The following is a 65,259-nucleotide window of genomic DNA, read 5'->3' as shown; positions in this document are numbered from 1 at the left end:
CAGGAACTGCAGATACTTCAGGACAAATGGGGGCGGGGTGTTCCTTCTAAACATCTCCAGCAGGACACTCACCGATGCCTTCAGCAAGTGACCTGTGGGGGGCTCCCCTCAGGGTAAGCCCCCTGCCCCAGCACCTCCCAGCCCACCTCCCCACTCCCTCAGGGTGGAGAGGGGTGAAAAATCCCTCTGAGGTGGCAGCGAGGGGGGCTGGTGGTGCCTCACTGCACCCCAGGCATGGAGAGGTGCTAAAACCAACCCCCACATCCTCCTGCCATGGCTCCTGCTGGGAGCTTTAGGCTCCATGGCTGGTGAAAAAGACTCTTTGAAGGCAAAAGATGACCTTGTAAGGGCAAAAAACTGACCACTGTGACCTCCATGCTGGGCAGAGAGGGACAGCAGCTCCTCCACGTTATCCAGGCCATCACCATGGTGTTCCCATCCCTCCCCCTTGTCCACCCCACTGTGCCAACCAGCAGTGTTACCGCCGTCCCTCTACCCCTCATCAAGGGGGGACAGCCAAACTCTGCCTGGTAGGGGCAGCTAGAGGGGAAACCTTGACAGTTTTTGGGGGGTTGGGTCCCTCATGGTACCCACCCCCCTTCCCACAATGTCCCTCCAGTGAACTCAGCCCCCAAGGGGGACATGGAGAAGACAGGGGACATACTGGGCATGGCCCACCCCACCCCCTGGATCTTGAGGGGTGGCCTTTTGGGGGTGCCAGCGCTTAGTGCCAGGGCTGGGGGCCACTTCAGGCTCCTTGAGGGTGCTGCCAGGGCTGGGAGAGTGGCTCTTGGGGGGGCTCAGGAGGTTTCATGGGTGCTGGCAGGAGATATCAGGGGTTGGGGGGGGCCTTTGAGGGTTCTGAGACCCTTTGGCATGGGCTGGGGGGCATCACACCCTTTGCAAAAATCGGGGGTGACCCTTCGGTGGGGACTTGGGTGGCATTTTGGGGTGCTGGGCACCCTCTGCCAGGGACTGGGGAAGCTTGGGGGGTGTGTGTGTGTGTGCACATTTTGGGAGTACTGCAGGCCTCGTGGGGGCGCTTGGGCTCTGTGCTGCCCCTTTAGGGGTGCTGGCACCCAGGGCTATGTCCTAGCGATGCTCCTACCCCCTGCCCCCAAGTCTGGGTCTGGGGGTCTTTCTTGGGTTGCCCTGTTGGGGGTCCCCTCTCCTGGCGACCCCCAGCTCCCTGGGGTCCCTGTGCCCACTCACTAGGTGCTCAGCAACCCCCTGAGCTGGCACCAGGGGGTACTGCTGTGGCAGGTCCCGGGCAGGACGGTCGGTGCTGGCCATGGGAGGGCGCCACAGGCAGAGGCACCCCAAAGGGTGACACAGTGAACCCTGTGGGGGTCGATGGGCAGTGAATCACAGCATCAACCAGGTTGGAAAAGACGTTCAAGATCATCAAGTCCAACCTATTACTGCAGGTGTAGGGGGTGCACACCCCAAAACACCACGCGGGGTGTTGCCGGTGGCACGGGCACGGTGCTGCGACACCAAAACGCAGCAGCATGCACCCGGTGGCGCCCATGGACCGCGCTGGGCGAGCTCGGAGGAGGCTGAGGAGCTGGGATGGGGCTGGAGCTCGCACCCAGAGGAGCTGCTGTGATGACAGGGACACAGAGCACCTCTACCCCCACATCACCCCCCCCAGCTGCCCACCGCGGCTCTATTGTGCCTCCAGGGAGGACGAGCCCTGCGTGGCCGAGCTCCTGCTGGCAGGAATGCTGTTCATCCCGAGACAAAAATCCCCCTTTCCCTGACGGCTGGAGTGTGACAGCCCCAATGTCACTATGGAGGTGTGGCAAACGTCTCTCCAGCCCAGCTCCTCTCATCTTGCCACTGCTGATGGACCAGCTTGGCAAACCCTCAGCCCACCTCACCCTGTCACCCCTTCACAGGACCCCTATGCTCTATCTACCTCCAATTTCATCCCCTTCATCCTTTCTCCTGCTTGTAGGAGATGGTGCTGGACCTCAGCATCTCCTGTCCCCCAGCAGGATACAGCCATGTAGGTGGGTGAGTTGTGGCTGTAGGCTGGAGTGGGTGGTGGGAAGGTGGTGTGAAGCCTCCAGATCTTGGGAAGAGACACAGAACAGTGGGGACTGCATGTGGGGATCACAAAGAGTCCTGTGGTAAAGGGACATCAGTGCTCCCTCCAGCGTGGGCAGCGCCCTGTGGCTGAAGAAGACTCTGAGGTGCTGCTAAAAAGGTGCTAACTCCTCCCTCGTGGTCGAGATCATCATCTCAAGTAGCTCAGGCTCTGCTTTCTCCCAGCCTGAGGGCATTAATTGGTCTTAATTGCTCTAAGCAGCCTCACCTGAGACCTCCACCCCACACCCCTGGGCCCAGGAGACCATTAAAGCTCACCCTGGTGCCTGAGCTCCACCCTGAGCTGTGTTGTAGCTGCTTCAGCCCCTCTGCGCTCAAAGACTCTGCTGGATCTGCTGCCTCATCCTCGTGAGCCTGGCTGCTGTCCTGGGCCTGCTGGCTGGATTGTCACTTCCATGGGAGCTGCTGGCCCTTGCTGTGCCCCATGGGGACATGCATCTTGGGATCTCCTCAGTAAGGTAGCTGGGAAAGCTTCTTGAACATGAATCTGTCCAGAACATGCTTTGGAGACAGCAGGCTAAATGTCGACCCTGTGATACCCCCAGGTGACTTCTCCACATGTCTGAGAGCCTTCAGTAGCTTCTTCATGTCTGACCATCACCCTCAGGAAGTCTCCTTCAGCCTCTGCTTGTGCCCAGGCCAAGAGCAAGGTGAGCCCCAGGAAAGTAAGTGCCCCCTCTTGTCTTGGGCCAAGTGGTGCCTGAGCAAAGCCTTTCAGTGGCTGCAGGGTCAGCAGACCCTGGGACATGAGGGTGGGCACCCAGCAGCACTATGTCCTGTGGGTGGATTCTCCAGTGGCTGGCTGGGGTTGTGATCATAGCCTGGTCTTTCCCAGTGCTTTTGGGGTGTCACTCTTCCATGTGGGGCTCGGGAAGGGTAGGTGGTTAAGCCCTTCTGTGTATAGGGAGGAGTCTCCCCTGTGCTGGGTTTCTGCTGGCTTTGTGTGGGGCTGGTGGGATAGATCCTGGTGCAGGAACCCCACTCAGGTTCACCCCCAGCTGTTTTCCAGGGTGGGGTTCTGGTGGGCAGGGAGGCAGATACAGAATCATGGAGTGGCTTAGGTTGAAGGGACCTTCAAAGGTCGTCTAGTTCAACTCCACTGTAGTCAGCAGGGATATCCCCAGCTAGGCTAAGTTGCTCAATCTGATCTGGAATGGTTCCAGGGAGGGAGCATCTCCCACCTTTCTGGGCAACCTGGGCCATTGTCTCAGCTGCTGAACTTCTCTGCCTGGGGCTGTGATACCTGCCTGGTGTCTCAGCACCACCCAACCTGGGACACTGGGGTCCTCTCCAGCTTCTCAGGGCTCTTTCCCCATCACCCAGCTTGTCCTTTTCCTTGGCCTTTCCTTATATCATAGCCAGGCTAAAAATTTGGGAAGCCTTAAATTGCTTCCCTGTGGATCAGTAGTGGCTGGGGGTTCCCCACGTGGCTGGTGGCATCTCCACCTCCCTGGGGCATGCAGTGGGGTGCCCCAGGTGCTCATCCATCTTCTTGCTGCGAGGTCACCTGAGGTCTCTCAAGCTGCTTTCTCGGCTCTTTCACAGTTTACAGCAGGCAGAGGGGTGCTGGGGGCCTCTCCTTCCTGCCAGCCCAGCACTGCTCAGACTGGTTTAGCAAGTGGTGGGGCGGCTGCTTCTCCTTTGAAGGGCTCCCAGGAAGGATTTGATGGCTGGAAATCTCCTGATGAGGAGAAAGGAAAAGACAAAAATAGGTGGTTTAGGGTTTCGGTGGGGGAGGCCAGGCAGCGGGTTTGCTCCAGCAGATTTGCAGATCTTTGTCTCCTGGTAGTGGTGAAAAGCAAGCTGGGGTGGGGGTGTCCCCTGCCTTTCCTGACCCTTGGTGTGTCTCCCACAAGGCTCCCGACCGGCACCAAGGCTGAACCAGAAGCTCCTGGTCCAAACCTGGCTTGGCTTTGCCCCAGGGAGGCAGATTGAGAGAGGACCTGGGGATGTGCAGCACGGTGCAGTGAGAGGTGGGTGCTTCAGCCGGTGCTTTGGAGGTGGATGGGTGAGTTCAGGGGCTGCAGCAGGCTGAGCAAAAGCTGCTGCAGGAGGAAAGCAAAGCTCAGTGCCCCCCGGCTGGGCTCTGGCTCCACATGCCTGCCACCACCTCCTTGGTGGCACATGGCATGGGACCGGTGCTGTGATGGTGGGCTGTCACCAATGCTGTGGGGTTTCCTTGTGACCCTCCTCAGTGGCCCCCAACTGGTGAGGTCTGAGGATGGGTTTGAGCTCCTGGGGCTCAGTCAGTGCTGCTGGGGAGTGCCTGGGGGTGCCTCTGGCTGCCAGCAGTGCGTGGGATGGCTTGGGAGGTGGGAGCTGGGATGTATATCTCAGCCTGACCCAGATCTCCTCCAAATTTGTACCCTTCCTTGCCTTGAACTCAAGGCTCTGTAACGCTGCCCAGGGCTTCACCTGCTGGCTCCTGCACCTGTGAGATGTGGACCTGTGTGTCCTTGCTCATTTTACCCACGAACCCTGAGTGCTTGATCCTCACCCAATGCCAGGCAGGAGGAGCAAGCCTCATCCCCTCTTTCCCTAGCAAAGAGGAGACTTCAGCTATGGCCTATGGTTTGAGACCCCCTTTCAGCCCCACCATGGACTCCCCTTCACCCCCTTCACAGGGTCCTCTTTCCCAAACCCCCTTCACTACCTTGATGACAGCTTTCTTCTGCAGAAGTGGTTTCTCTTCCTGAGGAGCACTGTGAGGAATATAACTTGTCTATCTGGGTCATAGGAGAGCTGCTGTTATCACTGTGCCTTGCTCAAGCAACACATGATGTCCTCAGTGTTGTGTGGCATGTGGGGATGAATCAGGGACCTTAGCCCAGAGCTGACTGGGGTGCACCTGACTTTGTGGTTGCAGCATGATGGGGCCTTTGGGATGGACATGCTGGAGTATGAGCAGAGAAAGGCCACAAGGATGATCAGGGGGCTGGAGCACCTCTCCTGTTGAGGCAGACTGAGGGAGTTGGGGCTGTTCAGTCTGGAGAAAAGAAGGCTCCAAAGAGATCTTATTGTGGCCTTCCAGTATCTGAAGGGGGCTACAAGAAAGCTGGGGAGGGACTTTTTAGGGTGTCAGGGAGTGACAGGACTGAGGGGAATGGAACAAAACTAGAAATGGTTAGATTCAGATTGGATGTTAGGAAGAAGTTCTTCCCCATGAGGGTGGTGAGACACTGGCACAGGTTACCCAGAGAGGTGGTAGAAGCCTCCTCCCTGGAGGTTTTTAAGGCCAGGCTGGATGTGGCTATGGGCAACCTGCTGTAGTGTGAGGTGTCCCTGCCCATGGCAGTTTGGAACTAGATGATCCTTGAGGTCCCTAACAATTCCATGATTCTTGGAGGCTGTGGTGGGGGTGGATGGCGCAAAATGCCCGTTGGTGTTGGTGGACTCAAGGCTGTTTGCCTTCCTGCAGGGCTGGTGGCAGATAAGGGCTTTGTGGGTGGCTTTGGCCCATCTCTGAAAGGAGAAGCTGCTCTGCCTTGGGAACTCCTCACCAGGTTGATCTTCAGTGGGCAGAGATCTCCCCAGCATGCACCCAGAATGAGTGGATTCAGCGGTCTGTATGCACCAGAAGCTCTAATTCTGCTTCCACAGGATACTCTGGATTCAAGAACACATTTGTCCCCAAATTTAAGCAAGATAAATGGACTCAAAGTTGTCTTCTGAGCCTAATCCCTAAATTTCCACCTGAATATTGCACAAGTGCAGCAGCTAAAACCTTCATCAGGTCTTAAGTCTGGTATTTTTTCACCCAAAGTTCTTATAACAATGTACCAGAGCGTTCCTCAAGGCTTTCTGATGGTGGGTGGGATGTTGACCATCATGTGCCTGCTAAAGGTGGGCCTCTGCTGTTACCAGCTCCTCCAAAGATGGAAAGATGGCTTTACAGAGCCAGCCTCTGCTTGGTGTAGCCCTTCAGCCTATGCCTCCTTGCATTCCCATCCACTCACCCTCAAGCTTTGGTTGTATGGTGGGTTTTGGTTTCCATCTCCATGCTTAGTTCTGCATGGCTTGGTGGAGGTGTGCTCTGTCTCCCTGGCATCACCTAGGAGCCCATTCTGTCCCTAGTATCTGCTCCAGAGGGCAAAGCCATGAGGGAAGATGCTCCTAGCTGGGCCTGAGCTGCTCTCCCTTGTTTGCTTTTCCAAGGGCTCAGCACTTCTGACTGCCACAAGAGCTGAGCTTGCCCCTGTTCATCATGAGCAGCTCCTCAGGAGGACTTGGACGTTGGTCCAAAGTCTGTCATCGATTGAGGCCGTCTGTGTTTGTTGTGTGTTTATGCTGCTGGCAGCTGGGGGTTGATAAAATCTGGCTGATCTCCATCCTGTGCTGTTCTCCCTGTGTTTGAGGGTCTCATCCTGCTCAGGGCCAGCCTGTCTCCCAACTGCTCTGTAGACTTGGTGCTCTCAGAGAAGCAGCATTTTGCATCCAACCCTCTTCACCCTGCTCTCTGGGGTGCTGAGCTCCCCCCAGCTGATGCTTTTTGGACCATGGCATGGGGGGACTCCAGCTGCGAGCCACCACAATTCACTGTCTGTAGTTCTGGCCTAACTGGAACCACCATGGACCTTGACCACCTGTGTGGCTGGTGGGAAGTCCCCAGGGTGGCAGCAACTCCATGTGATCAGGCTTCCCCCTTCCCAACTGTTCTCCTGCCCAGGGTTGGGTAGAGCAGCCTTAGCACCCCTCCACACCCTGTTCTGTGGCCTTCAAGGCTCCTGAAGGTGCTGGGGTTCTCCCTGGAGTAGGTGACAGAAGCAGACCCTTGTGGTCCTACCCAGGAGGCACCTGAAAGTGGGGCAGGGAGGTCTCAAAGCTGATTGCTTGGGGTGGGTAAGGATGGAAAGGAGGGGATGAGAAGATGCTGTGACCAGGCTGTCTGATGGCCTGACACAGCTCCTCAGGAAGGTGCTGGGGACACTAGGGGTTGGAGGTGTCTGGAAATGACCTTTTTCTCGGGTTGTTTTGTAGGGTGTGTAGTGGTTTGTGTTTTGTTTTTTCCTCCTCTCCATCCAGAAAGGTGATTTTTAGCTTCATGTTATCATGGAAACATCATTGAGGTTGGAAAAGGCCTTTAAGCTCATCCAGTCCAACCGTTCTCTAACTCTGCCAAGCCTGGTGCCAAGCCATGCCCCTAAGCACCACATCTCTGTGGCGTTTCTTCATATACTGATGTCTTGAGTAGAGGGAAACAGTCAGAATGCAAACCTAGGATCACAGAATGGTTTGGGTTGGAAGGGACCTTCAAGACCATTATGTTCCAACCCCCCTGCCATGGGCAGGGACGCTTCCCCCTGGCTCAGGTTGCTCACAGCCTCACCCAACCTGGCCTTGAACACCTCCAGGGAGGAGGCATCCACAGCCTCCCTGGGCAACCTGTTCCAGTGTCTGCCCACCCTCGCTGTGAAGAATTTCCTCCCCATCTCCAGTCTGAATCTATGGTGGCTCAGTTTTCACTAAGAGCAAAATCAACTCCGAGGGTGAACTATGAGGGCCAGGGAAGGAACATCTACCACTCCTGATCTAGCGAAAGGCGCCCTGCCCACGGCGGGGTGTCTGTGTGTGTGTGTTTGGGTTATCTGATCTACGAAGGTCCCTTCCAGCTCCCAACCACTTTATGGCTGATTCTCTGAGCGGTGAAGCTCCCAGCCTCCCGCTGCCTTTTTATCTGCCGGTGGCCCGCTGGAGCTGCCGCCGGTGAGGCCATCGGCAGGAGCCTGATTGGCTCGGAGCAGCCTCTCCACCACTTCCAGGTTGGTGTTCCTCCTCCTGCACCCAGGTAAAGCCTCCCTGCGACCCGGCACCTGGCCTCCCAGGATTAGCAACTCGCTCCAGCTCGCCTCTGCCTGTTTTGTTGGTGGTTGTATTTTTTTTTTCCCCCCCCTGCCACCTTCTATTTATTCCCCTCCCTCTTTTTTTTTTTCTTTTTTTTTTTCCCCTCCCCTCCTCCTTTTTCCTTCTTTTATTTTTTTTTTTTTTTTGTCTTTTTTTTTTTAATTACTATTTTGAAATCAGGTTTGTTTTCCACCCCCGGGGCAGCGGGCGTGAGGGGTGCGGGAGGAATGAGCAGCGGGCTGGTGCTCCGCACCCCGCTCCCCGAGGACGCCTCGGCCTTTACGCCGCTCAAGCCTGTCAGCATGTCAGGGGAAGCTGGAGAGGACCCCCCAGTCTTCGAGGACATCAAACCCCCCAGCCGGCCCCTGGAGACCCCACCCGACCTGACGCAGGTAAGGCGAGAGGCTGGCGGCTTGCTGCGGGGCGCTGGGCAGGGGCCACCTTCGCACCCGCTCGGGGGTGATCCCCCTCCTTCTCCTCCTCCTCCTCCTCCTCTCCTGCAAACGTGGAGGTTTTGGATTTAATTTTGCTGCTGCCTCCCCCAAAGGTGGGATTTTGGGCTTCATTCTGCTTTGTTTTCTTGCTCCCTGCTAAAACACCTCCCTGGCTTTGTAGGCTTGTGCTTCCCCCTCTGCCGGATTTTCTCCTGGGCGTGTTGGGTTTCAGAGTTGTTGGGTTTGGGGGGGGAGGATTTTCCCTTTTCCCCCCTTTTTTTTCTTTTTTTCTTTCTTTTCCCCCTCCTGCCTTGCTCCCAGACCTCCTGTTTGCCCCTTCAGGAGCAGATCCTGGTGGGTTTTTGCTCGCTCCCTACAGCCAGGTCTTGATCCTTCTCTCCTGGGGCTGGCAGGTGAGGGGGTGCTGAGAGTGGCTCTGTGCTACCACTGCTGCCTGGCTGGGAAAGGAGAAGGCAAGAGGGTTGCTGTGCCTGTGCTTGATGGGGGGTTGGGGGGTAGGGGGCTGGACAGGAGGTTATATTCTCCTTTATTTTATGATGTTTTGGTGGTTCTGCCACCATGTCAGGCAGGGAGCGCTCCTTGCAATTCCCCAGCAGCGTCCTTGCCACGCACGCTGCGGATAAAGCCTCAGATAAGCGGCTTTGGGGTGTTGCTGCCCCCACACCCCTCTTGCACACTTGTCCCTCTTGCCTGCCCACCCCTGCCCTGGGCTGTGGCAGAAGCAGGTCCAAGCCCTGCTGCCTATCCCAAGCAGGGGGACAAAGCTCCTCACCAGTGGTGACGAAGCCCTTGTCCCACCATGAAGAGCCTGCAGCTGCTCTTTGTGGGTGAGGGGGTGAGGCAGGCCTGTGCCCACCCTGCTGCCGTGGCTTTGGCCCCTTTTCCCCCGGAGGAACGGGGCGAGCTGGGGTGCCTGGAGCTGCCGGTGGGTAATGATTAACCCTGCGCCCCACGGCCCCAGCGCCATTTTGTTCGGGCTGGGAGGGCGGCTCTGGCCCCTCGCTCCCTGGCCACCCCGCAGGCACCCCCTGGGCCTCCATTCCTCTGGGTACCCCCAGCAGGGCATCCCCTTGGTGGGTGGCTGTTTTGGCATGGGGCAGGGGTTGGGGCTGGGTCTGTGCTGCTTGCTTCCCTTCTCCCGGTGGCTCCGATGGCCCAAGGGCTGGCTGTGGGGCTTGGCTCTGCGGAGGCAGGCGGTGGCACCATCTCCATTGCCCGTGTGGCAGCCGTGGTGGGCACGAGTGGTGGCCATAGAGGGGGGGGCCAAAATGTGGGGAGAGGGCTATGCAGCCCTCTTCTGGTTCCCCTGGTGGTCCTGGCTTGGTGCTTCTCCCCGTACCCCTTGGGTTACTGGAGCCCCAGCCCCTCCATGCTGGGTCTGGGTGGCTTGTCTGCAACCGGAGGGCCAGGCGGTGGCTCTTCAGAATGGTGTGGGTTATATCTGGGGCCTGCTCCTGGTGGGAAAGGACAGCAGCTCCCTGTTTGGTCTGGGGGGAAGGTGAAGTTTGTTTTCTCTCCACCTTGGTAGCCCTGTGGGATTAGGCAGCAGGGCTGGTGTTTGCCCCGCACCTCAGCCATGGCTCTGGGGGGTAGGTGGGCTGTGGTGTTTTGTGGCTTTGGTCAGCCCTTCTTGCCCTTTTGAGGGACATGGGGATGACAAGCCCCACCTGTAGCTGGAAACAGCTTCATCCCATGACACCATGCTTGCTGCTCTTTAAAGGGGAGAGGGGTTTCTCACCCTGGTTTGGTCCCCGGGGCAGTGCCACCCCGCCATGGGCTTGCTCAGAGGGTGGGTGGCAGATGGGAGCTGTCATGAGACCAGGCTGTGTCCATCTGGGGACAATGGGAGCCCTGGGCTGGAGGCTGAAAAGCTGCAGGCCTGGGGCTGAGCACCAGCTCCCCCATGCTCAACCCCAACCAGCCACATCAGGATGTCTTTGGAAACCCACCACCCAGGGTGCAGCGTTATGGGTGGCAAAACCCCTGACAGCCCTGGGCCGGGACCACCCCCTCGTCTCCTGGGAAGGAGTTTTCCAGCTGCTGGCCCCCTTTCTCTTAACAAATGCCAAAGGTTGTGATCGTTGTGGATGCAGAAGAAGCTGCTGTAGCTGGAGGGTGGGAAAGCTGGATGTGGCTGCACGTCTGGGAGACGCTTTGCTCCAGGAGGGTGTTTATCAGAGCAGCTTGACAAGGCTCAGGGAAAAGGCTGTGACCCGTCAGAGCTCCTGCTCTGGCTGTGCCCCCACGGGGCATTTCCAGCTGCTCCAGCTCTTGCCCGCTTCTGGATCCGGCAAAGAAAGGAGCAAACTGGCAGCTAATCTCTTTTATCTGGCTGGGCTGCAAAGTGCCCCTTGTCCCAGCCCCTCCACAAATCGCTTTGCAAACAAAGCTGGAGGGTGGGAGCTGTTTGCTGTCGAAATTTTCAGTCGATCCAAGTCAGGTGGAAATGGATCCTTTGTGGAGTTCATGATCACAGTGGTGTGTGTGTGTGTGGGGGGGAGTTCATTCTTTTTCTTCTTTTTCTCCTTTTTCTCAGCTCCCCCTGCCCCAAATGAAAACAACCTCCAAAAAGAGCAAAGAGGAGGGGGAAAGGGCTTGTGAGAGAAAAGTGCTGCTTTTTTACCCTTTCTGGTTTGTGTTAGATCAGCCAAAAGGGTGAGACACTGGAACAGGTTGCCCAGGGAGGTTGTGGGTGACCCCTTCCTAGAGGTGTTCAAGGCCAGGTTGGATGAGGCCTTAAGCAACCTGGTCCAGTGGAAGGTGTCTTTGCCCATGGCAAGGTGGTTGGATCTAGCTGGTCCCTTCCAACCCAACCCATTCTATGAATCTATGAAAAAATGGAGTTTTCCCCTTTAAATCTCCAGAGGCTGATGCTAAGATGAAGGCAAAAAACAATAAGTGAAACCAGAGGACCTGTCCAGGGAAGCACCTTAGAAGAGGAGGACATGGTCCCTTTCATGGCTGTTGGGTACCCCCTGATGAGGAAGGGGGCTGAGGGCACACCAGGGCTCGCTCTCCAGGTTTGATGAGCCAAAGCAGCTGCTGGGCACTTTGTTGTTACCTGGGGCTGGGAAACCCTCCTGAGATCATCTGCTGTTTGTGTCCTTCTGGGCTGGGCTTGACCTCATGGCAGATGAGCTACCCTGCTACCAAGTCCTCTAAGCCACCCATCTCTTCTGAGCCCTCTGGAGCCACCTTATGCCGTGGTGCCTTAGGTGTGTGGTTCCCAGTGGTGCAAGCCTGATCCTTGTCTGCCTGTGAGAGCTGCCCCTGAGCAGACAGCTGTGGTGCTGGGCCACATCTGGGGAGAGCAGCTTGGGAGATGTAGAAACTGAAGTTTCCATGATCCTGGAGCTTTTTCTAGGAGGTCGACAGCATGATCAGGAAGGAGATGGCACTTCCCCTGCCCAGTACATGCAAGACAGGAGCTGGCTCCTGATAGGCTCTCCTGTAGTTTTGAGGAGCATGAGGTGCTGGTGAGGTGTGGAAGGGGTGGCCCACACTTGTCCCCAAGGTGGGGTTTACCACAATTAAGAGGTGGCCACTGAGGTGTCAGCTCTACTATCACCTGCTGGCTGCAATCACCTGTCCTTGAGGATTTAGGCAAGGCAGAGCCTCTCAAGTGGTTGTACCAGTCAATAATTCAGAGCTGCTGTCTGGTGTTGGAGGATCACTTTGGCTTGCAGCAGTGTTGAGTGGCAAGGATCTGGTGAAGAAACTGCTGGAAGGAGATGGACAAACCCTCTCATCCCATACCTCGATTTAACCCCTTGCCTACCTGTATCAGGAGCCCCAAGGGCAGTTGTACTGTCACTGGTGAGCAGCTAGTGGGGCAGCAGCTGTCATGGGTGAGGAGGAAGGTCCTGGAGAGCTCCAAACCAGCTCTTCCTTCCTTGTCTGGCTTCCCTTGGGTGGGCTGTGCTGCTGCAAGCTGAGAAATGGTCACAGATGGCTCCTCTTGTGTCCTGCAAGCCCAGTTCCTATCCCACAAGCTGTCTCTCACCCCTCACCTTGGTGCACCTCCCTTCTGCCCTGTCTGAGGGCTGGGTGGGGGGCTCCAGCACCTGGGAGGTGCTTCACAGGTTGGATTAGATGGTATCAGGATGGTGCTGTTCCCTGAGAGCTCTTCCTGGCACTTCAGGTCCTCAGTGCTGTGACCCTGTTGTGCCATGGTGTCCCTCTGACTTTATTCTGGCTGGGACTGTTTCTGGCATCACAGAGAAGCCAGGCCAAGCACTTTGAGGTGTGCTCCAGCTTTCTGGACAGCACAGGAGCTGTTTCAATCCTGCTTGGTCCCTGTGTGCTGTGTCCTGCATCCCCTTTGGCCACGTGCTTATCGTGAGCACGGCTGTGCTGGGGCAGTGACTGGGTGGTGCCTCTCTTGGACCAGAGATGGACTCTCCTGCTCTCTGGTGGTCCAGCACCTTGGGACCAGGGTGATGGGTCTTGGTGATAGAGATGTGGTTTGCATCAGGGTCAAGGAGGAGTCCTGCTGCACTTCACCTCTCAGCAGGGATGTGGAAGTCCACAGCACAGCTAGGGAGGAGTGATTCCTTTCCATCAGCAGTTGCACGCAGTGGATGAATTCAGCTTTTCTGCAGGGAAGGGGAAATGTGACCTTTGGAATCTTGAGCTGGCCTTTGAGATGTTGACAGCTTGTTGTGGCTGAAAGTACCTGATCTCAGGAATCTTTCTGCAGTTTCATGTCACTCTGAGGGTGCTCAGAGGGGGCTGAAAGTATTGGGTCCTCTCCTGAGGTCCTCCTTGTGCCCAGCACACTTAGGACACTGCTGAATGTGGCCCCAGGTATGGGGACACCCCAGGCTCAGGGGGGTGGTGGCTGTTGTCAAGGCTGCACCCATGTTTGAGGAGAGGATTTGGGCTTGTGGTGTGGCAATGTGAAGGTGTTCTGCTGCCTCTCTGCTGGATCAGGACAGTGCGGGGGGACTCTGAAGGCTTTGCTCAGCCACGTGTGGGACAAGCAGTAATTCACAGCCCTGGTAGGAGCCATGGGCTACCCTCAGCCCTCACTCATCCTCTGTTCCAGGAGCTGAGCAGGGAGCTGGGCTCAGGCATCTGCCAGGATCCCACCTCCACAACTGCAGAGAGGAGTGGAAATGGAACAAGCTGGTGGAATGTGCTTGAGGACTCAGCAGCTTGGTCCCTTCCTCTTTCTGAGCTGCTCGGTCCATGTAATGTGCTTCTGTGGGTAGGATGATGTGGAGCTTCTTCACTCCCTCTTTGCAGAAAGGTTCAAATGTGTCCAAAATGAGCGTTCAAAGAGTGTTGGCAGCCTGGGCAGGCTTGAGGGGTGTGCAGGAACAGGCTGGTGATGCAGAGACGTCATGTTAAAGCCTGGGCAAGGAGGAATGAGCTCACTTAGGATCACAGAGTGGTTTGGGTGGGAAGGGACCTTTAAATGCTACCCAGTCCACAGCCCCCTCCCCACTGTGACCTTGCTCAGAGCCCCAAACACCACCACCTGTAATGGTTCCAAGGATGGGACATCTCTCATCTCTGTAGACAACCTGGGCCAGGCTCTCACCACCCTCAGTGTCAAACATTTCTCCCTTCTCTCTAGCCTGAATCTCCCTCTTTGAGTTCAAACTTCTGTCACAGCAGGCCCTGCTTGAAAGTCAGTCCCCAGCTTTCTGATTAGCCCCTGGAAGTCCTGCAAGGCCACTCTTGATCCCTCTCAGCTCAAGTCAAGATGGTGGGTTGGCAGCTGGTGCAGCTGAGCCTCTGGCTGGAGGGATCTCAGGATCTTTTCTGGCTGTATTGCTGTTTTGCTTTGGGCTCAGCTGGAGCTTGGTGCTTCCAGGACCAGCCCACAGATTTGCAAGTCTGATGGGCTTTATGCCTGGCAGGTCTCAGCAGGGCCACAGGGAATGAAGTGAGAGTCCCTGGAAAGGATGTTTACAAACATCTGAAGGGTGAGTGCCACGAAGATGGTGCCAGTCCCTTTCTGATGGTGTCCTGTGATAGGACAAGGGGCAATGGATACAGACTGGAATGCAGGAGGCTCTGCCACAACATGAGGAGAAACTTCTTTGCAGGGAGGATGCTGGAGCCCTGGAGAAGGCTGCCCAGAGAGGTTGTGGAGCTTTCTCCTCTGGAGACTTCCAAGTCCTATATTTCTGTGTGACCTCTGCCCTAGGTGATCCTGCTCTTGGCAGGGGCAGTTGGACTCAGTGATCTCCAGAGGTTGCTTCCAACCCTTACCATCTGTGATTCTAAGAGTTTGTCCCTCCACTCTTGCAGAGAGACCCTCAGGGACAGACCCCAGGCAGGAAGCCCATCCGCCATAGCCCTGTGTCAGGGTGGTAGTGGTGGTCTCACTGCAGATCAGATCTTGTTGTGGGAGCAGGTCCAGAGGCTGAGGAGAGTTCAGGAGGCTTTGGACCAAACTGGTGTAACCAGGGAGGCAAAGAATGGGAAGTTTGGGGGATCTCAGTCACCACCTTTGTGCTTTGAGTCCTCTGAAGCCCCCAGGCCCTGAGACTTCCCTGGGATGCGCATGCAGGTGCTGCTGGAAGCAGAGGAGGTGTAGGATGGAGCAGTTTGGCCGAACTTTGAGCTCTCTGGAGCACAGTGGCTTTGTCTGGCTGGCACAAAGGCTGATTGTTCTGCTTAGGGGGAAGTTTGGCTCAGAAGGTGGGGAGCCAGGAAAAGGGACAACACTGCAAGAGGAAAAGAAAAGAAGGCTCTGGGAAGACCTAGAGCAGCCTTCTGGTACCTGAAGGGGGCTACAGGAGAGCTGGGGAGAGAGATTTTACAAGGGATTGTGGGGACAGGATCAGGGCCAATGGCTTTGAGCTGGAAGGTTTAGACTGGAGATGAGGAAGAAATTCTTTACAGTGAAGGTGGAGAGATACTGGAACTGGTTGCCCAGGGAGGTCATGGATGCCCCCTCCCTGGAGGTGTTCAAGGCCAGGCTGGATGAGGCCTTGAGCAACCTGGGCTAGTGGGAGGTGTCCCTGCCCATGGCAGGGGGGTTGGAACTGAAGGATCTTCAAGGTCCCTTTGAACTCAACCCATTCTGTGAAACTATGATTTCTGGGTGTGCTGCTCCTCTTCCTCCTGCTCAGCTCTGTTTGCTGGTTGCTGGTGTGGGAAGAAGCTGCAAATGAGCCAGAAGAACATGTTGTGGGGGTGGTCTGGCTTTTGTAAGGCTGCAAGGACAGGTATTTGAGGGAGGAAGTGAGCAGAGGACTCCAACTCCATCATAAATGCAACGGATTTCCCTTTATCATTCTTCCTGAATGGTGTGTGGGAAGCAAACAGCCAGCCCAAGTTACTCACCAAGTTCTAGGGCAAGGCATTTCTGGCTGGTGCATCATCAACTGTGAATTTTTTCCCCTCTCAAACCTGTTTGGTCAGCTACCTACGCTGTTTTGTTCTCCTTCCCTGGTCCAGTGAGTTCTTTTATTTGAGCCATCCACTGCAAATAATCACACTCTAGGACCTTGTCTTGTTGGCTGAGCTCCTTGATTAGACTATTTGCTTTTCTTGTGCTCCATTGGTGAATGACATGAGTCACAGGGTACAGCTGGTGTGTGGGGATTGGCTAACTGCTGTTTACAATTCAGATGTTCTCAGAACTTGAGCTAGCATGAAAAACTCTCCAAAAATACAAAACCCCCCTCGCCCATGGGCTGTTTACCACATCAAAGAGGCTCAGCCCCTTCCAAGCTCAGGTTGAAACTCAAACAAAGAATCTTTCATTCAGAGCAGAAAGGCTGGGGAGAAGTCTTTGAAAGTTATTATTTTTCAATCTTTCCCTAATGTGATGGGGGCCTTCAGGTTTCCACCAAGGACAGGATGTGCCAGTTAGTGACCTCACTCCTGGTAGCAGTTCCAGTAGGAGCAGGAGAAGAGAATGGCACCAAACTGGTCCCAGGGTAACTGCTCTGAAAACACAAGGACCTGTCACTGCTCTGCCCTAGCCAGGCCACAGCTGGAATGCTGGGTCCAGTTCTGGGCTCCCCGGTTCCAGAGAGACAACAAATTACTGGAGAGAGTCCAGTGGAGGGCCCTGGAGCATCTCTGTGAGGAGCAAAGGCTGAGAGCCCTGGGGCTGTTGAGCCTGGAGAAGAGCAGCCTGAGAGGGGATCTGAGCAATGCTCAGCAAGAGATAAAGGGTGGGGGGCAAGAGGATGGGGCTCAGGGACAGGACAAGGGGCAACAGACACAAACTGGAACCCAGGAGGCTCCTCCTGAACAGGAAGAGAAACTTCTTTGGTGTGAGGGTGCTGGAGCCCTGGAGCAGGCTGCCTTGAGAGGTTGTGGAGTCTCCTTCTCTGGAGAGCTTCCAAACCCCCTGGCCATTGTGATCCTGGGCAAGCTGCTGTGGCTGCCCCTGCTTGAGCAGGGGGTTGGACTGGATGATCTCCAGAGGTGCCTTCCAACCCCACCACGCTGGGATTCTGTGCTCTGTAGGTATCTGCTCCCCAGGCAGTCCAGCCCAGCATTTCAGTGCTGCCTGGACAAAACTATCATTTCCCATTTTGCTGCTCCTCAAGGACAGTTGAGGGAGTTAAACCCAGGGGTGGCTGAGGATGTACACATGAAAATCCTCCTTGCAGTGAGGAGGAGGTTTGAAGGTGTTCTCTAGAATGTGCCAATTACTCCATTTTGTTAAATTGAAAGGCAAAATTGGAGCTTCTCCCCTTCCCCAACTGATCCTTCAAAGATGGTGGTGGTTTAGAACATCATGTTTCATTCTGGATCCACATCCACTGTGGATGCCCCCTCCCTGCAGGTCTTCAAGGCCAGCTGGGATGAGAGAGCAACCTGCTCTAGCTGAAGATGTTCTGGCCCACGGCAGGGGCTTGGAACTAGATGGTCTTGAGAGTCCCTTCCAATCCAAACCGTTCTGTGATGCTCTGATTCTGAGCAATTTTCAGTGTGTTGTGCTCCTGGGCCATGCTTTTGGGAGATCTCAAGTTCAGTAGCTTGGCTGTTTCCCATCACCTCTGGGACATGATGAGTGTCACAGCCCTTGTGTTTCCCGGGGCTTGGCAAACCCCAGGCACCAAAATGCTCTGGCTGGAGCTTCTCCAGGGCTTGGTGCCCTCCCCAGGGGAGCTGTTGGTAGCCTGTTATCAGCCTGGGCCACAGTCCTCTAATTACCAGCAATTAATTTTCATAGAGGGAAAACCTGGGTTCAAGGTGACAGGAATGGATCTTGAGGAGGCTTTTTGAGACTTTTCCTTCCAGAAGGAGCCTCCTAACAGCACAGAGGGTAGGAGAGACCTGGATGTGTGGCAGGAGGGGCTGCAGCGGGTGGACCTGCGCCGAGGTCCCCGATTCTGGCAGGGTCTCCTTGGCCTTGTAGCGTGCAAGCTCGAAGAAAGAAGTTGGCCCAAGGATCTCCTCGTTGAAAGGCAGTGTTTCCACCTGCCTTGGGGTTTGGTTTGTTTTGTTCTGCTAACTGGTTTGGCGAGGAAGTCGAGGGCCAGAAGGACTTTGGGATTTGCTGTCCGCGCGTGAAACCTGACCTGGTTTTTCCTAGACGTGCACGGGGGTGTTGGGTCTGCCCCGCGCCTCGGCCTGGGAAGAACGAGCTCTGGGGCCTGTTTTATGGCTTGCTGGGTGCCAGGAGGACTCACAAGCCCCAGCAAGCAGCGTGATGACTCACTCTGCCTTTGTCAGACCCTGCCCTGGGAGCGCGCTGCTTTGCTTCTGATCGGAGGGGATGAGCGTGAGCTTTTGGATGGCCTGAGTGAGGTGGAATGAATCCCACCCCTCACCCAGCTGGCCAGGCTCCCTGTCAGCTCTAACAGCATCTCCCAGGGCGTGCTTGGTTCAGGACCCACCGAGCAGATGCACAAGCAAAGAGGAGCTGGAAGGTTGAAGGGCAAGCCCAGTGTCCTGTAGCTGTGCAAGAGGTAGAAAGAGGTGGATGAATTTGCCCAGATAATGCTCAGAAATGGGGGCATCCAAGAACCTCCATCTTCTCAGGTTCAGGGGAGAGGCTGTGCCAGAGCTGAGGCTGCCACCCAGAAGGAGAAATGGAGCTGCTTGTAGTTGCTGGTTACCAAGAGGGGCAGCATGGCTGTCCAAATTCAACTTTTGATTGCATGGATGCATGAAGTGGGAGAACTCTTGAGCTCCTGCGTGCTTTGGCTGGGCCTGAAGTAGCTTCAAGCCTCCAGATCTCCCAGGAATTGCAACGATATTAGATCATTTCACCTTTCCAGTTAAACCATCCCAATGGCTGCACCAGCTCAGGGCAAAAGTCTGCCCAGCTCAGCCTCCAACAGTAGGTGCCCACTTAGCTTGCAGAAACCCTCCAGCTAGCTGTGATGGCCTTGACCCCAGCCTTTGCTGAGCAAGGGCAGCTCAGGAGTAGAAAGCTGTGTATGGAGGTAGGATTCCCTCATTGTGTCCTCCCCACCCACACTTTAGGAAAGCTGCCCTCCTGCCAGGGCAGAATGGGGAACAATGGGTGGGGAGAGATGGTTGTCCTCATTTCCCCATCTGCTTTTGGGCTCCATCCAGTGCTGAGGTTGTCCTTGGCAGTTTTACAAAGGAGGAAAACCAGTGTGGGAGCTACTCTGATACCAACCTGGGACCCACCACCTTCCTGTAGACCTGCCTAAAGCCAGGTGGGCTGAATGGTCACTCTGTTCAGCAAGGCCTAGAGATGGTGCAGGGGGGCCAGAGCTTCCTCCCAGCTCTGCATCTCCAAGGTCTCCCCTGCTGGTTTTCAGCCTGTTAATGGCTTTAATTTTGAAAGGTTCCTGCAGGACCCATTGGAGCCTGGTTGCACCAAATTGCTCCTCTTCCAGGCACTTGACCTTGGAGTTGGCTTTTCCTGGTCTCTTTGGCCTTTGGGATTGCTGACTGTGGTGGCATGACTTGTGTGATAACAGCCCAGGGAGATTGCCTTTGAGTGAGCCTTTATCAGTTGCCTGAGGAAAGGAATAGCAAACAGAGTCAGCAAGTCTGCTGGAAACGTTGCTGCCTGCTGGCTCAGCCAGAGGCCAGCCAGCCTTCCAGCTGCCCACATCTGCCTTGGTGGTGCCTCTTGGCCTCCAGGCAATTCCTTGGTTCTGGAGAGGTGATAACTACCTTCCAGAATGAGAGTCTCAAGCTGCACCAGGGGAAATTTAGGCTGGAGGTGAGGAGAAAGTTCTTCCCAGAGAGAGTTGTTAGCCATTGGAATGTGCTGCCCAGGGAGGTGGTGGAGTCACCATCCCTGGAGGTGTTCAAGAGGGGATTGGACGTGGCACTTGGTGCCATGGTGTTGCAGTCATGAGGTGCTGGGAGACAGGTTGGATTTGATGATCTTTGAGGTCTTTTCCAACCTTGTTGATTCTATGATACCTTGGGTAGTTCAAACACCAGGTCAGAGAAAAGTCTCCCAGGATAACCGTGCTAATAACTCAAGCTGGGGGAGCTGGGTCTGTTCAGCCTGGAGAAGGCTCTGAGGAGACCTTAAAGTTGTGTTTCAGTATCTGAAGGTGACCTACAGGAAGGCTGGGGAGGGACTGTTTAGAAGGGCCTGCGGTGATAGGACAGGTGGCAGTGGCTTGAAACTAGAGCAGGGTTGATTGAGGTTGGACATCAGGAGGAAGCTCTTCACAACGAGAGTGGTGAAATACTGGAACAGGTTGCCCAGAGATGAGATTGAAGCCCTGTCCCTGGAGACATTCAAGGTCAAACTTGATGGGGCCCTGCACAACCTGATCTAGTTGGAGATGCCCCTGCTGATTGCAGGGGGGTTGGACAAGATGATTTTAGAGGTTCCCTTCCAACCCAATGCACTCTGAGTCTGTGAACCCTTCAGAACTGTGTGTCTTTGCTCTGGAGCCATCCATGAGCTCCTGGCAGAAACCTGGAGGAAGGTTTCTTTGTCCTGCTCTTGCAGGTGATAAGGTGTGATGGGGCCAGGGAGCTGGAGTCACCTTCTGTGGAGGTGTTCAAGAAATGTGTGAACATGGCACGTTGGCACAGGGTTTAATGGCCGTGGTGGTGGTGGGGGGTTGACAGTTGGATTCAATCTTAGAGATCTTTTCCAACCACAACAATTTGATGATCCTATGACAGCTTCAAGGTGGAAAACTGGGTGGGATGGATCACCCTCTGGCAGTCTTCTCCAGGGGCTCCAGAGAGAGCTTGCACAGAAACTCAACTTAGATGCCCACTTTACAGGTGGCCAAAGGTGGCCAAGATGAATCTTGGGCCAAGATGAATCTTGCCCCACTGGATGTAACACAGGCCCAGCTGAATGCTTTGAGGGCAGCACAAGTTTCCTGGTGCTGCTCCTAACCTCTGTGAGATAGATCAAGCAGAGGAGCCCATCCAGGGGGCTTCTGCAGCCTACCTAAGCGCAGAGCTTGGGCCTGCTGCCCCCGAGGGTGCTCTGTGATTTCCAGCAGCTGAATGTGTGTGTGTGTGTGTGTGTGTGCACTTGAGGAGTCCTGGGGCTTCCTTTGCTAATCCCATTTCGTGGAGAGTTCCAGAAGACTGGAGGAACAAACAGAAAATAACGTTGATGGAGGTCAATATCAAACCCAAATGATCAGAGAAACAAATATTTACTCAGGTCAATATTTAACTAGGAGACAATAAATGCTGATATTGAACCAAATCTGGATATAAACACAGGCTATTTATAATGTGGGCCTCTGAAGGGGCACTGCCAGGGACTTGCCATGGCTCTTGATTGATGATTGTCCTCTCCATTGTTTGCTGATTCCCTTGGAAGCTGGAGTTTCGTGCAGGTGCATCTAGGAGAAAGAGGCTGTGCTACGTCATCCCAGGGCCTGGCTCACAGCCTCAACTCTTGTCCCATGCATGCCTCTGCCTCCCTCACCTCAGAGGGACCTCCCCACCTTGCACCTGGAGTGTGTACCTCATCCCTCATAGAGTCTAGAATTGTTTTGGTTGGAAAAGGCCTCTAAGATGATTGGGTCCAGCCATCGACCTCACACCACCGTGGCCACTGAGCCATGCCCCAGGGTTGTGCTGCTGGCTGACTTGCATGGCTGAAGCTGGCATCTTCATAGAATCATTGACTTGTTTTGGTTGCAAGAGACCTTCTGGATCACAGAGTCCAATGATGAACCCAGCACTGCCAGGTCACCACCAAACCACCTCCCTCAGCACCGCATCACCAGGGCTTTGAAACCCCTCAGAGATGGGCACTCCATCACTGTCCTGAGCAGCCTGGGACTGGTCTGGGCAGCCCTCAAGGGGAAGAAACTTCCTCGTGTCCAATCTAAACCTCCTGGTGTGACTTGAGTCTGTTTCCTTAAGTTCAGCCCCTTTGCTTGCACCCCTTGCCCAGAAGCTCTCAGTGTCACCCCTGTGAGGAGCAAAAGCTGAGAGCCCTGGGGCTGTTGAGCCTGGAGAAGAGCAGCCCAAGAAAGCATCTGATCAATGCTCAGCAAGGACCTGTGGGGGGAAAGAAGATGGGCCCAGACTCTTCTCAGTGGTTCCCAGTGACAGGACAAGGGGCAAGGGACACACACTGGAACCCAGAAGGTTCCATATGATGATGAGGAGAAACCTCTTTGGTGTGAGGGTGCTGGAGCCCTGGAGCAGGCTGCCCAGGGAGGTTGTGGAGTCTCCTTTTCTGGAGAGCTTCCAACCCCAGCTGGCCATTGTGATCCTGGGCAAGCTGCTGTGGGTGCCCTTGCTTGAGCAGGGGGGTTGGACTCTAGGATGCTCTCCAGAGGTCCCTTCCAACCCTCAGCATGCTGGGGTTCTATGATCAGTGACCAACATGGGGCTGGCTGTGAGCAAGAGCTGAGACACTGCCGGAAAGCAGCTGCAGCACTGCCGAGCAGGCTGGGCTGGCTGCAACCAGGCAGGGGCTAGCGCAGGGCTTGGAGCTGCCCAGAACCTCTGTCCCCCCTCCCCTTCCCGAGCTCTCTCCTCCCCCAGCCGCTCCTCCTGCCAGCTTTACGAGCTCGTTGCCTGTTTAGCAAACATTGATTTCTCTCCTTGTTTTCTGCTGCTGCCCGTGTGGTGACAACAGCTGATGTTTCTATGGTGGTTTGTTATTTATCAACTTCAGATTAGAAAGCATTTAATCACGGGGGAGACGTGTCCCACCTCCTGCCTCCACAGCCTGCGGTGCCTGGAGCTCTCCTAACCGTGGCCCTGGCTAATTGCTGGCACAGGGGCATGGTTGACTCAAGTGCTGGGGTTTTTTTCCCCCCTCTGTCCTCCTAAGAAATGTTTGCCTTGGCCTCTGTGTTTGTTGATTGATGTCCTGATAACAGCTCACCCCGCCTTTGACAATGTCTGAAGGAGGGGTTGAGGTTCCTGCAGGATGCGTGAAGGTTGGCCAGATGGTAGAGGTGTAAGGGGAGAGTCATGCCAGCAGCTAGTAGCCACAGGAGAAGCCACGCTGCAGGAAGCTGGGGAAAGCTCAGAGTAGACTTTCTCACACTCTACAACTCCCTGAAAGGAAGTTGCAGCCAGGTGGGGGTTGGCCTCTTCTCCCAAGGGACAAATGAGAGGACAGTAGGGAATGGCCTCAACAGGGAGGGGATGGAACAGGTTCAGATAAGAGCAAAGAAGCTGGGGAAGGGTCTGGAGAACAGGGCTGGTGAGGAGCAGCTGAGGGACCTGGGGTTGTTCAGCCTGGAGAAAAGGAGGCTGAGGGGAGAGCACCTGGATCTCTACAACTGCCTGAAAGGAGGTTGGAGTGAGGTGGGAGCTGGTCCCCTCTCCCAAGGGACAAGTGACAGTACAAGAGGAAATGGCCTCAGGCTATGCCAAGGGAGGTTTAGGTTAGATATGAGGAGCAATTTCTTCCCCTTGAGGGTTCTCAAAGTCTGGCCCAAGCTGCCCAGGGCACTGGTGGATTTCTCATCCTTGGAGGGGTTTCAAAGCTGTGGATTTGTGCTGAGGGGCAGTGCTGGGACAACAGCTAGACTTGATGATCCCAGAGGTCTCTTCTCACCAAGATGGTTCTAGGCAGGGCTTTATTGTCCACTGTCTTCACCAGCAAGACACAAGCTCTCAGGGTTTTCTTGATCTCACAGTGCTGGCTGCTTCTTGCAGAGGCTGCTGAGGTCATCTTGTCCTCCAGGGAATTTTGGTTGCCTGATCCCAAGTTTGAATGTGCCCTGGTCCTACTGGTCCAGTAACCTTACCTGTAAAGGCTAAATGCTCGCTCTAAGCCCTTTCCTTTTCTTCCTTGGGTTTTGGGTTTGGTTGGTGTTGTGGGTTTAGGTTTCTGTTGTAGTTGTTTGTCTTCCTTTTCCCTGACAAGTCAGAAGGATCCTTCTCTGTGGTCAGAAGTAGATCTCATGACCTTGAGGGGAGTTCAGAGCTGTTTATACTGCCTTTCTCTTCTTGGCCAAACCCAAGATCCCAGTTGAAACACTCCTAAACTCATGGGAGTTTGGTCCATCTGTACTTTGCCTGGGTTTCCCCTTTGCTCACTTTTTGCACAAGCTATTGGCCTATGATGATTCCTGGAGCCCTTGCAGATGAGGTGGGTGGAGTTTGGGGCACATCCACCTTCAGACCTTGTATCTCACCCTCATCTCCAATGACTGCAATGTTGGCATTGCTAATGCCTACAGGGGAAACTGGGCCACTAAAGACCTGGTGGTAGAAGGCCCTGGAGGCTTTCTCCATCAAGTCATGGTGACTATTTCTTGTGGTACTGAGATGAGCTGAGCTCCCTGGCTAGGAGAAAATGGTTAAGAAAATGGTTAATACCCTGCCTGTGGCTGGCAGACAGGAGGAAGGGATGGGCTGATCTTCCAGGTCATGTGTCCTCAGCTGCCCTCTCCCAGAGCCGCCCCGGGCAGGGCTGCAGCCTGCTGCCAGGACTTGCTTGGGGTTGGCCAAGGAGTCTGCAGAGATGAGTGTTTACAAGGCGTACTCCTGGCTGGGTTCTTGTCCTCAATAGCCTCCTTTGTATTTGTGTTGCATCCAGGGATGGGGCATTTCCCACCTCTCTGGGCAACCTGGGCCAGGCTCTCACCACCCTCAGTGTCAAATATTTCTCCCTTCTCTCCAGTCTGAATCTGCCTCTTTGAGTTCAAACCATCACCTGTCACAACAGCTGGTTCTAGGCTGGGAGTGCACAGTGCTGGCTCATGTCCAGCTTTTCACCCCCCAGCACCCCAAGTCCTTCTCCACATCACTGTTCTTTACCCCTTCATCTGTAGTCTGGCTTGACACTGGGGGTTCCCTGACCCAAGGGGCAGGACCTCTCCCTTGGCCTGGTTGATCCTCATGAGGTTCACACACATGGGTGGTTTCTGCCTGGTTTGGGAGCCTATGGGGCTTGGCAGTGTTCCCCTGTCTCCCACCAAACTAGGGGCTCATGCCTGGGACAAACATGGCCCCACTTTGGGGCTGCCTCCACCCACTGCAGGGGATGCCCCAGCAGCAGGAGGTCCCTCTGGTCCCGTGCTGCTCCTCACCCCATGGTAACCACCACCTGCTACCATGTTGGAGGTGATGCTGGTGGCAGTGGCAGGGACATGCCTGCTGATGGGTCCTTGTGAGACCATGGATGCTGTGAGGGACTGGGGAGATGGTGGGTGAGGTCATCCATGGCCCAGGGGTTGGCTGGGGAGGGCTGTGGGGGGTGGTGGCTGCCCCACTAACCCTGCCCTGTCTGCCCCACAGCTGCACCCCATGAGGATGGAACCACGGATGCCGCCGCTCATTCTTGAGGTGACTCTCTTCCTCATCCCTCCCTCTGCATGCTCCTATCCCTGTGGTGAGAGGTACTGCTAAAACCCTGAAGAGATGGAGCTGGGACTTGCCCCCAACCCAGCCAGCCCCACTGCAGGTCCACTGGCCCTCATGGTGGTATCTGTGCTCCCTCCTTCCAACCCCACAATGCTCCTCCTGCTCGTGGTGTCTCCATCAGTGCAAGTCACCCAGGTGCTTCCATAGCCATCTCCTTCATGGCTTGTGTGTCTCCATCAATTGTTCAGCCTGGAGAAAAGAAGGTTCCAGGGAGACCTTACTGAAATGTGTAGACATAGCACTTCAGGACATGTTTTAAGGGCTGTGGTGGTCTTAGGCTGACAGTTGGACTTGATAATCTTATAGGCCTTTTCCAACCAAAACTATTCTTTGATTCTATTGTGGTCTTCAAGAGGCTGACCAGAAAGCTGGGGACAGACTTTCTAGCAGGGCCTGCTGTCACATGACAAGGAGTGGTGGTTTGAAGTAAAAGAGGGAGATTTAGGCCAGAGAGGAGGAAGAAATGTTTGACAGTGCCCTCAGTAGTTTCAGGCTTCCCAGAGAGATGGGAGATGCCCCATCCCTGGAACTATTGCAGGTCTGGTTGGTTGTGGCTCTGAGCAACCTGCTCTGGTTGCAGGGGCTTGGACTGGATGGGCTTTAAAGGACTTTTCCAACCCAAACCATTCTATGATTCTAATTGGATCCCCACCATTATCTGAATCTCCAGCAACTGTCAAAGGAGCCATGAGTGGCAGCCAGATAGACACAGTCAGGACACTTGAGTTGGGTCCCACACAGACATGTCGGTGCTGGTCAGCCCAGGTGTGCTGACCATGGGCCAAGGAGCTGGTGTTGGGTCCAGCATTGGCTGAAAAGTGCTTAGGGAAATGGTTTGGGTCCCTCAATTCAATAAAGATGTTGAGTTGCTTGAGTGTCCAGAGAAGGGCAAGAAAGCTGGTGTGAGGGGTCTGGAGCACAGCCCTGTGAGCAGAGGCTGAGGGAGCTGGGGTTGCTTAGCCTGGAGAAGAGGAGGCTCAGGGGAGACTTTATTGCTCTCTACAACTACCTGAAAGGAGGTTGTAGCCAGGTGGGGGTTGGTCTCTTCTCCCAGGCAAGCAGCACCAGAACAAGAGGACACAGTCTCAAGCTGTGCCAGGGGAGGTTTAGGCTGGATGCTAGGAAGAAGTTCTCCACAGAAAGAGAGATTAGCCATTGGAGTGTGCTGCCCAGGGAGGTGGTGGAGTCACCATCACTGGAAGTGTTTAAAAAGAGACTGGATGGGGTGCTTGGTGCCATGGTTTAGCTGATTAGATGGTGTTGGGTGATAGGTTGGACTTGATGATCCTAGAGGTCTTTTCCAACCTGGTTAATTCTGCGTTAGGTGCCAACACCCAGCGTGAGCAGTGCTGGAGCAGAGTAGGGTTGCTAAGCATTTCTGGGCCACAAACAGAATGCCCCTTCCTCCCTCTTGGAGGGACACTGGGGGGGTGGGGTCGTCAGGGTGATGTGGGGATGTGTGATGCACTCAGCATGTCACAGAAGCCTGGATTCCAGCGGGATGGGGCCCTTGTCGCCCTGCTCCTGCACACCCCAGTGTGGCTGCAGCTATGGCCAGGACTGGTGTCCATCCCTTTTGGGTGAGAGCCCACCGCCCTTGCTCTGCTGCCCAGCTGCCCCCCAGCATCCTCACTACCCAGAACCATGAGGCTGCTCAGGATCAGAAGTGGATTCGTCAGGCTTTAATGGTCTGGCAGGAAGAAGACTTTGCTCTGCAGGTAGGGGTGGTGAGGAGAGAGAGAAGGAGGCTGGGAGACACCAAACACCAAACATGTGGACAGGCAGCAGACAAGGGGACCCTGGCTTAGAATCCAAGTTTTGGATCTGAAATTTCTGGATCTGAATTTAGGGTCTGCATGCCTTTCTACCTTTAACACAGATAGATATCAAAGAGAAATGATTTACAGTCAGGGTGGTGAGACACTGGAACAGGTTGTCCAGGGAGGTTGTAGATGCCTTCTCCCTGGAGGTGTTCAAAGCCAGGCTGGATGAGGCCTTGAGCAACCTGGGCTAGGGGAAAGCCTGTGGGAGGGGGTTGGAACTAGGTGATCTTTGAGGTCCCTTCCAACCCAAACCATTCTTATGAGTCTATGAATAATGTACTTGCCTGGTCACCTGACAGAGAAGGACCCACTGGAGTTGTGTGTTGGTGTGAGACCTTCCCCTGGGAACTGAAGGTGAGAAAGTGAAATGCCAGAGATAAGGGAAGTGTAGAAGTAAAAGTCATCCAGCACCTTCCCCCTGCCCCCACTCCTGGCAAGTGGGACCTTTCACTGCTCAGGTATGTGTGGCATTTGGGGCCTCTGGTACTGCCTAGAGCAAGCTGACTCCCAAGGGTAGCAGCAGTGTGCCAGTGTGGGTACAAAGGACTCAGCTCCCAAGCTTTGGCATGGTTCCTCCATGGGCAGAAACCCAAGGTGGACACTGCAGAGGGGAACTATAGAATGGTTTTGGTTGGAAAAGGCCTTTAAGATCATTGATCTCAGCCATTCTCTAGCTCTACCAACTATTCTCTAGCTCTACCAGCTACTAAGCCATGTCACTCAGCATCCCATCTCTGTGTCTTTTAAACCCCTTCAGGGATAGGGATACAACCACCTCCCACCAGTGTTTGAGAACCCTTTCAGTGAAGAAGTTTCTTCTAAATGTCCAACCTAAACCTCCCCTGGTGAAATTTGAGGCCATTTCCTCTTGTCCTATCACTTTTTAAAAGGGGGAAGAGATCAGCCCCACCTGGCTCCAGCCTACTTTCAGGGAGTTGTAGAGAGCCAGAAGGTCTCCCTGGAGCTTCCTCTTCTCCAGGCTGGACAACCCCAGGTCCCTCAGCTGCTCCTCACAAGGATGGAGGAAGGAGAACATTATAAGTCTGTACCAGTCTGCAAGAACTGAGTTGAGGGTCTCTGGTTCTCTCCCCTGCCTTCTACTGATGCCTCAGCTTCAGGGTGTGCCTGAGGAAGGTTTTCCTCACTGGAGCATGGTGGAGGGGATGTGTGCTGCTGTGAGCAGAGGTGGTTGGTTGAGGATGTGACACAAAGCGAGCTTGTAGTGCCAGCATGTGGCTTCCTTTCAGGAGGGCAGGGACTTTGCAGGACCTACACGTTCAGTGAGGACAAAGAGGGTGGAGGACACACCAGGGGAGTCCCTGTGCTATGTAGCACTTCCCAGGCCAGCTGCTCTGGGCTTGTAGCCGTGTAGGAGAGGTGTATTTGTGGCACGTCCCCGTGCTTGGGAGGGAGCCAGCTTACCCATGCGTTGCCCTTATGGCTTGCAGAGGTGCAAAGGTTCTCTGAATTACCTGGAAGCATAGGTGATAGGGCTTTGCTGGAAAGGGCCAGGAAGTCTCTTGGGCCCTGGCCAGCTTTGTTAAGAGCAATGAAGTTGCAGCAGGGATGACTTTGGCCCCGTTGCACTCCAGTGACATAGTTCAGAGCTGTAAAAGCCTGGGCTGAAGCGTGCAGGGTGTGGGCTGAGATCAGCGTGCTCTCCTCCAGCGGGCTGGAGGCTCTGCCAGGGAAACCTTGGTGGTTTTGCCAGCTCCTCTACATATGAATGAGGCTATAAGGGCTTTGCAATGAGCTTGACACATGGATAACCACATAATTAAAGGCTGTAGCTTTCTGGAAGAGCATTAGTGCTGGTATCTTTAACCACAGAGAGCAGAACTTGAGTCATCAAATGCCAGGGGATGAATTTCCTAGCGGATTGCTCCACCGGGTTGCCGAATTTTTGGGCCTGGATCCAGTGGGATGAACCAGGAGGGGAAGAGAAACCTGCCAAGTGGTGACTGTCTGAGCTAGAGGTCCTGTTAGCTTGGAGAACCCAGACTTGTACAAACAGCTCTAGAAAACGAGAATCGAACCAAAGGGTAGGTAAGGGCTGAGTCACTTGACCAAGTCAAGACAGTGGCTGGCCTGGCAGTTTCCATTTTAGGCTCCCAGATCACCACTGAATCAGTGGCCACATCCCCTAGATTTCTAGGCCTGAACCCAAATGACCCTCAGTGAATTAAAGACAGCATCCTAGACTGTTCTCAGTTAATGAAAGGATGAAATGCAGAACAGCTTAGCCTGTTGAGTTCAAAGCATGTCTAAGATGGGCTTCACATCCAGCGTGCCTCAAGCATGAGGCCAGCTGGAACAGAGCTTCTGATTTCATCCCACTTCTAGCATTCAACTCTCTTGTCTGTGACCAAAGCTTTGTACCCAAAGCTTGGCTCTCCTTTACCAGGCTCTGTTTCTCTCCTGACTGCCTCCTGCGCCCAGCTCACCCTTTGTTAGCAGTGCAAAGGACAGTGATTCACTCCTGGGGAGCCTGCTTGAGTCACAGGCTGAAGCCAAGCCCCGCAGCCTGTGACTCGTGGGCCGCTCTCTCCGCTACTCGCTCTCCTAAGCGCTGGCCGGCGGTTGGAGTGCCCGCAGCAGCGCGTGGCGCTCACTGCCGCTGCTGTGTCTGCCGCAGGCGCGCTCCGAGATGGACAAGTACCTGTCCAGCGAGGTGCCAGCCATGCCCATGATCCCGGACAAGAAGTACCGGCGGGAGAGCGCCTCAGTGGTGGACGAGTTCTTCTCCACGGAGAAGCCCAGCTCCACGCCCTACAGCGTGAACATCAACGTGATCCTGCCCGACACCACCCACCTGCGCACGGGACTCTACCGCCCGCCCAAGCCTGTCGCCCCCTTCCCTCAGATCAAAACAGAGCCTGGCACCAGCTTCGCCCAGCCCTGCTCCTCCGCCTCTGGCCCCACGCAGACCCTGCCCGACTTCACCAGCGTCTTCAGCATGCCCCAGTCGGTGGCGGTGAACAACATCTTCATCAAGCAGGAGATGCCCTCCGAGATCCCCTTGTCTGGCACCCCCCAGCAGTCCCACCTTTACCAGATGCCTCTGGGCAGCGCTGACATTACCACCCTGACGTCCTCCTCCCACGGCACCACGGCCATCAACAGCCTCAGTGGTGTCACCATGTCCACGGGCAACGCCATGGCCAGCGTGGGCCACAGACCTGTCCAGCCAGGAGGGCCGGTCAAGCAGTACCCCCACGTCTCCCAGGGACAGGGAAACTTCAACCTCTCGGGGCAGTTCTACCCTTCCCCAGGGGTGAACCTTCCCCCTTCGCCTCCCAACTCACAGCCTGGCAGCCCAGAAAATCAGCCTGAGCTCATCAACACCATCTCTCCCCCACCATCCTATGAAGCCACTTTTGGACTGAAGTTGGTCCAGTCATCCCAGGTCCCCCCAGTCCCCAACGGCCTTGGAACCCTCTCCCAAGGGCACATTGTCATGCAGCCCCCCAAATACAACAGACGCAACAACCCTGAGCTGGAGAAGAGGAGGATCCACCACTGTGACTTCCCAGGTATGCTTGTGGGGACTTGGGAGGACTTGGGGTGCATTTTTGGAGCATTCACGCTCACTGGATTTGGGAGCAGGGGGTCTCCTTGACACAGTGAAGCTGGGGGCTGCCTTGGGCCCCCCCCCCCTACAGTTCAGTCTGAGATAATTTTCTCTTCATGATGAATCCCATAATGGTGAGGGTTGGGAGGGACCTCAGGAGATCATCTAGTCCAGCCCCAAGGGAACTGTGGGGCTGAGTGGAGAGTCCCAGGGAGGTGGGGTTCCTACCACCACCAAGGGAGCAGAAGAGGTTGGTCATGCCTGGGCTAGCTGATGTCTTTGTTCTCCTTCTCCCTTTCCTCTTTGGGGAAAAGCAAGCCTGACTCTGAGAGGCAGAGGAGCTCCTGCAAAGCCCAGGACCTCCTGGAAATCTGCCTTAGCTGCCTGTCTCACTCTGCCCTTGCCTAACCCTGAGCAGCCTCATGCTCTCCGCAGCTGAAACCTCACTGATGTTCCTCCTAACCTTTCCTCTCCCACGCTCCCATAATGGGTGGCAAACCATCAAGTAATCTCCACAAGCAGCCTTTATGGTCTCTCTAGAGCCCCAGTTCTCTTCTTCCAAAGAGGCAATGAGCTGAATATCTCCGTCTCATGCCCTTCAGTGGCCTCATGTACCGCATCAGGGAGGTGCAGAAAGGCATTTCAGGGTCAGGATGAGCCCAGAGCTGAAGCTGTTCCCTCTGTGTCACCTCAAGGCATGAGCATGTCCATCTAAAGACTTGCCATGCCTTGGCAGGAGAAACCTTGCAGGCTTTCCTGCAGAGAGCTTGTGTGACCCACAGCTGCAAACTCTTATGCACAGAATAGAATCACAGAATTGTTTTGGTTGGAAGAGACCTTTATGGACATCAAGTCCAACCATGAACCCAGCACTGCCAGGGCACTGCTAAACCATGTCTCTCAGCACCACATCTACACAGCTTCGAAACCTCTCCAGGGATGGAGACTCCACTGCTGGGCAGCCTGGGCCAGGCCTTGACAACCCTCAAGGGTTGTTGTTCCTCATGTCCAACCTAAATCTCCCCTGGCACAACATGAAGGGATTTCCTCTTGTACAAAGTTGGTGAGGGGCTTGGAACACAAGCCCTATGAGGAGAGACTGAGGGAGCTGGGGTTGCTTAGCCTGGAGAGGAGGAGACTCAGGGGAGACCTCATTGCCCTCTACAATTACCTGAAGGGGGGTTGTAGACAGGCAGAGTTTGGTCTCTTCTCTCAGGCAAGCAGCACCAGAACAAGAGGACACAGTCTCAGGCTGTGCCAGGGGAGGTTTAGGCTGGAGGTTGGGAGGAAGTTTTACACAGAGAGAGTGATTGCCCATTGGAATGGGCTGCCTGAGGTGGTGGTGGAGTCACCATCACTGGAGGTGTTCAGGAGGAGACTTGATAGGGTGCTTGGTTACATGGGTTAGTTGATTAGGTGGTGTTGGGTGATAGGTTGGACACGATGATCTTGAAGGTCTCTTCCAACCTGGTCTGGTCTGGTCTATTCTATTCTATTCTATAAGAGCAAACATTACAACCATCACTGTGGCTCCCCTCAGCTACCAAAATCTTAGCACACAAACCCACTACACAAGCCTGGGAAGTTCTCATATCACTCAGAAGAAGGCAGCCTGGGCTGTTAGCTGCTCTGAACACCAGACTTGCAATCTGTCCTTCCTCAAGCAATGTCCCACCCATACATTTCAAGCTTTATGGAATTTTAATTCATACAGCACATTTCACAGACTCACAGAATGGTTTGGCTTGGAATGTGCCTTAAAGACCTTCTTGTTCCTCCCCATGGCAGGGGGTTTGAAAACCTTTCACTAGAGCAGGTTGCTCAAGGCCTCATCCAACCTGGCTGTGAACACCTCCAGGGAGAGGGCATCCACAACCTCCCTGGGCAACCTGTTCCAGTGCCTCACCACCCTCCCTGTGAAGAGTTTTTTCCTAATCTCCAGTCTAAATCTCCCTCTTCCAGCTCAAAGCTATCGCCCCTCATCCCAGCACTGCAAGCCCTTGTTAAAAACTCCCTGCCCAGCTTTCTTGTAGTCCCCTTTAGGTACTGAAAGGCTGCTTCAAGGTCTCCCCTGAAGCCTTCTCCAAGCTGAGCAACCCCAGCTCTCTCAGTCTGTCCCCACAGAGGAGGTGCTTCAGCCTTCTGATCATCTTTGTGGCCTTTCCAGGGAGAGAAGCAAGAAACCCCGGTGAGGGCAAGGTGAAGGCTTGGAAATCACCCATCCTTGTACAGGACCTCCCACCTCCTGGGCACAGCCCCAGCCATGGAGCTGCTGGGGATCAGCAGACATCTTTCCCATGGGGGTGTGTGACTGAGGAAAGTCATTTCCTAGCTGTCTCCACCATGATTTATGTGCTGCTTCCGTGGCTGTAGTAGGGCAGCCCAGAGACCTGTCTAGCCCAGATCCTGTCCCCAGCGGTGACCTGACAAAGCAGATAAGAACAGGACACGTTTAGAGAGATCTTTCTGTGCTGCCACCTTCCCAACCCTCTGGCAACCTGCAGATTAGGGACTTTCTGAGCCAGGAGCTGCACCCAGGTTCTTGTGGTCAAGAGGTTGTCCTGGATTATTTACCTTATGCTGGTCAAGGCGGGAGGTGGATTGAGGGTATAAGTGGACCGGTCAGAGCAAGAGTCTTGTCCTGCAGGTTGTTTTAGCGGGGCAAATCTTGGCTGTTTTCAGGAGGATTTTTGGTCTGCATGGGAAGGCAGAGGACACACCTGCAGAAAAACCCCCAACCTGCACTGAGTAAACACTGGGTGGCTCGATCATGTGTACGTGCAGAGACACAGCAGAGCTTCTTCTAATCCTTCACAGCCAGGTTCAGCTAGAGGTGAAACCAGTCAGGAGTGATGGCAGGGGCAGCAGGTCTCACTGCTGTGGTTGAAGCCACAGGAGACGTCTCCAATCCACACCACTGACTGGAGTGACTGGGGAGATCTCTTTGCCAGGTGGTGGCCCCAGCACCTTTTCTTCAGCATGGTTATAGGGGAGTGAAAGTCAACCATGACATACTCTGGCTTCTCTGTGCTGCTCCCTCTGGGTTTGGAATCTGCTCTGAGTGCTTGGCTGGCTTTGTTTTGATGTCCAGCAGGGAGGCAGTCCTCGGTCTCACCCACACTCAGCCCTCTCCTGAGTGTCAGAGGCCTCAAGAAGCTTCAGAGCATCAGTGCAAAATTGAACAAGATCACCAACCCTTACCCCTTCTACCAAGGAGGGTCAAGGTCAGGTTGTTTGGGGCTCTGAGCAACCTGCTCTTGTCACAGATGTCACTGCTGACTGCAAGGGGGTTGGACTGGATGACCTCTGAAGGTCCTTTCCCACCCAAACCAGACTGGGATTCTATGCTTCTAGGCCATGGGAAGGGAAAGGCAGCTTGGCTGCTCAGGAGCAGGACAGGACAGAGAGCTGATCTCCTCCCAGAGGCTTCCATAGGCTGTGTGGAAGCACTGGAACAAAAGCCTAGGCAGGAGATAAAAATTCAAATTTTAACAGACTTGTCAAGGGACACCAAAGCAGGACCATGGAGGCAGCAGGAGAGCCTCCTCCTAGCTTTAGCTCACTGACATAAGGAGCCAGCAATGATACATTTTGAGGTGCCTGGTCAAATTAGACTGAAGTCATAGTGCCTCTGCTAAGAACCTTTCTGTTGTTGCTCATCTTCTTGAAAACCCTTCCCAGTGGCTTTACTCTGGAGCCTGAGAGCCAGGCTGTGGCTCCACGCTGTGCCTGGTGTTTCCTGCTTCCTGGAGCATTTTTACCACAGCTGCTGGGGCTGGGACTGTTACAAAATACATCCTACAATGGTTTGGGTGGGAAGGGACCTTTCAAGGTCATTTAGTCCAATCCCCTGCAGTCAGCAGGGATATCTGCAACTAGAGCAGGTTGCTCAGAGCCCCAAACCACCTGACCTGCAATGGTTCCAGGCATGGGGCATCTCCCACCTCTCTGGGCAGCCTGGGCCAGGCTCTCACCACCCTCAGTGTCAAACATTTCTCCCTTCTTTTCAGTCTGAATCTCCCTCTTTTAGTTCAAACCATCACCCCTTGTCCTGTCACCACAGGTCCTGCTCAAAAGTCTGTCCCCAGATTTCTGATTGGTCCTTTGAAATCCTGAAGGTCCACCAGAAGGTCTCCCTGGAGCCTTCTCTTCTCCGGGCTGAGTAACTCCAACTCCCCCCAGCCTGGCACCATTGCAGGCCAGGTTGTTTGGGGCTCTGAGCAACCTGCTCTAGTTGCAGATGTCCCTGCACACTGCAGGGGAGTTGGACTAAATGATCTTGGAAGGTCCCTCCAACCCAAACCATTCTATGATGCTACAATTCTCTCAGCCTTTCTTCATAGAAAAGCCCTCTGATCATTTTTGTGGCCTCTGCATCTGGAATCCAGCAGCATGAAGCCAGCAGTGGTGAATTGGTTCTCATCCTGCCTCAAAGACCTGGTTGAGGAAAGATTTGAAAGTCTGTGCCCAACTCTTCCCCCCAGTTAATTCCCAGCACAATATCCAAAGGTGTCAAGGTGGTGTAGTGAAAGCTGATGTGCTGCCAAGGTCTAACTGCTGGAGAACAAACCCTCTTTAGCTAGTGCTAAAACAAAATGGGCAGGGCCAGGCTCATTTGCATTCACCTCAACTCTCCCTCTTCTGGGTTGGTTTGCTCCCCTTTCTCACAGGGAAATTGTTTCCTTTCTCTTTTTGCAGGTTGCTCCAAAGTTTATACCAAGAGCTCCCACCTGAAGGCACATCAGAGGACTCACACAGGTAAGAGAAGCACGCAGCAGGAAGCTCTGCCAGCCTGCACTTCTCATGCTGTGCCTGTTAATGGTGATGATCATCTGACTGAGTTAATTACCTTCATCTAGAGTGGTTATCTGGGTCAGGGGTTCAGCTGTTGATGTTCCTGTTCAAAGAAGTACAATAGTGTATAGTGACTGCACTCTGCTGTATGTGCTTGCTTGCTTTCTGGAGAGATGGTCCAGGATTTAGAGGAACTCTTGGAGGCTCTTTAGGTGATGGATTGGAAGGAGGAAGTGCCCTCAAAGCTTGTCCCACTCTGAGCTCTTCCTTGGAGCTCTCCAGAATCTTTCTCACTTTCAGCTCTTCCATTGAGCTCTCCCACACCCTAGCCAGGTCTGGTCCTGCTTAGCCTACAGAAAGGTTGCGTGAAAGCCTTGTGTCAGGCAGCCCTGGAGTTCCCAATGAGAGGACAGAACCACTCATATCTCCTTATGTACCATCCACACAGGCCTCTGATGCCCAATGCTTGTCCACTTTGCAGCTGCCAGTGGTGTAGCACTGGAGCTACCAACTACAGAAGGGCTGCAGACATCCAGAGAAGAGCTCCAAATGTTCAGAAGGGCTCCAAATATCCAGAAGAGCTCTAAACAGACATGCAGAAGGGTTGTGCCCTCATTTCAGAGGGCAAAGGTGCCCATGAGCTGCCTTTGCTGATGCAATCAGGGTCACTAGCACAGAGAAGCTCCCACCACAGCCAGCTTCTCTGGGCTGAACTGAGCTCAGTGGTACTTGTGCATTCAAGCACAGGTCTTCTCATTAAGGTATTTATTATACCTGAAACTTTATCAGATCCTCAGGTAGTGCAGGAACCATCAGTGCCCTCATAAATCTCGTTTATAGGAGGGCTGATCTTTACTGAAAGCAATTAAGCTGGCCCAGAGTTCACTTTTCTTTTTTATTAACAACGAACAAACCCCATCCTGGGTCTGGGAATAGGTCCTTGCACTTGGCTCTGTTCCCTTTCCCTCTTATCAGCCCTTGGAGCAAGCCAGTGAAGAATTTCTCTTTGTGTGTGAGGTACAATATTTTTTTGGCAGGGTCTGGGGTAGGAGCAGGCTGGAGAACAACACGGAAGGGGTGGAGGAAAGAGACAGGAAGGACATTGTCCTGGCTCCGAGAGCTGGGTGGTGATAAGCACTTGTCACAGCAGCAGCTTGTATTCAGGGCTGCTGGCTTCAGGATGAACTCTGCCTTTTTAGAATGGAGTATCTCTTTTCCCCTTCTGTCTGAGCATGGGGCTGAGGTCTGTGTCCAGGCACCACCCTTCCCAGTCATGATATAAAGATGTAGAACATCCTCCCCAGGGAGGTGGTCGAATCTCCATCCCTGGAGTTGTTTAAAAGAGGCAGAGAGGTTGGTGCTGAGGGACGTGGTTTAGCACCTGACTTGGCAGAGTTAGAGAGTGGTTGGACTCAATGATCTTCAGGGTCTTTTCCAACCAAAATGGTTCTGTGATTCTATGAGCTAAATCACAACACACTTTAAAGATGTAGAACACCCAAACTGGAACCCAGGAGGTTCCATCTGAACAGGAGGAGAAACTTCCTTGGTGTGAGGGTGCCCAGAAAGGTTGTGGAGTCTCCTTCTCTGGAGAGATTCCAGTCCCACCTGGGCATTGTGCAAGCAGCTGTGGTGCCCCTGATTTAGCAGAGGGGTTGGACTGGATGACCTCCAGAGGTCCCTTCCAATCCCCACCATGCTGGGATCCTGTGTGATTCTCTGTATCTAGGCAAATTTGGGGCTCTTTTGGAACCCAGTAAACCAGACTTTTCCAGGCTTCCCTGGAGCTGGGTTGGAAATCCAAGTGTGTTTGCCACTTCCTTCATCACTTGCTGTAAGAGGTGAAGAAGGATGTGACCTGACTAGTCAGCAAAACTGGTGGTAATGTGTTTTTTGGCTGAAAAAAAGGGGGATCCAAACCAGAGAGTCATTCACAGGCAGCTTAACTGTGTGCACATCCAATTTTTGAAGCCTCATGTTTTCTTTCTAAGGCTGCAGCACTAGAGCTGAGTCGTCTTCTCTAGAGATCCTCAAATCCCACCTGGAGGCATTGCTGTGTGACCTGCCCTAAGTGGTCCTGCTTTGCAGGGGGTTTGGACAGGTTGGGCTTGATGATCTGTGAGGTCTCTTCCAACCTTGGTGATTCTGTGATTCTGTGTGATTCTGTGATCTCTGGAGGTGCCTTCCAACCCCTAGCATTCTGTGATCCCATCTCTTGCCAGCCACAAGGATGATGCTTCAGCTCCATCTCTTGCAGGGTTAAACCACCCTTTCTCTCCATTCCTCTCCTGATGGCAGGCAGGCAGGCTCACAAGTAGATGATCTCCAAGATCTTTCCTTGTGGTTTGCCCGTTGCTATGAGCTGGGTTGCATTCATCTCCTGGAGACACCATTCATTTCCTGGGTGCCATTGTCAGATTAAATATCTAACCCGGTGGCTGCTCCCCCACCTCCCGGGGGCTGGGAATGCCAGTTTGGGTCCTTTGTTTGAGCTTGCCCTGCCGTGCTGTCCTGGGAGATGGAGCCAGCTCATGGGACAATGGAAAGCAGTTTGTTTCCCTCCTGGAAATCTACCTGTTATTGTTTGAAACTAAAAGGCCTTGGTAGGGTTGACCCAGCCGGGTGACCCGCGGCTCGCACGGTGCAAATCCTGCCTGTGCCTCAGCAGCTAACGCGAACCCTGAGATCCCAGACGCTCGGAAAAGACCTTCACATCATCGAGTCCAGCCCCAGCCTAGCATCTCCCTGGGCACAACTGTTAGACCATGTCCCTAAGCTCCTCATCCAGGCGTCTCCAGGAATGGGGACTCCACCACCACCCTGAGCAGCCTGGGCCGGAGCCTGATGATCCTTTCAGTGAAGAAATTGTTCCTCATGTCCAACCTAAACCTCCCCTGGTGCAACTTGAGGCTGTTTCCTCTTGTCCTGTCACTTGCTCCTTGGGAGAACAGACCAGCACCCAGCTGGCTCCAACATCCTTTCAGGGAGTTGTAGGGAGCCAGAAGGTCTCCCCTCAGCCTCCTTTTCTCCAGGCTGAAGAACCCCAGTTCCCTCAGCTGCTCCTCTCCAGCCCTGTTCTCCAGGCCCTTCACCAGCTTCAGAGCTTTTTGCGGGAGCTTTGGGGGATTTTTGAGGGGTGGGATGCAGCCTTAACACCCTGTCTTACAGATGGTAGGGGTTGGAAGGAACCTCTGGAAATTATCCAAGTCCAACCTCCCTGCCAAAGCAGGTTCACCTAGGGCAGGTCACACAGGAACACATCGAGGTGGGTTTTGAATGTCTCCACCACCTCTCTGGGAAACCTGCTCCAGGGGTCCAGCACCCTCACACCAAAGAATTCTCCTTCTGTTCAGATGGAACCTCCTGGGTTCCAGTTTGGGTGTTCTACATCTTTAAACTGTGATGTGATTTAGCTCATAGAATCACAGAACCATTTTGGTTGGAAGAGACCTTGAAGATCACTGAGTCCAACCACTCTCTAGCTCTGCCAAATCAGGTGCTAAACCACGTCCCTCAGCACCAACCTCTCTGGCCTCTTTTAAACAACTCCAGGGATGGAGATTCAACCACCTCCCTGGGGAGGATGTTGCATTTTGAATCATTTTGGTGGGAAAAGACCTTTTAAGACCATCCTTCAGTTAAGATTACCATTCAATTAAGATCATCATTCAATGAAAGAAGTTCCTCCTGATGCTTAGATGGAACTTCTTACATTCCAGCTTGCGCCTGTTTGTCTCCTTCAGGTTCACGTGTCTGTGCTTTCAGATTCTCTCCCAAGAGACTGGTAGATCTTCTCATGTCCTCAGTATTTTCTGTTTCCTGGCCAAACCCACCTTCCTGCTTAGCAGCCAGGCTGGGGAACATGTTGGAGCAGGGCACACATGCCTGTGCACGCATGTTTGCGTGTCTACGTGCGCTGATGCCGCTGTGGTGCGCTCAGCAGTTGGCCCAGGAAAGGGTAAATATTTGAGGTCGGGAAAGTCAGCACATTCCCTGAACTCTGCCTGCTTGTTCAGGGCTGTTAAGAGTGAGGACTAATATTTGAGAGCACCACACCCATGTGAGGAGAAGGCTGTGGCCAGGGTTTTCAGCTCCACAACCCGCCCCCTCCCTCCCCTCACCCCCCCTGTCCGCGGCACGCAGGGAGTTGGAAGCAAGCAAAAGCTTTTCCAGCCCAGTTCCCAAGCTGGCTGAGAAATTGCACAATGGAATGGATTTCGGTTTGGGAATAGGTGTGGAAAGGCAGGAGGAGGGGAGAGGGCAGAGGGCTTACGTCATCTCGAGTGCTCTGAGGGAAACACAGCATTTGTGTGTGGAGAGCTGCTGCAGGGCTGAGGCACAGAGTGTTGGATGGTGGCTTCAAAGATGTGAGGCTCTGAGGTAGAATGTGTTGGATTCATAGAACCCTAGAATGGTTTGGGTTGGAAGGCACCTTAAAGATCATCTAGTTCCAACTGCCCTACCATGGCAGGGACACTCTCCCCTAGACCAGCTTGCTCAAGGCCTTTGGCAGCCTGGCCTTGAGCACCTCCAGGCAGGGGGAATCCCTCCAGGGATGGTGGCTTCAAAGATGTGAGGCTCTGAGTATGGTATAAGCAGAGTGCTCAGAGCTGGGGGAGTTGGACTTGATGATTTCCAGAGGTCACTTCCAAGCCCTACCTTAGTGATTCTGTGTGTCTCTTGGAGGTTGTGAACTACACACAAGTGAACCCTGGTAGTGTAAAGCATCAGCGTGGCACAAGCCAGGGGTAGCCCTGGGTCCTTCAGGGTCTCCCAATGAAGATGGACATCAAACTGCCAGAGCAGGTCCAGAGGCAGCCACAAAAATGATTAGATGGAGCACCTGCCCTGTGGGGGCAGGCTGAGAGAGTTGGGGTTGTTCAGCTTGGAGAAGAAATGGCTGTGAGGAGACCTTAGAGCAGCCTTCCAGTACTTGAAAGGGGCTACGAGAGAGCTGGGGAGGGACTTTTTACAAGGGCTTGTTGTCACAGGATGAGAGGCAATGGATTGAACCTTGAGGAGGAGAGATTTAGAGTGGGGATTATGAAGAAATTCTTGAGAGTGACACTGGAACAAGTCACCCAGGAAGGCTGTGGATGCCCCCTCCCTGGAAGCGTTCCAGGCCCGGTTAGATGAGCCCTTGAGCAACCTGCTCCAGCGGGAGGTGTCCCTGCTCATGGCAGGAGGGGTTGGAACTGGATGATCTTTAAAGTTCCTTCCAGCCCAACCCATTCAGTGAATCTCTGGGCCTCTCCAAGAGGCTGAGGTGGGCGTTGGGAGGCAGGGCTTTGCCATGCCCATGACCTGTGGCTCTCCCTGGCAGGTGAGAAGCCCTACAAGTGCACGTGGGAAGGCTGTGACTGGCGCTTTGCCCGCTCCGACGAGCTGACCCGGCACTATCGGAAGCACACGGGAGCCAAACCCTTCAAGTGCCTCGCCTGCGGCCGCTGCTTCTCCCGCTCCGACCATCTGGCTCTCCACATGAAGAGGCACCAGAACTAGGAGCCACCCTACCTTCACCACTCCTCCAAGAGCAGCTCAAACTCGAGTTTTGTTTGTTTGTTTGTTTGTTTTTTGTTTCCCCTCCTCCCCTTTTTATTTCCCCCCCTCCCTGGGGAGGCATCTCCTTTTCTCCTACTGCAGGAACAAACCCGTGCTGTGATCAACCGGTGGGGCGAGCCTCCCCCACCTCTGCAAGCCCTCTCCCCAGCTATCCTGGTTTTAAGAGAAATGTCATTAAACCCCAGTTTTAATCACAGACTGATCTCGTGATGAGGCTCCTGGCAGCACTGGGGTGCTGGACCTTGGATTCCAAAGGCTGTTCTTCCAGCAAACCTGCTATTTATTTGTCACTCAGGAGCAACTGTCCTTTGTGCCTCAAGCTCTTTGGGATTATTTTACCACACACCCCATTTTAGGGTGATGCCTGAGGAGGGCTGTGATGGGTTGGTAGCTTGGCTCTGCGTGAGAGGTCTCGCTCCAAACTGTCCTTTTGGACTGCCCTGTGGTGTGGCCACCTCATCCCATGGTGTGGCTGTGGATATGCCACCTTGCCCCAGGGCATGGCCATAGATGTGCCATCTCACCCCGTGGTGTGGCTGTGCCAGCTTGCCCCGTGGTGCAGCCATGAATGTGCCACCTCTGATGTGTGAGAGCAGAAGCACATGCCCAGGCCTGTTTGGTTTGACAATCCCAATCTCTGTGGGGGCATAGAAGAAAAGACCTGGGATGTACTCACCTGACGTGCCTTCAAGCAAGGAACAGCACAAAAGCAGATGACAAAAGCCATCATCTGTGTGCCACAGAGCCCATCTGTGGCTTCCTGGCAGCTGACTCCCTCAGGGCTGTCAATATCTGCCCTGCTTGACCAGGTTCTTTGGGTTGTGTCCTTAGCATTTCTGCTTCCAAGATGAATTTGACTTCAGGGGTCTCTGGGAGGACCAGCACAGAGCTTGAAGCCACCCAGGGGGACTGCAAAAGAAGCCAGCAGTTTGCCAGTGGAAACCAGACTGCATTTTCCCAGTAGAAATACCCAGGACACAGTGTGCCTTCTGGTTTTTTTGGAAAGCCACCAGCCAGGCTCTGCTGATGGCTTGGACAGGAACAGAAGGCGTCAGTCCTCCCCAGTCTCACCCATCTTCTGCTGTTGCCGCTTCACCACCTCCAGACAGAAAAGCAAAACAAAAGCATCTTGGAAACAAAATCCCAATCAATCCTGCTGTTCAGATTGTGATCACCTTACCTACCTCACCTTGGGCTGCACCACCTCGGGCTTCCCTCCTCTTCCCTGGGGTGCCTCACGTGGGCCGCATCAACCATTCGTCAAAGCCTACTGGGGGTTGAACCGAGGTAGGACAAGAACCAGGCCAGGCTGGTTTAAAGAGCAGCTGTGCAGGTGATCAATAAATCAGGGACAGATCATGGGCCTGGTGTGTCCAACAGGGTATTGACTTCCTCCTCTTTTGTTCTTCCTCCAGCAAACTGAAGTGTGGCATCTTCAGGTGGTGGAAATTTGACAGCCACCCCTTCTTGCTCTTACCCAACCCACACCTTGGCCAAAGATGGGTCCTGGTTGTCCTGGATAAGTTAAAACTGATCCCACGCTGGTCTGGAGAGACAGGAGGAAGGATTGGGGATGGAGTGTTCATGCTGTAGGCTTTGGGATGGATGATGTGCCCAGGGCTGGTGGTGCAGTGCTGTAATGAGCCTTTCATGTGGCTCTTTGACAAGAAGCCACCTCCTTTCTTCATGCCACCAAGGAGGGTGGGAATGGAGAGGAGAAAGCAGGCCAACAAATGGCTGGAAGCTGGTTTAGGTGACTTTCCCTGATGGGGTGTGGGAAGAGTTTTCCAGCCTGCTGCACTGGGGCCTTTGCCTGCCTGGAGAGCTTGATGATGGCACCTTCTTGACACGGTCAAGTGAGGCTTGGAAAGCCTGGCTTTCCAGAAATCAGCTTTTGCTGACCATATGTATGTCCTCCATGTCCCCTTCCCAACTTCTTTGCTTGCTGTCACAGGGGACTGGCAGGTGCTGGAACAAATGGGCTTGCTTATCATCAGCCTTGTTGTCTGTGCACTCTGGCTCCACTTCAGGACACAGAGCAGGACCTTGCCAATGCCACTGCCTCAACCTAGGCCCCTTCTTTTTCCCACCTCACTTTGGAGGCTGGGTTGAGCTGTATGAGTGAGTAGGGTGTGCAGTGCCTTTTACTCCCAAAAATGGAGGGGCAGGAGTGGTGTGCAACCTGAAGCCTCCATGCACGGGGCTTCTGCTTGGAGGTGGAGAAGCTGGAGAAGCTTCAGGGAAAGTCTCTGATGATGGAAAAACCCCTCAGAGAACAGTGGTGGTGCAGGAGCATGTCTGCCAGCACAGGCAGGTTGAGCTCACGCCAAAGGAATGTCAGGGTAGAATGGAAATGCCTCAGCCAGTCCCTGCTAGTGCCTCCAGGAAGCTCAGGCAGCCTTGGTGGGGCTGGTGGGGGCCTGAGGCGGCTGTGTTGGGACCTGCCGAGCCCCACCCTGCTCAGCTGGCACCCATTCAGCTCCTCGAAAGGGGAGCCCTGCCGTGGTGAGCTTGGGACACCACCATCGAGGGGCTGAGAGCACCCACAGTTGCGACCACAACCTCCAGGTGGGAAGACCTTTGGTTTTGGTCCATCTGTTGTGGCTGAACCTCCTAAACACGTGAGCCAAGGGCACAGGATCAACCCAACCACCACATGGGCCAGCGGGCTAGTGGTGGGGTTAGCCCTCTCACCCTCTCAGAGGGGTCGTCTTGTCCCCTCCTCTTTAGTTTGGAGAAGGAAACCTCCACTCCACCCCACCCCACATTTCCATATTTTCTTCCTTGTTGTGCTGATGGAGCCCGACACCAGCACAAAGCCAAAACAACCAGCAGGCAGCTTTGCAATCATTCTCCTGATGTTCTTGGTGTGCAGACAAAAGGCTGAGCAGATGCTCAGCCTCAGGTGGACTCCACCTGCGTGCAGATAGATTATTATTATTTCTTTTTACCTTCATGGGAGAGGAGCAGAAGAAGCAGCATCTTAAAAGCCACCCCAAAACAGTCCCAGGCAAAACCATGGCAAGCCTGGGCTTTGATTTCTCTGCTGTTGTGTGTAGAGAAGGGGACGACCTCCAGCCTCATGTTTCATTGCAGCTCTTGGTGAAAGCTGGGGGAGATAAGGAGGGATGTTGATGATTCTCTTTCTCTGCTGACCAGGTTCCCTCAGCTCAAACTTCATCACAATGAAGTTGGTTTACATCCTTCTGGGCCCTGTTGGGGGTCCCCAGGAATTGCTCTGTTCTGCTTCCCAAGTCCTTCTCCTCTCTTGGTTGTTTCTGGGTTTCACCATCACCTGGGGGACTGAGGTCTGAGAAATCTCGGCTGGGTTTGTTCAGCCTGGAGAAGAGAAGGCTCCAGGGAGACCTCATCACCATGTTCTAATGTTTAAGGAGTGAAAGCTGGGGGAGAGGAGGAGCGATGCTGATGATCCTCTTTCCATACTGATCAGGTTCCCTCAGCTCAAATTTTATCACAGTGAAGTTGGTTTATGTCTTTTTAGCCCCTGTTGATGGTCCCCAGGTGGTGTTGTGCTCTGCTCCCCAGGTCCTTCTCCTCCCTTGGTTGTTTCCAGGTTTCACCATCACTTGGGGAGTGTAGATCTGGGATGTCTCAGCTGGGCTTGTTCACCAGCACTTGGAAAATCACCTGGGGAATGAGATCTGAGAGATCTCATCTGGGTTTGTTCAGCCTGGAGAAGAGAAGGCTCAGGGGAGGCCTTATCCCCATGTTCCGGTGTTTAAGGAGTGAAAGCTGGGGGAGATGAGGAGTGATGCTGATGGAGCAAAACCCTTCTTTGTGACATGAACTGGTGTGTGAACTCCAGCTCAGTGAAAGCCCCTCCATCTTCTGGGGCACTTTGGTGGTGGTGCCATTGGAGAAGGTGGTTTCCAAGCCAAGGAGGTCTCTGCTGCACCTGTATGATAGTGGGGGTGGGAAATAAATGGCTGTAAATAGGAGCAGAGCAGCGTGTGGCTCGGTGCCTCTGCGTGGCTCGAAGGTGATGATCGATTGTTTACTGTCCAAGAGGGACACAATGTGAAAATTGGGACCTGGACAACTTGGGTGGAAGGTTTATTGTTCTGGTGATGCTTTTGTTTGTTATGGATCCCCTCTTCTTTCCCCCCCACCCTAAGCCTTCCCCACAACTATTAATCCAGCTCATATTTTGTAATAAAATTCTACCACGCGGAGACGGCGTCTTTCTTCTGTTCCCCCCTCCCCTCCCCAGGTGCTCTTTGGGCCTTTGCCTCCTTGGGTTGATTTGCTACACTGAAGAAAAGGAAGCAGCAGATTCAAAAGCTCTTTGCTGAAGGTGGTGAGACCCTAGCCCGGGTTTCCTGGAGACCTGATAGATGCCCCATCCCTGGAAGCATTTCAGGCTCTGAGCCCCAGTGAGCTGCTATAGTTGAAGATGCCTCTGGTTGGACTGGGTGACTTTAAAATGAGTCTGGCAGTAGGCTGGACTAGGACATTTGCCATCTGAGCAGGGGAAGGACCTGTGTGTGGTGTAACCCTGGAGCACCAGGCAATGTTTGCATTGTGACATGGCCTAAGCTTTGAAGAAACATCCAGCCCAGTCCCACAAGGGCCAAGAAAAAGGGCAGGCAGGCTACCTTATTTCTCTCTCCACCTTTACTGTGTGCTCTGTGAGGGGAGAAGACACCCATGGGCCAGAGAGAGCAGGACAGCAGCAGTCACTGTCAGGCCACTGTCAGGCAGTGGGGAAGGGGGAAGAGCTAGGGGGACACATGAGGAAGTTGTGGGCTGGGGCTGGGCCTTCAAATTCCCCGTTTGTACTCCTGTGTGTACATATCCACAGAGTTGTAGCTGTGCAAACAGGCAGCAGGGCTTCAGAGGTGCTGGGGCTGCTGAGGTCACACGCACCTGCACACATATCTACAGCTCTTTATAAGCCCTTTCTGGCAGGAGCCCATCTTTTCCATCTTCTCCTTTGTGCTTGCTTCCTGTAGTTACTCCTGATCTGGCCATGCTTGCAGGATCCTGAGTCTCCATGCTGAAAACAGCATCTCCCTGTTGCTTTCCAAAACCTGCATTTCAGCTACATCCACTGTCCCTACTGATCATGTTCCCTCTGCTCCAGCTTCGTTGCAATGAAGTTGGTTTACATCCTTCTAGTCCCTGTTGATGGTCTCCAGGTGCTGCTCTGTTCTACTTCCCAAGTCCTTCTCCTCTCTCAGTTGTTTCCAGGTCTCACCATCACTTGGGGAGTGAGACCTGAGGGATCTCCGCTGCATTTGTTCACCCTGGATGGGAGAAGGCTCAGGGGAGATCTCATCACCATGTTCTAGTGTTTAAGGAGTGAAAGCTGAGGGAGAGGAGGAGTATCATAGTATCACAGTGTAACTAAGGTTGGAAGAGACCTCGAGGATCATTGAGTCCAACCTATCAACACAGACCCCATGACTAGACCATGGCACCAAGTGCCACATCCAATCTCCTCTTGAACGCCTCCAGGGAGTGATGCTGATGATCCTCTTGCCATGCTGGTCGAGTTCCCTCAGCTCAAATTTTATCACAGTGAGGTTGGTTTATGTCTTTCTAGATGCTGTTGATGGTTCCCAGGTGTTGCTGTGCTCTGCTCCCCAGGTCCTTCTCCTCCCTCAGATGTTTCCAGGTCTCACCATCACATGGGGGAGTGTAGATCTGGGATATCTCAGCTGGGCTTGTTGACCAGCACTTGGAAAATAACTTGGAGATTGAGATCTGAGAGATCTCATCTGGGTTTGTTCAGCCTGGAGAAGGCTCAGGGGAGACCTTATCCCCATGTTCCAGTATGTGAAGGGCGTCTACAAAGAAGGTGAAGAAACCAGCAGGAGGAACTGCTCCTTCACCACACAGCTGGCAGAAGAGAGAAGAAACCTATGGTGGTTTGCTGACTTCAAATACCAAACCACCTCACTTCCACCTCTCCAATGTCTTCTACCTGCCAATAATGTCAGAAGTGGGGTGGGAGGAAGAAGACATTGTCAGGGACCTCTGTCCTCAAACATGAGGACATCAGAGTCTCCTGTGGCACAGGGGTGGAGGTCTGGGGCTAGAAGGGAGAGGCTTTCTGTGGAGAGAGGTGTTGGGAAGACATGAGCTGATGTTAGGAAAACCAGGACCTGATGGCTGGAGCCTCCGGGGAGGTCTCAGGTCTGAGGAAAACCTGGTGGAGCTCGCCATGGACCCATCATGAACCAACACATCTCCTCTGAAGCCACCTCCTGCTCTGCAAGTATTCATGGAAGCTCCTTTGTGATGTGTGGTCTCATGCTGGTCATTATGGACAGAGCTGGGCTGCTGTTCTGCTAAATACATCTCCAAGGCAAGGGACATCACATGGCCAGACACCCAAACACCTCCTCCAACCCCTCCTCTTTCCACCCAGCACATCTTTCGGCATGGACTTTGCTCTGGCCGTGCCTCCAAGCTGTTCCTGGTGAGATCACCTTGACAGCAAATAGTGGAGAAGAGCTACCATGACGTCAGGAAAGTCCAGAGAGTGGCTGGTTTATGGCATGCAAAACTCAAGTGTCCTTCCTCCATGGAGCTGCAGTGGGGAAAACCCCAGAGGAGAAGGTGCATGGGGCTGCCGCAGCTTCCTCTCCTCCTGGCGCTGCTGTCATGTGGGATGGGGACCCTCCTGCCCCAGACAGGCCTCTCATAGCCATGGGGCACAGCTGGGAGGGGGTCAGCCCAGGAGTTTGTGAGAGGAGCTCAACTTTTATGTCTCTCAAGCTGAAATGTCCCTGTCAACCCCACCTACAGCTGTCTCTGCTCACCCATCTCTACCTCCATTGCCTCAAATGGTTTTTACCCCCCTGAATTTTGAGGGATAGGGCTGGATGGAGCATGTTGGTGGTGTTGAGGTGCCCATGGACTGTCCCTGCTGGAGTACAGGGTTGTGTATCCCCATGACATTGTTCCCCATCCTGGCACTTTCCCTGCTCAGGTCCCCAGCTTGGTCCTTTGTGCTTGGGGTGGTGATGCTCTGCTTCACCCATGTGACATCAGGGACCTGAGAAGGTCCTACTCCAGTCTGAGGGTCAGCTTCTGACCATCTCAAAGTTAAGATGGGATGGCCTAGGAGGGCACAGTCCCTTTGGATGCTGGGAAGCCATTTGTGTTGGACATCAGGGAGGGGGAGATGCAAAACCCTGCTGAGGTCCATCTGGGTCACCTGTCCCCCTGAACCACAGAGGAGAAGGTGACAAAACATCCTCTTTCTCCAAATCATGGCAGATCAAAGTGGAGCTGGAAGTTCAGGCTTATCCCACATAGGGGCCTCAGCAGAGCAAGACTTCATCCTGCCCAAAGCCCTTCACCTTGCAGACCCAAATAGTGAGAGGACCTCTTGCTATCCACCCAGCGACTTTCACTGCCCGCAGTGTCCCCCCAGCCACCAGCACCATCTTCTCCTTGTTTGTGCTCCAGTGATGAAGCAATGCTGCTATAAAACCCAGGTTGGATCCCATCTGCTGTTAGTGAGCTGTTATGGGGCTGTTAAAGTTGAAGGAATGCCAAGATTGTGGCTGGTCAAGGACAGGGAGGGGAGGAGGAGGAGGTGGAAGGGGAGAGAAAAACCAGAGGTGAAAGCCCGGAGGAGGAGGTCCTGCCATATGGGTTTGCATGGCATGGCCAGGAGGTGAAGACTCCAAGTGGAGAGGACCCAGTGTCCACTTGGGATTTTTTGCCTGGCATTCAGAGGGAAGGAACTCTGATGCCACCACGTTGTGCCTGGCAACACATGGGAGTCACCATGGCAGGAGGGTTTGGTGGGCTGGGCAGTTTGGCTGGGGAGGCTCAGCAAGGCTCTGGTCTCTTTCTGCCCTCCTGGGGGGATTTCAGAGGGAGGTCTTTCTGCCCTCCTGGGGGGATTTCAGAGGGGAAGGCTGGCAGGTCCCACTCCTATGAGACAGCAGCACCCGATACCCAAGGCCCAGTGGGACGGGACAGGAGCAAACCTAACCCAGCTGGTAGGTTCTGGAGATGACACTGTGGAAACTCACCTCCCATCTCCAGCCTGGCCCAGCAGCACTGGTGTTGGGAGCAGGCTCAGTGCTGACCTCTGCCCACAGCCATGACTTTCAGGCTGGTTTCTATTTGAACTTTATTGTCCCTTCCCCCAGGTGAGGAGCGCGGTGTGTCTCCTGAGGGCTGTCTCCTCAAGGTCGCTCTGTTTGCTGTGCTCATGGCCTGAGCTGTAAAGTTATCCATTGACTTGGGACAACACAATTAAGGGAGAGACAGCTGCTGGGCGGGCTCCTCAGCTATCTCTGGAGCTCACTGAAGGATTGTGGTGTGGGCCAGAGATGTGGCTACACAGAATCATAGAATGGTCTGAGTTGGAAGGGACCTTCATGTTCATCTACTTCCAAGCCCCCCTCGCTGTGGGCAGGGACATCTCCCACCAGACCAGGTTGGTCAAAGCCTCATCCAACCTGGTCTCAAACACTTTCAGGGAAGAGGCATCCACAACTGCTCTGGGCAACCTGTTCCAGCATCTCACCACCCTCACCCTAAAGAACTTCTCAATGGCCAAGCTAAATCTGCCCTGCTCTGGTTTCAAACCAGAGCCAGCAAAAGCCACCAGAAGGCTGAGGTGATGCCTGCCGGTTGAGGGACAGCTCCCAGCTCACCTGGGAGACACAAGGGTGGGGATGGGAGTGCTGAAAGTAGGCTGAATATTGGAGTGGGCAGCTGGGGGCTGCTTCCACCCTGGTGGGAAGAGCCATGCTTGCTGTGGGAGCAGCCTCGAGTGCTGCCCTTCCAAGCCAGCCTTTATCTCCTTATCCTGAGGACTATCAGCCCCTTGAGCCTCCCCGTGGTGCTCCATCACGTGGCTGAAGCAGGACCTGGGCCATTAAAGTTAACCTTTACCCAGGGGAGCATTGATTTGGGGTAATCCAGGATGGGGAAAGTGAGGGAGGGCAGGCTCTTGTTTCTTCGAAGTGCAAGGTCCTGCACCTAGGTTGGGGCAATCCTGGATATCACCCCAGGCTGGTGAAGGAACCAGGAGTAACCCACCCATGTGCAGGAGGCTCTCCTGAAGCCTCTAATCCCATAATCCATCACCAAGGAGACCTGGCACAGTGGGAAGCAGAGGGGCCCTGGAGTGGGATCACTGGTTCCCAACTGCCCTGCCATATCCCATCACTTTTTGGCTCATCCTGATGTTCCTGCCAGGCAGAGCAGGGCCTGGGAAAGGACCAGAGAAGTGGCTGCTCTCCTCTGCTTCTCCAAGCCAACAGCTCCAGCCCCTTCCTTCCAACCCATCCCATCCCATCCCATCCTCCTGCCTTGCAGCCCATTCCCATACAGATTCCCCTGGTCTGGGCATTGCTCAGCCATCATAGAACCATCGAATGGTTTGGGTTGGTAAGGACCTCTAGTTCATCTAGACTGCATCTAGGTCCCCTCCCCTGCATCAGCAGAGACATCTCCAACTTGATCAGGTTGCTATCATAGAACCATTTAGGCTAGGAAAGACCTTTAAGGACATTTGACCCAACCATCCTCACTTCCCAAAGTGCCTTCCTCTGGAGTGTCTTCCTGGCACCTTCAGGGTGGGAGGTGCCCCTGGGGCTGAAGAAAATGGGGACCTCAAACTGCCAGGGTGGGGGGTTGGACTCAACAGTCTCCAGAGGTCCCTTCCAACCCCTACTCTTCTGTGATTAAATGAGGAAGGATGAACCCCACTCTGCACTGGACCCTCCTTTCTGCACCTGCCATCTCCTCTGACTCACCATGGCCATAGGACACTTCAGCCCATCCTGGACACCTTTGGAGATGTTCACTGAAGCTTCCAGCACCTCCCACTGGACACCGGTTCACCTGAGCCAGTGCAGAGACCTTGCAACTCATTGCAGTGGTGAACTGAATGGTCTCCGAGGTGACATGAACCTGTTTCTGCTGGTCCCCCCTCCTGTCCTGGGGCCACCACATCACCTTTGGGACAGGAACACTCAGAAGAGCCAAAGGATGGCTGCGAGGGCAGGGAGGTTCACAGTATCACAGTATCACAGTATAACTTAGGTTGGAAAGGACCTCGAGGATCATCGAGTCCAACCTATCAACACAGACCCCATGACTAGACCATGGCACCAAGTGCCACGTCCAATCTCCCCTTGAACGCCTCCAGGGTCGATGACTCAACCACCTCCCTGGGCAACCCGTTCCAGTGACGAATGACTCGCTCGGTGAAGAACTTCCTCCTCACCTCGAGTCTAAACCTCCCCTGGCACAGCTTGAGACTGTGTCCCCTTGTTCTGGTGCTGGTTGCCTGGGAGAAGAGGCCAACCCCTTCCTGGCTACAACCACCTTTCAGGTACTTGTAGAGGGCAATGAGGTCACCCCTGAGCCTCCTCTTCTCCAGGCTAAACAATCCCAGCTCCCTCAGCCTCTCCTCACAGGGCTGTGCTCAAGGCCTCTCCCCAGTCTTGTTGCCCTTCTCTGGACATGCTCAAGTGTTTCGATGTCCTTCTTAAACTGAGGGGCCCAGAACTGGACACAGGACTCAAGGTGCAGCCTAACCAAAGCAGAGTACAGGGGCACAATGACCTCCCTGCTCCTGCTGGCCACACTATTCCTAATGCAGGCCAGGATGCCATTGGCCCTTTTGGCCACCTGGGCACACTGCTGGCTCATATTCAGGTGGCTGTCGATCAGCACACCCAGGTCCCTCTCTGTTTGGGAGCTCTCCAGCCACTCCAACCCCAGCCTGTAGCTCTGCATGGGGTTGCCGTGGCCAAAGTGCAGCACTCGGCACTTGGACTTGTTGAAAGCCATCCCATTGGACTCTGCCCATCTTTCCAGTCGGTCGAGGTCCCTCTGCAGAGCCTTTCTACCCTCTAACTGACTAACATCTGCCCCTAACTTGGTGTCATCTGCAAACTTGCTGATGACTGACTCTACCCCTTCATCCAGATCATCAATGAATATGTTGAAGAGGACAGGCCCCAGCACTGATCCCTGGGGGACACCACTGGTGACTGGCCTCCAGCTGGATGCGGCACCGTTCACGACCACTCTCTGGGCCCGGCCCTCCAGCCAGTTCCTAACCCAGCACAGAGTGTAGTGGTCCAATCCACAGGCTGACAGCTTAGTCAGCAGTTTGCTGTGGGGGACGGTGTCAAAGGCCTTGCTGAAGTCTAGGTAGACCACATCCACAGGCCTCCCCACATCCACCAGGCGGGTCACCTGATCATAGAAAGAGATCAGGTTGGAGAGGCAGGATCTGCCCTTCCTGAATCCATGTTGGCTGGACCTGAGCCCTTGGCCATCCTTCAGGTGCGCAGTTATTGCCGCCAGGATAATCTGCTCCATCACTTTCCCTGGCACTGAGGTCAGGCTGACCGGCCTGGAGTTTCCAGGTTCCTCCATCTGACCCTTCTTGTGGATGGGGACCACGTTGGCCAGTTTCAGTCATCTGGGACCTCACCAGTGAGCCAGGACTTGAGACAATGATGGAGAGTGGCCTAGCTAGCACATCCGCCAGCTCTCTCAGCACCCTAGGATTGGTTGGCACAGCTCCTGGGGCTGCCCTCTCTGTGAACTGAGACGTGGGTAGCCCAGGCATGGTGGTGCCAGGGAGGTGCCATGGAGGGGGAGGCCCTGTGCCAACAGGAGATGGTGGCCTCACAGGAGAGGCCGCAGGGCCAAAGACGTCCTGAGCAAACAAACTGACCACAAGGCTGCAAGCCCTGGTGCAGCAGGGCCTGGGCATGGTGCTGGAGCAAGGGCTGACAGCCTTGCTTGCTGGCTCTGTGTTTTGGGAGGGGGCTCTCTTGAGGGGGGCATGGGGCCCTTCCTGAGGGGGGCATGACACCTCCTTTGCGCAGGACAGATCTCCGCGCTGAGGAGGAGCCAATACGTCCGGTGTGAAGAAGAGCAGAGGCCATCTGCCTGCCTCCCACATCTCCACCAGCTGCTGGGTGAGCCTAGAGCCAGATCTTCACCCTTGGCACTTTCACCTACCCCTACCTAATCTGAGAGAGTCGGGGTTGTTCAGCCTGGAGAAGAGAAGGCTCTGGGGTAGCCTCTCAGGACTTCAAGGGGCCAGAAGAAAGCTGGGGACAGGCTTTTGAGCAGGACCTGTTGTGACAGGACAAGGGGTGATGGTTGAATTCAAAGAGGGAGATTCAAACTGGGGACACTGAGGGTGGTGAGAGCCTGGCCCAGGCTGCCCAGAGAGGTGGTGGATGTCCCATCCCTGCAACCATTGCAGGTCAGGTTGGCTGTGGCTCTGAGCAACCTGCTCCAGTTGCAGATGTCCCTGCTGACTGCAGGGGGTTGGACTAGGGCAGCTTTAAGGGTCCCTTCCCACCCTAACCAGTCTGAGTCAGCCACTGTCTCCTGTGCCAGCTCTCCAGGCTCAGGCTGCCGATGCCATTCTTCTGCGCAGCACTTGGGGCAGCAGAGCCCTGCTCTAGGCTTGGAGCTTCAGCCACACGTTCTGGGAGCTGAGCCAGCTCCAGACAGGCAGCTTTGGCAGTGAGGGTAGCAGAGGTTCCTCTTCCTCTCCTCCACGGAGAGCTGCAGGAGGGTGGCCAGTGGAGGTTCTTCAGTTTGGTCTATTCCCAGCAGAGCTCTCCAGGCAGACTCTTGGACAAGTGCAGGGGCAGGAAGCAATGTGAGAGGTGCAGCATGAGGAGAAAGGAGGCTCCTCGGGAAGATCAGGGACTCAGCTGAGGTGTCTCAGCTGCACCACAGCTGCTCCAGGCAGATAGAGCAGTCAGAAGTCCATACTGTTGAAGCACAGTGCTGGAAGAGGAGGAATACGAAGTGGAGAGAGGTCCTGGCTGTGCCAGGGGATCAGCCATGGTCGAAGCTGACATTTAAAGTATCACACCCCTGGGGCAACATGAGGCTGTTTCATCCTGTCAGTTCCTCCTTGGGAGAAAGGACTGACCCCCACCTGCCTCCAACCTCCTTTCAGGGAGCTGTAGAGAGCCAGAAGGTCTCCCCTCAGCCTCCTTTCCTCCAGGCTGAACACTCCCAGTTCCCTCAGCTGCTTCTCTCCAGCCCTCTTCTCCGGACTCTCCATCAGCTTCGTTGCCCTTCTCTGGACCCACTCCAGCCCCTCAGCATCCTTCTTGGAGTGAGGAGCCAAAACTGATGAGTTTTACATCTCTTAAAACAGGTAGCACTGCAGCCCTGCCAAGACCAGCACCAGGAGAAAGCAGCAGCAGCTTGAGATGTGCTGATAGAGAAGGCTTTGGAGATAAGTTCACTCTCCACAGAGTGATGTAGTCCACATGCACCCCACCTTTCAGCTGCTTTAAAGCCTCTTTGGAGCACCCAAAGCTTATGCCTCTATCCTGGTCCCATCCTGCTGCTGTGAGGCTCTGCCAAGGCTTCAGGAGGTTCTGCAGACTACTTTGTTGAAGCCCATTTGGTCTCATGGTCCTCCAGAGCTTTCCCATTCCTCTGCTAGGAGGATTCCTGAGCCCTGCTGTGGAGTAAAGGGCACAGCCACCCTCACTGGATGACCACAGAATCATAGAGTTGTTTGGGTTGGGAGAGGCCTCTAAGATCATTGAGTCCAACCATCAAGCTAACACCACCATGGCATTGAACCCTGTCCCCCAGTGCCATGGCCACAGGTTTCCTAAACACCTTCAGGGATGGAGACTCCATCACCTCCCTGGGCAGCCTGTGATGCCCTCAGACAGGGCAGGCTCCAATTAATAACCCTCATCAGCAAAGAACAGAGCAGGGGCTGGGGAGGGAATCCATGAGGCTGTGTCTTATCTGGGTGGCATTTAGGGGAGGACATGGACAGCTTTGGAATATGGCCAAGGAGTTCCTGGCAGTAGCTGGTTGCTGTTAAGCCCTTCTGGGCTAAGCTGCAATGGCAGAAGGGGGGACATTGCCTGCAGAAGCTCCTAGCCCAGGTGTGAGAAGGCCAGTTTTGGAGCTGATGTGTCCACCTTGCTCTTGAAGAGCTCAGGAGGAGCCAGCTGATGCTCTTTGGGATGAATACTGCAGAACTCAGACAGCAACAGGAATTGAAGGTGAGAGCAGCAGGAAACATGGAACGGTTTGAGTGGGAAGGGACCTTTAAAGATCATCCATTCCATCCCCCCTGCAGTCTGCAGGGACATCTGCAGCTGGAGCAGGTTGCTCACAGCCCCAGACAGCCTGACCTGGCATGGCTCTAAGTTGGAGAGAGTTGAAGTTTTCCACCTGGGGAAGAGAAGCCTCCATGGACACCTTCTGGTGGCCTTCCAGGACAGCTCTGGGCAGCATTTACTGCAGAACTGCTGATCCAGGTTGGTCTATCTGCACAGAGCATTCAGTTCCCACTTCCCAAGACGATCTCCAGGAGCTCCAGCAGGAGATGTTTGGCACTGCAGTGCTGCTGTGCAGACACAGACTCCCACACAGCCCTGCTTCCTGCTTGGGTGGTGTTTAGCAGAGCCCAACCCTTGCCAGGAGCCCCACACAGCCCAGAGAGATGCATTAAATGAGCTGTTTTACTTGCAGCAGGTGACCACCTCCAGCAGAGGAATTAGAGCTGCTGAGCAGAGCAGCCCTGCTGCTGCCACGCTGCTGAAGAGTCACAGTGGGGATTTGCTGAGGACTTCATGTTCACAGTTATCAGGTATGGGTAAATTAGATCAACATCTGCTTTGGGGAAGAGCTTTGGAGCCTCATAGGATCATGGAATGGTTTGGAAGGACCTTTTAAAGATCACCTGACCCAGCCCCCCCTGTAGCCAGCAGGGACATCTGCAACCGGAGCAGGTTGCTCAGAGCCCCAACCAACCTGACCTGCAGTGGTGCCAGGCATGGGGCATCTCCCACCCCTCTGGGCAGCCTGGGCCAGGTCTCTCTCAGGGTCAAACATTTCTCCCTTCTCTCTAGTCTGAATCTCTCTTTGAGTTCAAACCATCACTCCTTGTCCTGTCACATCAGGCCCTGCTCAGAAATCTGTCCCCAGCTTTCTTCCGGCCCCTTGAAGGTCTCCCTGGAGCCTTCCCCTCTCTATGCTGAACAACCCCAACTCTCTCAGCCTGGCCTCACAGCAGAGGGCTTCCAGCCCTCCCATCATTGCTGTGGCCTCTTCTGGCTCTGCTCCAACAGGTCCCTGTCTCTGCTGTGCTGAGTACTCCATGGCTTTGTTCCAACAGCTCTTTTTCTTCCAGTTCTCAAAGGAAGAAACTTGGAGTCAAACATGTTCGTTAACTTCCCAGCTACATCACAGCTTTGGAGAAGCTTGGTTTGTAGACCTGGCTTCACTGATACCCTTTGGCCCTCTGACCTCAGGAGGACAAGTTCTGCTCACATCCAAGCTGCCATTTGGCCACCCAGCTGTGATTTGGCTGTGCAGCCACCCCAGCACCCTCCTGAGGCATCCTCACCACCATCTCAGCCACAAGATCACCTTGTGAGGAGGAGAGTTTCACAGGAGCCTTGTCCCTGGCTGCAATTCCCTGCTGATGTATTTAAGGCAAGAGGAGAATCAGCATTTAAATGTCACAGAGCTGTGGCATGAGGAGCACACTTAGCACCAGCCCATCAGAAGCTGCTTTGCTATTTATAGAGGTGGCACTGGCCTCCTGCAGAGGGACCAGGACCCTTCCTTCAGCAGGGGGAAAGTGGCAGGAGGACTCTTAGTTGCACTTGCCTCAGATCTTGGACTAAGTGCCAGGATTTTTGGTCTCCAAGGGCTGGTGCTGCCCTGAAACTCTCGGTGAGCTTGCCAGAGGAGGTACCACCCAGGGTTTGTCACACCACTGCTGGAGTCCAGGGACCTCTGCTCAGAGGATCACATCCCTGGCTCTGAGCAGGGGAGGAAGAACAACAGTAGAGTCATGCAAAGCCTTTTAGGAGCTGAGGGTGGATGTGCCAGCCTGGAGACTCTGTCCCATCAAACTCTGAAGTGCAAATTCTTCTCCAAAGCCCCAGCAAAGTTCAGCTTTCAGTGCAGTGAAGGAGAAAGGACAATATCCTGACTTCCTCCTTTCCCTGAGCTGCAGATCCATCACAAGCCTTGCTGCAATGGGCCATGGCTCATGGGTGAGTTTATCTTTGGGGTTTTCCTTGAGGAGCTGGAGAGGAAGGAGGGGGCTGGGGACCCTTGGCATGCAAGTACTCCAGCTCCTGGGGTGACCACAGCACCAGGAATGGGTGAGGGGCTTTGAGAAAGGCCTGGGAATGAGGTGGACACCTCTCCATGATAAGAATGCTGCTGGGAGGACTTGAGGGGTGCTGATGGCAGCATCCTTGGGATGCTGGGATCTCCAGCACGAGGGTGCCTGCAGCAGCTCTGTCCCCAGGAAGGGTTCACATCCCAGAGGAGACACTTGAGGTTGCAGCTTGCAGTGCTTGAAGATCAAAGTCTGCCTGCAAGTCTTCATCCCAGCAGGAGAGGGGGGAAGAGGGAGGTGGGCAGGCAAAGCAGCAGCAGATGTGGTGACCTTCGCATCCTGGGTGTAAGCTGGAAGTGAAATGCCAGCCCCATCAGGCTGCTTTGTCCATCCCAACCTGCAGCTCACTCCTGCTGCTCTTCAGAGGTGCCAGGAGCCCCTGTGCTGGCCTTCATCTGCTCCTGCTCCTTCTTCCTCCTGATTTATTTAGATCTGTGGAAGGGAAGTGAGCAATAAATAAATAGCCACCCATCCCCACCCACAGCATCTCGTGAGCTCCTCACAGGCTGCCAACACTTCAGGGTGATGAAAATCATCTCTCCACCTTCCCCCACCCCCTGCCTCTCCCCATCCATCACTCACCACATGCAGCCTTCAGAGCAGAAGGTCTGTGGGGTCAGCAGCCATCCCTCCTGCTTTGCCTTCTGCTGAGCTCAGCCACCCTTGGGTTTGGCAGCTGTGCTGGTTGGGGAGCCCTCTTCCAAGGAGCTGTGCTGCTTTATGGATGATGCTTCAGAAAGCAGCTGGCATGGAGGACCTGCTGGTTGAGATGGAGAGTGCAAGGTGGGCAAGGTGCCCCCATCCTGCCCTGTCCTCCCCTTTCCTACAGCCCTGAGAGCTACCAGGCAGGGTGATGGGATAGGGAGCTGCTTGTGGTGGCCCCAGGAAGATCTACAAGGAGAAGCATTTGCCTGGGATCAAAGAATAGTGAGAGCTGGAAGAGAGGACTCCTGGCTCTCTACAGCTCCCTGAAAGGAGGCTGGAGCCAGGTGGGGCTTGGTCTCTTCTGGCAAGGAACAAGTGACAGGATGAGAGGAAGTGGCCTCAAGTTGCCCCAGGGGAGGTTTAGGTTGGACATGAGGAACAATTTCCTTCCCCAAAGGGTTATTGAAGCTTGGCCCAGGGCAGTGGTGGAGTCCCCATCCCTGGAGGGGTTTCAAAGCCCTGGAGCTGTGGTGCTGAGGGCCATGGTTTGGTGGTGCCCTGGCAGTGCTGGGGTAAGGGTTGGACTCGATGAGCTTAAAGGCATCCTGCAATAAAAATGATCCAGTGATTCATGCCAACATTCCACCCTCTCCATCTCCCTCCTCCCCTTGCACCACTGCCATGGGGTCACACAAGGGTCACACCAGGACTCATGCAGCTCCCTGCAGAGCCATTGTGTCCTCGGCGGTTAGAGCCCTTCACTCTCTTTACGTTGAAACACAGCCACTGCTATCCATCACCATGAAAACAAAACAACGAGAAAAGGGGGTAAGAAAAGCCTGTCTGAGGGAGATGAAGGGTCGATGAAGGAGATAGAGGCAGGAGCTGAAGGGCAGAGTCCCCAGCGCAGCTCTCGGGTAGCTCTCTCCCCTCTGCACTGCAGCCCTTGCCTTGCTCTCTGTGCTCGCTCGGAAGCCACCACAGCGTTTCCCGCAGGATTACTCAGCAGGAACAGCCCCGGAGCAAGAGCAAGCCCGGGATGGTCCTCATCAAACAGGGACTAATGAATTGCCCCGGGAGCAGACATCAATCAGCCTCCCCCAGTCAGCAAGGCTGAGATGGTTTCTGCAGGAACCCGAGCCCACTGGTGCAGTCTCAGCTGGCTTTGTGTCCAGGGCAGAGGAAGGGACAGCTGGGTGTGATAGTTAATTATTTGATAGGAGCAGTAATTAGGGCTGGGGGTGAGGCAGGGGGTGGTTGGGGGGTGAGAGAGGTCAGTTTGGGTACCCACCAACCTCTGCTTACATAGATGATGTGTCTGGGATGCAGCAAAGAGCAGACCTGTGGAGTGAGGGTCCCAGCTTGGAGGGATGCTCTGGCTGTGGGTCCCCTGAGTTAAGCTGGTGGGAGCGGTGGCACCCAGCCACTGCTTTCCCAGGTGGCTGCATCCATGAGCAGAAAGGGAATTCTCTGGCAAGCAGGGAGCTGAGGATCATAAATCAGGGACTGCAGATGGCACTGGTGGCATTTATGGCTCCCCCAGCACCAGTGTGCTGCTGGGGATGATGAAAAGCCCTCATCTAGCTTGGCTTTGCTCCTGCAGTGTTCCAGCACCTCCTGTTTCCTACCTGCTACTGCTCTTCATCCCAAAATCTCTATTTCAGCAATGGGAAATGTCACCTTGTGCTGTACCCTCAGCCTTCTGCTTGGCACAAGAAGTTGAGCCCAGCTCCCTTCCCCTATTCACTTGCACCTCTGCATCTGGTGGAGCTGATGGAGATGGCTCTTGCAGATGGATCTATACATGGTTGCTTCAAACTGAAGCAGAAGAAGCTCTTGAATGTGCAGGACCAACCCCCACCCAACTCCAACCTCCTTCCAGGGCACTGTAGAGAACAGTGAAGACTTCCCTCATCTTCCTTTTCTCCTGGATGAACAACCCTAGGTCCCTCAGCTGCTCCTCACCAGACCTGTTCTCCAGACTCTTTGCCAGCTTCATTGCCCTTCACCAGACCTACTTCAGTCCTTCTTGGAGTGAGGGGCCCAAAACTGACCCCAGGATTCAAGGTGTGCCCTCAGGGGGACAATCCCTGCTCTTGTCCTGCTGGCCACACTATTGCTGATCCAAGTCAGGATGCTGGTGACCTTCTTGGCCACCTGGGCACACTGCTGGCTCATCTTCAGCCACTGTTGACCAACACCCCCAGATCCTTTTCCACAGGGTGGTTTCCAGCCACTCTGCCCCAAGCTTGAAGCATTGCAGGGGGTTGTTGCGACCCAAGTGCAGGACCCAGCACTTCCTTCAGCCTCATCCTTTTGGCCTTGACCCATTGATCCAGCCTGACCAGGTCCCTCTGTAGAGACTTCCTACCTTGACCCACCCACCTAACATGCTATCTGCAAGCTTTCTGAGGGTGCCCTCAATTCCCTCACCCACATCCTTGACAAAGGTATTAAAGAGACCAAATATCTTCCACGGGCCACATTTTCACCGAGAGGAGAGGAGAGGAGAGGAGAGGAGAGGAGAGGAGGGGAGAGGAGAGGAGAGGAGGGGAGGGGAGGGGAGGGGAGGGGAGGGGAGGGGAGGGGAGGGGAGGGGAGGGGAGGGGAGGGGAGAGGAGAGGAGAGGAGAGGAGAGGAGAGGAGAGGAGAGGAGAGGAGAGGAGAGGAGAGGAGAGGAGAGGAGAGGAGAGGAGAGGAGAGGAGAGGAGAGGAGAGGAGAGGAGAGGAGAGGAGAGGAGAGGAGAGGAGAGGAGAGGAGAGGAGAGGAGAGGAGAGGAGAGGAGAGGAGAGGAGAGGAGAGGAGAGGAGAGGAGAGGAGAGGAGAGGAGAGGAGAGGAGAGGAGAGGAGAGGAGAGGAGAGGAGAGGAGAGGAGAGGAGAGGAGAGGAGAGGAGAGGAGAGGAGAGGAGAGGAGAGGAGAGGAGAGGAGAGGAGAGGAGAGGAGAGGAGAGGAGAGGAGAGGAGAGGAGAGGAGAGGAGAGGAGAGGAGAGGAGAGGAGAGGAGAGGAGAGAGGGAGAGGAGAGGAGAGGAGAGAGAAGTGAAGCAGGCAGGACAACAATTTAGGAGATAAAAGAAAGCTGAGTGTGTTGTGGACCCTCTTGATGCTGAGCTAGGATGCATTTGGGATGAGGAGATGTTTTATAGATGGCCTGATGCCAGCGATGGTTCACTGTGTGTCACCACAGCTCCCACAGCCTCCAGTGAAGCGAATGGCTGCGTCCCAGGCATCAATCATTTAGTGTCATTAGGCAAGAAGCTCTGTCACAAGATGAGCATCTCCTGCTTGGAAAAGAAGAGTATCAGCTTTGACTTGATGCTGATGCATCAACAGGGACCCTTTATCCCATGCCCATAGTCTCTAGCTGCCAACAATCCAGCCTGGAGAAAACCAGGAGCACCAAAGCCCTCATTGCTACCCAGATGTGCTTGTGCAGGGGGTGTTTAATTGTTGAATTCATATATGAGGAGCAATTTCTTTCCTGCAAGAGTGGTCAGGCACTGGAACAGGCTGCCCAGGGAGATGGTGGAGTCCCCATCCCTGGAGATCACAGAATCACAGAATCACCAAGGTTGGAAGAGACCTCAAAGATCATCAAGTCCAACCTGTCACCCAACACCTCAGGACTAAACCGTGGCTTCAAATGCCTCATCCAATCCCCTCTTGAACACCTCCAGGGATGGTAACTCCACCACCTCCCTGGGCAGCACATTCCAATGGCTAACCACTCTCTCAGTGAAGAACTTTCTCCTCACCTCAAGCCCAAACTTTCCCTGGTGCAGCTTGAGATTGTGTCCTCTTGTTCTGGTGCTGGTTGCTTGAGAGAAGAGACCAACCCCCACCTGGCCACAGCCACCCTTCAGGTAGCTGTAGACAGCAAGAAGGTCTCCCCTGAGCCTCCTGCTCTCCAGGCTAAGCAATCCCAGCTCCCTCAGATGTTCAAGAAATGTGTGGCCATGGCACCTGGGGACATGGCTCAATGGCCAAGGTGGTCTTAGGTTGATGGTTGGACTTAGAGGTCTTTTCTTAGAGGTCTTTTCTAACTGAAGCAGCTCTATGACTCTGTGTGCCAGGTGCCACATGGCCCAACAATTCATCACCAGACCCCAGGAAGAACCAAATTTCTCCTGTGCTCTGAGACTGCTTACAAGGCTCCTGCTGGGAGCTGGTATCTGGGCAAAATGGGTCTCAAGGAGACAGGTCTCAGTCTGCAATGGAAGTGGTTTAGCATCAGAGTCTTGGTGGAGCTAGAGAATGGTTGGACTTGATGATCTCAAAGCCCTTTTCCAACCAAAATGATTTTATGATTCTGTGACAATGAGGGGATGGACAACAGCAGAACACCCCTGATCATGCCTGGTGTTCAGCAGGCAGGGGGATTAAACTCCCTGTGTTTATGAGCAGCCACTGATCCACATTGCCTGGGTTGATCCACTTGGTTGAGTCCCCAGTAAGAAACTTCTCTAGTTACACCAGTTGCCAAAGGAGGTCAATAATTATTCACAGCCCTGAAATAATACATAGCACCTCTCTCCTGAGGTTACAGGTGCCCTCAGGCCCAGGGATGAGGGCCAGCAGCCAGTCTTGACACACAAGGGGAGGGGTTTCGATGGAGTAAGAGCCACAATGCTGAGCTATTTCCTAGAGGCACAGAATGGTTTGGGCTGGAAGGGACATCAAAGATCATCCAGTTCCAGCCCTCTGCCATGGGCAGGGACACCTTCCACTAGACCAGGTTGCTCAAAGCTTCATCCATCCTGGCCTTGAACACCTCCAGGGAGGGGACGTCCCCAGCCTCCCTTGGGCAACATGCTCCAGTGTCTTCCCACCCTCACTGTAAAGAATGTATTCCTGTTCTCCAGTCTAAATCTACCCTCTTCCATCTTACATACCCTTGACCAGGCAGTCACCATCTATAAAGGCATGGTCAAAGGCATGAGCTATGATCCAAACACTTGGTCTCCTTGGGAGGCTCATTTCCATCCAGACCTGCACCTCATGTGATACATCTCCCGGAGTGATCACTTAATGCCTCAGCTCCAGGGAACAGGACCAAGAAAGTGAATGAGAACTATTGATCTGGCCTTAAGTGGAGCTGTATCTATTAATCTGGGAACACTAATCACTGGGGGGTTGACAGGAACATGAGGTTTCCACCACAACCTTAACACACTCCTGGGCAAGGCCTGAGGAAGACAGAGCTGCTGTCGCAGTTTGTCCTAATGTCATGCAGAGAGCAGTCTCAGAGGCATCAAGCAACAGGAAAGCCCTGCAAGATGCACCTCTGCCAGCACACACACACATTATTCCTGCTCTCTGACAACTTCTTTGACCTGATGGATTGCATGGAGGAGATGCTCCTGGCAAAACTCAAGGACAATCTTCACCTTGGTGTTATCCCCATCAGCCTGGGCTGGATGTGGCATGATGAAGGTGGGAGCATGGTGGCTTCCTGGCTCCTCAGGGATTTGTCACTTTGTTATTCTCATCTGTCAGCAGGCCAAAAAATGACAACATGAAGATCAAGATCAACCAAGCTGGGGGGTTTTGCAGGGAGGTGAACCTGCCATAGCAAGGGGGCTGGACTAGATGATCTCCAGAGGTCCCTTCCAACCCCCACCACACTGGGATTCTGGGGTGCTGTGAAACTCCTTGCTGACTGAACTGATTCCCCAGCTCTTTTTTGGGGAGGATGGGATGTAAAACTCTTGGCAAGCAGGAAGGGGTATGGATGAGGAAGACACAGACTGGGAAGAGAGGTAATTGCTCTTTCCCCCTGTCAGAATCCATCTTGGAGAACCATTGCTTGTCACCACTCTTCTGCCCCTGCTGCCAGCCTGGGTCATGTCCTTCCTCCTTCATTCTCAACCTTAGGTTCTCAGTCTTCCCTCTTGAGAGCCTCATAAGCACAAATACCTCCTGGCCAGCTTCTTGTTTTATGCATGAGTGAAGCCTTTGGAGGGAAGGAGAAGTCATTTCAGTACGTTGTGTAAACTGAGGTCACTCCAAGCTCTTCCTGCTTGGGCTCCCTTGTCTGTTGTGGCCTCAAACACCAGCAGCTCTAGGACTGTCATAGAATCACAGAATGGTTTGGATTGGAAGGAACCTTAAAGATCATCTCATTCCAAACCCCCTGCCGTGGCAGGGACACCTCCCACTAGCCCAGGCTGCTGAAGGCCTCCTCCAACCTGGCCTTGAACACCTCCAGAGAGGGGCATCCACAACCTCCCTGGGCAACTGGTTCCAGTGTCTCACCACCTGTCCTGTTGGCCTCACCACCAGCTCTTCTTCTGAGAGCTGCAACCTGCCAAAACTGGTGGCCAGCAGAGGAGACCCTAGAGTGAACCCTCAAGCACTGTTGATGACCATGCTGAGTCTTCAGATCAAGAGGACATAGTCTCAAGCTGTGCCAGGGGAAGTTTAGGCTTGAGGTGAGGAGAAAGCTCTTCACGGAGAGAGGTTGTGGATGCCCCCTCCCTGGAGGTGTTCAAGGCAAAGTTGGATGGGACCTAGAGCAACCTGGTCTGGTGGAAGGTGTCCCTGCCCATGGCAGGGGGTTGGAACTGGATGATCTTTAAGGTCCCTTCCAACCCAAACCATTCTAGGATTTTACACTCCTGCAGTTTCTACCCTTGCTATGTTCCCATCACATCTCAAGCTGCACCAGGGGAAGTTTAGGCTGGAGGTGAGGAGAAAGTTCTTCCCAGAGAGAGTTGTTAGCCATTGGAATGTGCTGCCCAGGGAGGTGGTGGAGTCCCCATCCCTGGAGGTGTTCAAGAGGGGATTGGATGTGGCACTTGGTGCCATGGTTTAGTAGTCCTGAGGTGTTGGGTGACAGGTTGGACTTGATGATCTTTGAGGTCTTTTCCAACCTTATTGATTCTATGATTCTATGAATTCCTATGTTCTCCAGGCAGATGTGTCCAATCTGCTGACCCAGACTGGACTCCTTCCACTTCTAGTGGGGCTTCTGCAAGTTAAATCTTCACCACTTATAGTCTGGAAAACCAGATCACTGGCTGTTGGTTACAAGGGTTCAATAATCACATATTTGGCTCCATTTCTTATGGTGGAAGCTACTGGCAGAGACCACAGTCCCACCCACACCCAGATGGGAGCAGATGGCTCAGAATGGTTTGGGTGGGAAGGGACCTTTAAGGGTGCTTTAGTCCAACTGCCCTGCAGTCAGCAGGGACATCTGCAACTACAGCAGGTTGCTCAGAACCCCAGCCTGATCTGCAGTGGTGCCAGAGTGGGCCATCTCCCACCTCTCTGGGTAACCTGAGCCACAATCTCATCACCCTCACAGTTAAACATGTCTTCCTTCTCTGCAGTCTGAATCTTCCTCTTCTAGTTTAAACCATCAGGCCTTTTAAGGAGCAAGTGGTTTCTGGCACGGGCTGAGGGCAGCTGAGTTATTCATGAGCAAAGCCCAGAGCCTGGGTCCTGCTGATTTGAATTTTGCCCAGGGCATGGCTGCAGGGCTTGGTTCTCAGTCTGGAAGCAGGTCCAGATTGCTATAGGCTGTGGGATCCCATCACATTACATTACTAACTGAT

At 54.2% G+C, this 65,259-nt stretch overlaps 1 protein-coding gene across 4 annotated transcripts; it reads left to right on the top strand.

Moving 5' to 3' along the window:
• Positions 1–5,939: 5,939 nt before the first annotated feature.
• LOC137447927 (Krueppel-like factor 5) lies at positions 5,940–45,088 on the top strand. 4 transcript variants are annotated; one of them, XM_068151934.1, is made up of 6 exons: positions 5,940–5,955; positions 8,134–8,345; positions 25,020–25,067; positions 29,604–30,501; positions 35,238–35,297; positions 40,657–45,088. In XM_068151934.1, exons 2-6 carry the CDS (start codon positions 8,181–8,183, stop codon positions 40,833–40,835), a joined length of 1,350 nt encoding a protein of 449 aa, XP_068008035.1. In that variant the 5' UTR covers positions 5,940–5,955; positions 8,134–8,180; the 3' UTR covers positions 40,836–45,088. The 4 variants fall into 4 exon arrangements, with proteins under 4 accessions (XP_068008035.1, XP_068008038.1, XP_068008036.1 ...); XM_068151935.1 differs by lacking the exon at positions 5,940–5,955 and adding an exon at positions 7,935–7,975; XM_068151936.1 differs by lacking the exon at positions 5,940–5,955 and adding an exon at positions 7,952–7,971 and having other exon boundaries at positions 8,158–8,345.
• Positions 45,089–65,259: the final 20,171 nt, after the last annotated feature.

The sequence above is a fragment of the Melanerpes formicivorus genome, unplaced genomic scaffold (assembly GCF_026170545.1).
Source record: "Melanerpes formicivorus ecotype bairdi unplaced genomic scaffold, bMelFor1.0.p_v2 SCAF_22, whole genome shotgun sequence".
NCBI lineage: Eukaryota > Metazoa > Chordata > Aves > Piciformes > Picidae > Melanerpes > Melanerpes formicivorus.
This window is presented reverse-complemented; position numbering and strand designations above follow the sequence as displayed.

What these genes read in the sequence shown, in the direction of transcription:
- LOC137447927 (XM_068151934.1), top strand. Translation starts at nt 8,181, where the DNA reads ATGAGCAGCGGGCTGGTGCTCCGCACCCCGCTCCCCGAGGACGCCTCG. An exon ending in TGCCGCCGCTCATTCTTGAG is followed by an intron (nt 25,068 to 29,603) that starts GTGACTCTCTTC and finishes TGTCTGCCGCAG; the next exon opens with GCGCGCTCCGAGATGGACAA. An exon ending in ACATCAGAGGACTCACACAG is followed by an intron (nt 35,298 to 40,656) that starts GTAAGAGAAGCA and finishes TCTCCCTGGCAG; the next exon opens with GTGAGAAGCCCTACAAGTGC.